Source organism: Triturus cristatus, chromosome 9 (genome assembly GCF_964204655.1).
Source record: "Triturus cristatus chromosome 9, aTriCri1.1, whole genome shotgun sequence".
Taxonomy (NCBI): domain Eukaryota; kingdom Metazoa; phylum Chordata; class Amphibia; order Caudata; family Salamandridae; genus Triturus; species Triturus cristatus.
This window is the reverse complement of record NC_140592.1, coordinates 1,086,596,131-1,086,668,219: the sequence shown is the minus strand read 5'-3', so window position 1 is coordinate 1,086,668,219 and position 72,089 is coordinate 1,086,596,131.

Below are 72,089 nucleotides of genomic sequence, written 5' to 3'. Positions count from 1 at the left end.
AGTGACGGAATCTAGGAGAGGGAATTTATCCAGTGAGCTGGGGACTAAGAAGTCGGAATCTGTAGTGGTGGTGTGGTCCATGTCACCACTGCCAGTGGAAAATGAGGAGTAAATGGCCTGGATCTTCTGGGAGAAGAAAGTGGCTAAATTGTTACAACGGGTTTGCGCGCCGTCAGGTGACAGACGCTCGGGGGGAGAAATTAAAGATTTGCCTATTTTAAAGATTTCTTTAGGGGAGTTTGCAGCTAGGTTGATTTTGGCTTCATAGAAATGGGCTTGTGCAGATTTTATTTGGTTTTTATAGAGCTTTATTGCGGCTCTTTACTCAACTTGCTTTGATTGTGAGTAATCTTGTCTCCAGGCTCTCTCTAGTTTGCGACAAGATTGCTTCATAGTCCTGAGAGCCGGGGAGTACCAGGGGGCAACTTTGGCTCTGTTTATTAAGTGCAAAGATTCCTCTGGTAGGACTAGGTCAAGGGAACTGGAGATCCAGTTATCAAAATTGACAGTGGCTGTATTGGGATTGATCACATTTGGGGGTAGATGTTCTATAAGAGCCAGTTTCCACTTAGAAAGTGGGAGGGAGGCCCATTTTCTTCCCCGATGCTTATTGTGATTTTGTGAAATGGGGGGGGGAACATGTGGACCATGTAAAGGGTACTAAAAAGTGGTCGGTCCAGGGTAGTGGTACTGGAGCCTCGACGGTTAAGCTATCTAGATTGCTATAGATGTGATCTAGGAGATGTCCCTTGACATGCGTTGATTGAAAGCCTTTCTGGAACAGGTCAATGGACTGAAGGTTGGTTCGAAAACTGTTGGCTATTGAATCAAGCGGATCGTCTAGGTGTAAATTAAGATCGCCCAGCAAGGTGAAATTCGCCGAGGTGAGCACTAGGTTGGCAGCTAAATCCGTCATGTTAGTGATAAAGTTGTTGAGGGTGCCAGGTGGTCGATAGACTAGAATACCAGAGAAAGTGGTGGATGGGGAGAACTCAAGAGTGAAATGTAGGTTCTCACAGGCTGGCATGGAGGAGGGAGTGAGGCGGTATCTAAAGTTGTCCCTATAGATCATAGCCAACCCTCCGCCTCTGCCAGTCTTACGATCCAAATGTTTAAGAGTATAGCCTTGGGGGGTGGCCCATGCTATTGCAGGATCGGTTTCTAGCTGAAGCCATGTCTCTGTTAGAAAGAGGGCGTCCGGATTGAGCTCCTCTATCAGCATGGCCAGTTCAGTGTAGTGTTTAGGCAGGGAGCGGCAGTTAAGAAGGAACATCCTCCATTTCTGCTTGGAGGAGTTTTTCACAGCATTTGGAATAGTTATGCCCCAATCACATGTTTTGCAGTGGGCCTTCGAGTGTAAGGGAAGGACTGAATGCAAACATGGTGGGTTGACAGTAGGACGCAATGCATGTAGTGAGGAAGTGCTATATGTGAGGAGATTTCCTACCATGATGACAGCTAGGTGCGGAAACTGGAAGCGTCTGGACGCGGACTGGCGCAGACTGGCTTCTCTTTGGCGCCTCTTCGGCGCGTCTAAGGCGCTACCGCTGCGCGTGCCGCTGCGCGGGGCAAAGGAAGTTAATATAGATTGGGCTCAGGGAACACTGGAGCATCAACCCACTAAAATGGCCGCCAAGAAATGGCACTACCAGGAAGTAGGAGCGCTCTGTTTTCCCTCCACAACAATCAGCCCGAGTAGCTGCGGTGGACCGGGGAGTCAGTGCACAATTCGAATCACATTAGCAACAGCAGTTTGCATGTAAAAACGATTTTCTCTTTTTAAAATAACACATTCAACAGAACACAATGGTGCTATCACCTAGAGCGCTAGCGCAGGAGTGATCAATTCAGGATTTACTCGAGCGTGTCAGCGCTGGGAGCCTAAATAGTCAGGGCTCAGGGAACACTGGAGCGTCAACCCACTAAAATGGCCGCCAAGAAATGGCACTACCAGGAAGTAGGAGCGCTCTGTTCTCCCTCCACAACAATCAGCCCGAGTAGCTGTGGTGGACCGGGGAGTCAGTGCACAATTCGAATCACATTAGCAACAGCAGTTTGCATGTAAAAACAATTTTCTCTTTTTAAAATAACACATTCAACAGAACACAATGGTGCTATCACCTAGAGCGCTAGCGCAGGAGTGATCAATTCAGGATTGAATTTGGCCATATTTTTTTACTTTGACCCGGTCTTGCATGACTAGATATCCGTAGTCGGTGCTTTGATCTTTTAGCACTAGTTTTTAGAAAAAATGTTAATAATCATAACTCCAGTTCTACTGATTGGATCTTTGTTGTTTGGTGTCAAATAATTTATTAAAATGTACTAGATTTTTCTAAATTGGTGTGCCGTTTTTCTTGTGTTGTGTGTTCACTTTATTACTGTTTTTGTGCTGCATAAATACTTTACATATAGCCTCTAAGTTAAGTCTGACTGCTTTTTGTGCCAAGCTAACCAGGGCTAGGCACAGTTTAATGTTGTGACTTTTTGTGATTCACCCTGCAAGGGACTGTGGCTGTTACTTGACCAGAGCTCATGCACAAGTCAACCAACAACCTCATTTCTCACAATATGCAAAGTTGAGGAGGCATACATTTTGTAAAGACCTTTATGCCTTTCTTAGTAGATAGGATTCTGCGTCCAAAAGCATAGGTGGGTGCATGGTAATGATAACCATGGTATGCTCACTTGCTGCAAACTAGTGCAAAGTAATAGTACTACTTTGTGTTAGTTGAGGGCTGCTTTCCAGCAAAAGTACCTGTTAAGTTTACTCTTTGTGCAAGTTAGCGTTGCATTTTTGAAAAAGTTCTATCACATAGTTTTAGTAAATTGGGGCCTTCATTCAGAGATAGACCTGTACTCCCAAGTTATGAAAGTTTCTTTTACATGGGTGTAAATTAAAGAAAAATAGGGAGAAGATGTAGGTGAAAGTATTCTTCATGGAATTACTAAGTAGTAGCATTTAATAGCATCATACACACAGTGTGATTGCATAGTCAAGTGATCCAAAACTGATGCAAAAACATAATTTGTAGAATCTGTCACATAGTCTAATCTAGATTGTGAGAAAACCTTCCTGGATGAGGCCTCAAGAAACTGATGAGGGAGTTCAACTGTGACAATGAACGTGTTTCCAACTTGGTGGAAAACAATTATAGTTTAATTTGAACTAATTTATCAAAGGCCCCAGACACACAGTCAGACATACCTTGGAACAAGGTTTACACAAAGGCATGTACATTTATGAATTGTTCAGCCCTAGAAAGTATCCACGAGTAGTTATGGACCCCTTGCGAATTGCATGTTAAATATTGCATAGCAATTTACACGTACTTAAGTGTAGTAAATGTCCATTTACATATAATGTGCCAGCTAAATTAATTCTACTTTAATGTTTTATCCACAAGAGTGAAGGTTTTTCCTTAAGAGAAATCTGCTCTTATGCACCCAAAGCAGTTTGGGGTATAGGGGGCCACCCCCTTTGCTCCAATAATGTCTGAATTTGCCTTAAAATATATATTTTGTTAAGTGTTTTGGCATCTCTACAGCAAACACATTAACCTATCGAGCTGCCTTACAGGCTACATTATGGGTAATGATGGGATGCCTATTTTCTTGCAATGTAAATAAATGCTAGCTGTGCCTGTATTTTGAGCAACCAGCCATCGTTGTCTTTTGTTCCTGGGCAATATGGCATCCTCCATGCAGAAAGTCTATATGATGTTGCTGATCCTGCATCTGAATCTGTGATTGACAAAGCAAGCAACGTTCACAATATCACAATTTAAATTGGCATCAAGTAAAACACATTATGAAGATAGCCCCTATTTTTTAAAAAAAAAAAAAATTATACAAGAGAAATGCAGAAACTATTGTAAAAAGTGGGACATGGTTTTCTTTCATGGTTTCTCCTTCTCAATTTTTTCGGAAACTGTGAACTATTTATTACCCGTTGTATGGGAGCTATATAACAGTTACATTATATCATGTTCAAAGATGGATTCTTTAGTCTTTTGAAACTTTTCACATTCTGATGTGTTATGAGATCCTATTATCAGCAGCCTTCAGCGGACTTATAGTACTAGGCTGCCGAGATTGAAAGACAGGCGGGCGGATGGATGGTACTTTCCAGATATGTGTCTTTGATCCAGAAGTGTATGATGAAATATGAGCAAATGGCAAACATTACCTCATATGAATAGGCGAGGAGCATTCACCGACAAGGATGACTTTAAGGAAGTTGTGTGCACTAATGGCTCAACAAAGCCATATCACAGCCACAGCAGAGTCACATTATTATCTCCTTGTGGCTTAATGCTATTCACATCAGCTCTATTTCCTGTGTGGCAAATGACTTTGTTTCTGTGACAGCATTTAATAAAGTAAAAATGAGTTTTGTGACTTCTCTGCTCCAATGGTATGATTTAATATGCAGATTCCACTATTTAGGCATATAACTCATGTGAAAAACAGAGAGCAAATGATAAATGAATCATTTAATTACTGAGATAGTTGAAAGCACATGCCTTGGGCAAAGCATCTGACGCATCTTTTTTATGCGTGGCTTTAAAGGCAGAAATTAATCTCAGTAAAAATTACATTTCGGCTGTTGTAATGTCTTGAGACTGCACATGATTAATAGTTTTCTCAGAAATCGTGTATGCAATGGGTCGAAAGCAGAAATAAAAATATTCTGCTTTATCATATAGAATGGTTGTTCGACATCCCAGGAATAATTTTTATCAGGTGTTAACAGTAATGATCTCAGTTCACGAACCAAACAGGCGTGATTAATGCCTTCACACTACATCACATGCTTTTATTAACTTTACGGCTGAGCTTATGTACTATTTGTCTCATACTTAGTCATTAGTGAGAAGTGGGTACCATAACGTTGTCAATATGTATTCATGATTACTGTGATGTACTGTTATTACGACCTAATACAGCAGGAATCTAATGATATGCATAACCTATAGTAGGCGCTTGCTGTTGGTAACTCCAAATGACAATATGCCATCTATGCTCCCAATTCAAATCCTACAGAGTCTTCTTCTCTCCCCCCCCCCTGTATCCCTACTCCAAGAGCGTTGCTGCGCTCTATCTGTATATTTATGTATTTTACCACTGTACTTATATGCATATGTACTGTTTATCCTATGCTTCAGAAAATTCAATAAAAAGATTTGAATATAAGTGAGAAGTAAGGATGTGTTCCTACTAAACAATGCTATACATCTGCATAGCTGATGGGGATGCTTTGCACCACATAAAGCAGTCCTCGGTTGTCAGAATGTCTAGTCTGTGGCAGCGGAAACTATCTGTCTGCACTGAATCAAGATTAGTTGGTACAGTCCTAGAGCATCCTTACTACTCTCTGTTGCATTAGAGTCGATTGTATAGCACACATTCCATAAACGTTTTGACCTCGTAGCACTCAGCTCTGTGCCTTGCAGGGTTTCTCAAGCGTTTGTGATCTTCAGTTTGTCAACGATGAAAAGCATAACACGTATCCCATTATGGACCGGGAAAATATTAACCTTCTAATGGTGGCTGTTGTGGGAAGCCGCAAAAGGAGCATCCACCTCAGCTCCTTCCAGGAAAGTTTCCGTGTAATTCGTCAAGCGGGGGCTGAGAAAAAAAAAGGGGCAGGGCAAAACACGTTTTCCACTCGCAATTTCCCGTAGGAATTTTTGACATAGAGAAAGTGTGCTTTTTGTGATTTTGTGATTTTGTGCAAATCCAATCAACATTTTTTTGAGAAATGAAAGTTAAAAAAATATAGATATACATACTCCAGAGGGACTCCTGTGGAATCTAATTTGCTGGCTGTAACACAAACAGAGATATTGCGTTCAGCATTACAGGACTTGGGGACTTTGTCAGGTTTAAGGCTTCATGTACTCCAATCCCCTGGCGCTTTTAGGGAGGTCCAAAAGGGACTGCTCACAGACAAATAAAAACAAAGTGCCGAGTGGGTTCTATGGTATTCCTCCAGTTCAAAAGATTTTTATTGGATAAGTAAAGGTGTCAATGCACAAGAAAAAATACAAACATATCTTCAATATAAGAGAAAAGTAAAACATGGTGATGAAAATATACAATTAATCATAGGATAACAAAGATTTGAGGCTAAATAACAAAAGACAGTGCTGATAATAATGAGCAATATAGTAGCTTATATAAAAAGAGTAATGCAAATGAAAAGCCATGTCAATCAAGGAGGTTTGGAGACCTCTTGCTGAATAGGTGACACATGAGAGGAGCGTTTAGCACAGGTATCTAGGTACAAGGTTACAGGAAGCCATAAATCATGCCGTTTAGCAGCTAAGCTAAGGGGGTATACGAAGACAGTATCTAGCCTGTGATTATGACAAACATTGTACCACCATGCTTTGAAAGAAATATTCGCAAAGTTTTTCCAATTGACGGTGATTTGCTGGAATGCAACAGCTAACAACAAATCAACAATCTGCGTATTGAGATCAGTGTCATCCCAGCAAGGAGAGAGGCTCCCTAAAAAAATATTGACATAAGAGAAGGGGGATGTAGTGCGGAATATGGCATTGATTTGGGCCCAAACTAGTGTCCAAAAGTTATGCGTAAGAGTGCAAGAAAAAAGCATGTGAAAAAGAGTGGCCTTAGGAGTCGAACAGGACCAACAAAGATCCGGGGTAGAAGAAAACCTCTTATTCAACACCTGGGGAGAAAAGAGAAGCCTGTTGTAAATAAAGAAAAGGGTTTGTGTGAGAGAGGCAGCTCTAGATGTCTTGCGAAGTTTGGTCCATAATTTGTCCCAAAGAGAGGTGGGCCAAGAGATGACAAGATCAGATTCCCACTGTTCCTCAACCTTGGATTTTGGTCTAGGTGTGAGGATCGTATGAAATGAATGGTATAATGAGGAGGCTGTAGGGTGGGTACGCAGGAAGGAATGAAGCTGTGAGGTAGGATTGGGAGGGTGAGGATGCATGAGGGGGTTAGAGAGAAGAGCATAAGTGGACATAACTGCATTTTTAAGCATAAGATATTTGCAAGCAAAAGAACGAGGGAGATGGAAGTTTGGGCTAAGAACAGAGAAGGATAAGAAATCAGAATTAGAAAAGAGTTGAGATACCCAGATCAAACCCCTCTGTCTCCAAGTCTTCCAATAAAAGGGCTTACGATTGATGGATATACTGTTATTGTGCCAAATAGTGGAATTGAGAAACTCTGCCACAGAGGAGGGGGGACCTGGAGAGGTGGAAAGAAGCAATTTGGCTGTAAACTTGTGAATGGGAATGGAGGAGAAGTGGGGCTTACGAGAAAATGAAAGGTATTCAGCAAAAGTAAAAGGGGATAAAGAAAGGCGTTCAATGACAACCCATAAGGGGGACGGCTTATCAGGGTCTAGCAACCAATGGGAAGCTTGCCGCAAAAGGAATGCCTTGTGGTAAGCGGGAAAATTCGGAAAGTTAACTCCACCCTCAGACTTGGGGAGTTGCAGTCTGAGCAAGGACATACGTGCTTTTTTGCCGGACCAAAGAAAGGAAGAGAGAATAGTGTTGATTTTCTTAAAAAACTTAGCAGGGATAGGAATTGGAATGTTGGAAATGGTGTAAAGGACTAATGGGGAGAGCATCATTTTAATCGTGTCAAGACGGCCCCACCAGGAAAGGTACAGTGGGTGCCATCTGGAAGTGAGGTCGGATAATTTCTGGATGCACTTATTAAGGCATAACGAAACAGTGTCTGAAAGGGAGGAAGTAATGTGCAAACCAAGGTATTTGATGTGTGAGGGGCTCCAAGTAAATTTGGACGCCATAAAATCCGGTTTAAAAGTGAACTTAGTAAGGGGTAAAATCTCACACTTGTCATTATTTAGCTTATAGCCTGAGATCTGAGAGTAACCGTGAACTTCAGCTAGGAATGCGGGGATAGAAGTGGCGGGATTAGACATGAATAATAGAATATCGTCTGCGTAGGCAGCAAGTTTAATATTAGTTTGGGAAATTTGGAAACCATGTAAGTTAGGGTTTTGACGAAGTTTTGAAAGAAAGGGTTCCAAGGCCAGATTGAAAAGAAAGGGGGAGAGAGGGCAACCCTGACGAACACCTCTGCCTAGATTGAAAAAAGAGGAAACTAGACCATTGGCGCAAACCGCCGCTCTAGGGCTGGAATAAAGGAAGGAGATAAAAGAAATGAAATGCGGACCGAACCCATACCATTTAAGGGCGGAGAAAAGGAAAGTCCACTCCACCCTATCAAACGCTTTTTCCGCGTCTAGGGCAATGGCTGCTAGTGAGTCTTGGAACTGTGGAGATTTGGAAAGGACATTAAACAAAAGTCTGGTGTTATCTGTGATGAAGCGACCCTTAACGAAACCAGATTGTTCAGGGCCTAGCAGTTCGGGAAGAAAAGGGTCTAGTCTTATGGCGAGAGATTTGGCATATAATTTATAATCAATGTTAACCAAAGAAATTGGTCTGTAATTCTTACAATGCTGGGTATCTTTTCCTTCTTTGGGTATAACACAAATGTGAGCGTCTGAGAATGTACCTGAAGAAGAGCCACTTAATATGAAGGAGTCAATAAGGGAATGTAGCCTGGGCAATAACAGTTTAGAAAAATGCAAATAAAATTCAACTGTGAATCCATCTGGGCCAGGGGCCTTGTCTTTCTTGAGTGACTGAAGTGCGGTAAGTAATTCATCGCTAGAGATTGGTGATTCAAGGGCAGATAAATCAACAGGGAAATTGGAAGGTGGTTGAATGCTGGCAAAAAAAGTAGCAAGAGAGTAAACAGTGGGGTGGGTTTCAGAAGAGTAGAGTTTGGAATAAAACTGGGTGAATTGCTCTAAAATATCAACATCTGTATGCTTTAAAACAGAATTAACATCGTAGACAGATTCAATATTCAGTTTGTTTTGCTTGACTTTTAGATAGTTGGCTAAAACCTTCCCCGCTTTATTTTTACCCCCATAGAATTTTGAACTGGATTTCAACAAATACAATGAAGCATCCTCAGTGGATTGTTTGTTAAATTGCAACTTGGCATCAATGAGAGCAGTCAAACTTTCTTGCGAATGGGAAGTATAGAAAGAATGCTCTAATTTTTTAATCGTAAAAAGGAGGTCACTAGTGCGTTTACGAGCATTCTTACGTTTATTAGCCACAAAGCTGATAATAAAGCCCCTGGCTGCTGCTTTATAGGCATCCCAGATAACATGGTTGGGCATGGTGGGTGTGTCATTAATGTTGAAAAATTCTGTAGTGAAATCAACAAAGGAGGCGGAGAATTTGGGATCGAGGAGTAAGGCATTGTTAAAGCGCCATCTCTTTGGTCCAGTGGACTTGGGTAAAATGTCAATGTTAATCAAAACGGGGGCATGATCAGAAAATAAGATGGGACCGATGTCAGCATGGGAAAGGGATTGGGACATGTGATGGGAAAGAAAAATATAGTCAATACGCGATTGCGAATGATGGGTCGGGGAGTAGAAGGTGAATTCTTTAGAAGTAGGGTTACAAAGACGCCAAGCATCAATGAGTTTGTGTTGGGATATCGCTTGAGCAAAGAGCTTGTGGGACTTATTAGGGACAAAAGATGCCTTGGAGTTTCTGTCTAAAAAAGGATCAAAGGGTAAGTTACAATCACCTGCTAAGATAAAATTATCATCAATATATTCAGTGATGCGGGAGGCCATTGCGCGCCAAAAGACAGGATCACCACCGGTGGGGGCATAAACATTAAGTAGGGAAAGAGGGACACCCTTCGAGGAAAGTTTGACATACAACCATCTACCTTCGGGATCTGACTCAGAAACCAAGAGCAAATGAGCAAGGGATTTGCGAACTAGTACAACCACACAGTTCCTCTTACCATCACCCGGAGATGAAAATACAGCACCCACCCATCCTCTTTTAAGTTTAGCAGCTTCAGCATCAGACAAATGGGTTTCTTGTAAAAAGGCAATGTCTACATTTAATTTGGCTAAATGAGAGAGAATTTTTTGTCTCTTGATAGGAGAATGCAGACCTTTAACATTCCAGGAAACAATTCGAACTGACATTAAGGGTTAATCGAAGAATGGACCAAATGGAGAATAGGACAGCGAGGAAAAGCCTCGGACCGAGAAAGGGCACAAGAAAAAGAGAGGATGAGGTGAAAACAAACATGATGAAACATGAGCAAAAGAAAAAATGAGATAGGGACCAGAGAAGCCATGTAAATAGGAAAAAGCCAAGAAAATAATAAGAATGATAAGAAGATACAGCAATTCTCAGAGATAATGGTAAGTGAGGGCCAAGGGAGAGAAAGATAAGTAAAGAGAGATAAACACAAGCAAGAGATCCAATATACAATGGGGAGAAGATAGAGTGAAGAAAGAGAAGAGGAGGAGAACCATGGAAAAGGTAATGACGCCAATAAACCTGAGAGCATCGAGGGAAAGGGTAAGATAAGAAAATATAGAACAAAGAGAAACATGATAAATAAGGAATGAAGAGTACTTACGGGGGGTAGCATGGGAAAAATACAATCAGGAACTGGGAACAAGCGAAGACATACGTAGAGACGAGGGGAGGGAGGTAGGGCCAACTGGGAGAAGCAAGGCATTCGGGGTGAAGGAGACGTCCAACCAGAGAAAACAAAACGGAACGCAAAACAATGATCTGTGAAGGGAGAAAAAGAACAAAGTTAGGCAATCAAATACAACGAAGATAAAAAACAAACATATGACCAGCTGAGGAACCAGAACAACAATATCGGAAGCTAAAATAAAAGATATAATCTTAACGAGAGAACATACAATCTGAAGAACCTGTAAAAATGAAAGCATTAAAGCATAGTAAATTGGGGAATCAAACTGCAACTACAGAAAAAAGTCATGGTGGGTGAGAAGAGGGACCAGACAGCTCCATATCAGCTTGACCGCAGGAATTCAGGAAGCTTCGAAGTCGCGCAGGATCCTCATATGTTGTAGTCTTATTAATATGAGTGACCTTAAATAGACAAGGATGAAAGAGCCCATATCTGGCACCAATGGAGCGAAGGTCAGGTCTCATGTCTAGGAAGGCCTTGCGACGATTTGCAGTGGTCCTGGCATAATCCTGTGCAAAGAACAGAGTGGAACCTGACCATGTGAGACGAGGAGAGGCTCTGGCGGCTGAAAGGACCTTCAACAAGTCTGTGTACTCTAGAAAGTACATTATTACACCTCTAGGCTTCGTTGACGCGGAAAGAGAGGAGGATGCTCGACCAAGCCTATGAGCACGTTGGATATTCAGTGAGGTGTCATCAGGCAGGTGCAGAAGCTTAGGAAGAAAGGACTTGAAGAAATTGATGGGATCATTCCCCTCACAGCCTCCACCAGGCCGTAAAGACGAAGATTATTGCGTCTGTTGCGATTTTCAAGGTCCTCCACCTGCTTCTGGAGAGAGGAAATCTGCGCATGCATGTGAGAGACCTTGGTCGCAGAGTCCTGAAGAGAGGAGACGTCACGCTCCACCGACGACACTCTTTCATCCATCGAAGCCCAATTGTCAGTGAGAATCTGCAACTTAGCATTAGTCTCTTCCATGTAAGGGCGCAAGGCCCGTATCTCATCGAGGAGTAACTCCATAGAGATGGGCGAAGAGGACTTAGGAGGCGAAGGCGGGTCTTTTTTTAACCTCTTAGAGTTCACTTTTGCCGAGGATTGTGAGGAGGTGTCCGCAGTCGACGTCATCTCAGTTGAAGCTTCCAAATGGGCCAGTGCCGTGAATAACTTAGAATTTTTAATGAAATTACGCTTTTGAACTTTACTGGAGCAATCCGCCATCAGCACGCCTATAGAGCGTGAGGTCTAAAAATATCCTATTGCCCGACTAAAAGAGGACCAGAAAGCAAATTAATAAAGAAATATGCCAGGCCAAAAAATTGGAGTCATAAGTGTTGGAGACTAGAGTCATAAAAATGGCCGCCGTATATGAGGAGAATTGAAAATTCCAGTCAAATCATGAAGAAAAAAAAAGAAAGAGAAGCGACAAAAATAATCATAGTTAAAGAAAAAAAAAGTCACCTTAGAGTGCTGGTCAGCCACAACTGTGCTTCAGGAAGTGCTGGGGTCAAAATTGCAAATATGAGGCATCCAGGGGATCCATGCGTGATGAGACGCGCTGCTGAGGCGTTCTCGGGCGAAAATAAACAAAATGGCGGCCGCGGCCGATGACGAGCCGCGACCGGAGATAAAATGGGCTGTAAGACCCAAAATAGCTGTGCCTCAGCGCCGGAAAAGGATTGAAAATACTCCTGGCATGCTCCGACAAGGAAGACTGCCCTCCGTTGGTGAAGACTGATGCGCGAACCGCCGGTAGACTCCGGCGTGAGCGGAGCTCCTAGCCGAACGCCGCCATCTCCTACGGGCGCCTAGCCACGCCCCCGTTCTATGGTATTCCTGCGGGACCCAGCGAGGGCCCCTTGAGGTACCGCAAGACTCTTGTGGAACCCATGTGGTCCTGCACCAGATCGATGATATAGCAAAGGAAAAAATATATATATAATTGACGGGTAAGCGTCCGTAGGTGTTATGAAACTGAGGGGAGTCGGCCAGCAATGGGGTACTGACCCACCATAAGGGTTTTAGCATCTGTGAGGGGCTGGAAACAGGGCCAGGTCACAGACCAGGCCCTCTGTCCTGCCTCCTGCCACATATGGCCAAAGGTCTTGAACGGTGGGGGTCAGTTGTCTGCCTACAAAGGGTTGGGTGCTGGACCTTGCAACAGGCTGTGTTGGACCGGGGTATTGGTGCCCGCGTGCAGCTGGGCAAAGGCCCTACATCCAACCTTCTACTGTGCATGGTCAAACGGTTTATTCAGTGAGGGAGCTGGTTGAATATGATCAAAAACATGTAGAGATGTACTGAAAACGAAGGTTAAAGTAATGTTATAGTTAGGTATGGTATAAAATCTTACTTTAAGTTAGCAACTTAGTTAGGCATGGTAATAATAAGTATCTTTACATTAAAAAAAATAAGATTAACTTTATAGTTAGGTCTGTTAATAATAAAAAACCTATTGTTTTTAAACAAAAAACACTGAAAATTACCTGTAATGGTTTATTGAGCTAACTATCACTTGCGCTCCTCCTAGCAGTGCTTATGACTGCACATACTTCATCTCTCATGACATGTTAAATCAAATTAAATCATTGCTGACTTCATTAATAACATCGCAAATGAAATCGTTGATCACAATGACGATGACAGTATACAATCGCTGTGACACAATCCAATAGGATTTTCACCTTCAACTACTTCTACACCTTACAGGTGTGGACAATTTTCTTTTCACCTTAATAGGATTACCCACTTAAATTCTTCACATGATTCACAAAGTTAAGAGAAGAAGTTGACAATTAAACGTGATCTGCTTTGGCTTCCGCTGGTATCCTATCTCTCCTCCTTTGCCCCAACACACGCCTCTCCAGGCCTGGACACAGTTGAGGTGCGTAAGCCACCATGATTGTCTTGTTTCTTTAATGCCTCTTTGCCATGATATTGCGTTCTACTATATTATATGGTATTCTCATTTATATAGTTGGTTCTGTTTATGTAATCCGCATGCTTATTATTTTTGTTTTTAATGAGAGTTTCTATTGAATTGTTTATTCTTTGTATATGCTTTTCATGATGATTATACCCTGTTCCCCTCCCCCTTTCCTTCCCTTCTTATTTCTTCAATAAACTCAAACTTAAAAAAAAAAAGAGAAGAAGTTGACAATTATGCATTTGTCACTGTAAAGACACTTTTTTCAGGCCCTATAGACTATATTATGCAGTTTGGTAAGGTACACTACATACATTCTTGAGATGGGCACAGTGGCACACAACCTTACAGCCATGGTTAAAACACCAGAGAGAGATAAATCACTTCGAAAGGTGGCATTAATCAACATTCTCCAATGCTTCAAAGTCTTCAGTTAAGTTCCGGCAATAAAACTCCAAGCTCCATAAATATGTTTGCTACTTAGAATTTTCCTATAGCAATGCATTACAACTATTTAACAGCCATAAACTTTCAAACTGCACAACCATTCTTGTGTTCTGGGTTATTTTATGCTATGGATACACATATATACCTGGGATTCTGAGAGCTGGTTTGAGGCCCACCCCTTTCTTCACCACTCTGCAAATGCGACTACTACTTAAAAATCATTCGAAATTCACAGAAAAAAACAAAGTTTACAAGGCATTTATAATTAGAAATTAGCATTTATTAACCCTTAGAAATTCACTGAAAAAACCAAAGGTCACAGGGATGTTATAGTCAGTAAATGAAATACAAAATCCTTGGAAATTCACAGAAAAAAACAAAGTTTACAGGAAAGTTATAGTTAGGCTCAGGTTTCACTCGTACAAAACCAGTGAACGTCAGCCGTTATAGTTAGTGAGCTAACTATAACTCGCTTATGACCTCACATATTACATCACTCATGACATGATCAGTGATATCACTGAAGACATCTCAAATGACATCATGGGCACCCACAGAAGACATTTAAACAGCAACAAGCATGTGGCATTTTGCACATTAACTAACCATCTAATTCAAACCTTTGCAGGCATCTGGTATTGTAAGCAGCTGATGATCGTTGTCCCCAGGGTGCTGTAGAGGTGGACTGTCCTGCTGCACCTGGTATCTCCCACATAATTTGGTTGTAGACTGCTTCATGAATTGTTTTTAAATGCTTCCAAATGGAACTTGTCCCGTGCTTTTAGGCAGTGCCCCTAGGCAACTGTTTGCCGCAAATATTACACTGCACATATTTAGCTCTAATCATCTTTTCTCCTGAAGGTATTGTAAAATGCTTCCAGAAATCACTTTGTTTTGTGTTTGCTGGTCTAAAGGTTTACTTGCATATATCTGAAGTAGTTGTGCACAAAAGTGTATTTGTAAATTATTAAATAAGTTGTGTTATGTTTATTTTTTATTGTTTAATTGAAATTGTATTGTAATGTGCTAAATACATTTATTTGTACAGGTATAAAAATGTATATTACTAAACTAACTCATGGGTCACAAACACACCTATACAGGGACTAAAACACAAAGTCACACACCTATACAGTCGTTAACACAGGTAGACACACACCCACGCATACACTCATACAACCACTCAAAATCCTATAGTCAGTCACACACCCATTTACACATGCAAACACCTACTTACATAGACTCATACACCCATACAGTCATTCTTACACCCATTCATACACTCAAGCACCAAGCCAATCAATCAATCAGAATTTGTAGAGCACAGCACTGTCACCCCATGGGGTATCTGGGGGCTGTGGTGCAAGGTTCTCATGCAAAAAGCCAGATCTTAAGGAAATGGCGGGAAGAGGGAAGAAACAAGCAGAAAAAGACAAATCAAAGGGTAGAAAAATGAGTGAGATGAAAAGGCAAAATCGGAGGCAGAAAAACCAGCAGAAAAGGCAAAACAGAGCAGAAGAGGGCAAAACCAGGGGCAGAAAAACAAGCACAAAAGGCAAAACAGCGGGCAGAAAAACAAGCACAAAAGGCACAACAGCGGGCAGAAAAACAAGCAGAAAGCCAAAACAAAGCAGAAGCAGGTAAAACAGAGGGCAGATTAACGAGCAGGAAAGGCAAAACAGAGCAAGAAACGTGCAGAGGAGGTGCAAACAGACAGCAGCAGAGACACGGGCAGCAGAGGGTAGCAGACTGTAGGCAAGCTGGACAGGAAATCTGTTGCAGGGTGAGCTTGTACAGGGACCTTCTCAGTACATCCATGCACAAAACAGACTCACTTTCACACTGAAGCACTCACCAATATATCCACTGACAGAACCAGGCTCACACTAATACAACCACTGACACCCAGGGACACCATTCATAGACTGTCACATCTTCTCACACACACATATATATATATATTCACTGAAAAAACCATAGGTTTCACACATGTTATAGTTAGCTGGAAATTTTACTGATAAAAAACCTATGAAATTCCCCCGTTATAGTTAGTGCAGGCAACTATAACTCACGCGACCGCAATCCTCTGCTGATGACATATGTGTCTTTATGAAAAAAAAATTATTGTAATATATGTATAGCTAAAATTTAATGGAAGAAGACATGGGCAAATAAGTGTCTAAATACAGTATTAGCATCAGCAGAGGATTGCGGTCGCGTGAGTTATAGTTGCCTGCACTAACTATAACGGGGGAATTTCATAGGTTTTTTATCAGTAAAATTTCCAGCTAACTATAACATGTGTGAAACCTATGGTTTTTTCAGTGAATTTGCAAGGTTTTTTAAATGCTAATTCCTAACTATAACGTGTGTGAAACCTATGGTTTTTTCAGTGAATTTGTACGGTTTTTTAAATGCTAAGTTACTTTACGCCATTTGTGGCGTGCGCGCCCAGTTAACGCAGTTCGTTCCGTGCTTCGCGCACCGCGCGCCCACTTTACGCAGTTAGTGCCGTGCACGCACGGTGGTCACTTTACGCGGGATGGGCCATGTACGCACGATGCGCTTCGCCCACCGTGCGCACATGGAGGACATATTAGGCGCTTCGTTGTGAAATGTAATCTTTTATATTTTCATTTAACTGATATATACCATGCTCAAATGGTGCCCTTCGGGCACCTTTTGCACACGGGGAGGGGATAGTGTGGATAGTTTTTTTTTTTTTATTAATTTTTACCGTACGCGTACGGTAAGCGTAATCGGCGATTTTTCGAAATAAAATAAAATTGAATTTTTGGCCTTGGGGGTTCTTTGGGGACACCATCATCAATGCTAGGTGGTTAGGAACTGAATACATTGCCCCTTTAGATGTTTTTTGCCTTTGTTTTTGCTGCCTCACTTAGAGTGCGAGAGAGAAACTGGCGGCCGCCGCTTCCTGGTTTCGACTGATTCGAATGTTTACTTGGATCTAACAGCCAATCAGAATCGCGCTCGCGCACGTCACCGTACGCGTACGGTAAGCTTACCGTAAGCGCTCGGTAAGCGCACCGTAAGCTGCCACAGATATATATATTGATTTAAATGCTATTTTCTCAGGATCTACTGAACAGATTTACACCAAACCTACAAAAGGCACTTCCTTGACCTGAGGACTACCTCTCTGCCAAATTTCAAGTAACTCTGTTCAGCCGTTCGGGCTGTAGCTGTGTCTAAATGTCCTATGGAAAAATGCATGGGAAAAACGCATTTTGGGACCCCCCTTTTTTCTCAGCCCCCGCTTGACGAATCATCCCGAGACTTTCAGGGTAGGAGCGGAGCGTAGCGCCCCACCTATTTTGAAAATTTCGCGAGGATATATATATATACAGACACGTTCACAAACATTCACATACCTATAGAGATACTTTCACACCCTCTAACATATTTATACATACACCCTTGTACACATTCACATACCTATACTGTGACACTGTTTCAGATACTCATACAGAGCTATTTTATTCTCATTCACATACTTATACAGACCGTGACACCTATTCACATATTCATAACAGGTACTGTAATACCTATTTTGAATTCTGATACAGTGACTTAGACATCCTCTCACATACCCATAGAGAGACTCTTATATCCTATCACACACTCATGTAGACAGCCTTATAACCATTGATATATGCATACAGAGATTTACACACCCTGCTACATACTCTCATGTACTGATGTACAGGCTCTTATATCCATTTTCATATGTATACACAGGATCTCACACCTTCTCAGATATCCATTCATATACTGTCAGACCTTGTCACCTATCTATACAGACATTGCCAAAACTATTCACATACCTATAGAGGAACTCTCACACCCTCTCATATATTCATACATAAAGCCTTATACACATTCATATACCTATACTCAGACTCTGACATCCTTTTACATACTCATATAGACCTCCTTTATTCTGATTCATATACTTCTACTGAGTGTAACAACTATTGACATACTGAGAGAGAAACTCTTACACCCTCTGAGTTACCCATACAGATACTGTAATACCTATTCACATACTGACACAGTGACTCTGACATCCTCTCACATATCTAGAGAATCCCACACTTAGTCACATACTCATACCTAGACTGTCACAGCCTTTCAAATACACACACAGTGTCATAACCTTTCACACATCCATAAATAACCTGTCATAAACTGTCACATACCAATCAGATAGTCATAATCATCCTTCTATCTATACCCATACACAGACTGTCACACCCTCTCACATACTTAATACTTACACTATGAGACCCTGTTACATACCCATCAAGGTACCCTTATAACCAGTGACATACCTATAGGGATTCTCTCGCAACCTCTCACATATCCATATAGACACCCCTATACCCATTCACAGAGCTATTCATAGACTCTGACACCCTTTCACATACTCAGTCAGATCTCCATTATTACTATTCACATACTTAATCGGACAATGTGACACACATTCACATAGACATACAGAGACTGTCACACCCTCTGCCATACATGTACAGAGTCTCTCACACCCTTACACATACCAATTGAGAATTCTTTTATTTCCATTCACATAGTTATATAGACAGTACAACATCTATTCCCATACTCAAACAAATGCTCTTATACCCCACATATGTCCATTCAGACACTTTATAGCCATCCACACACTGACACTCAGGCTATGACATCCTCTCACATACCCATAGAGAGATTGTCACACCCTGATATGTATTCATATATAGACTGTAATAGCTTGTCACATATGCATTGAGACATACTTTTTTCCTATCCACATATGCATACAGACAGTCTCACTCCTATTCACATTCCCTTTCAGAGACTTTCACACCCTTTCACATACCTATATGGAGACTATTACACCCTCTCACATACTCATACTCATGTAGACATCTTTATACCTATTGAGATATCCATACAGAAATTTACATACCCTGCTACACACGATTTTCCACCCATATAGAGACTCTTATATAATATACATAACTATTCACAGGCTCTCACACCCTCTCACATATCCATTCATTGTCATACCCTCTCAGTTATTTATACGGACACTGTTGCAACTATTCACATACCTTTAGAGATACTCTGACACCCTCTCATGCATTCATACATGCACCCTTATACACATTTATATACCTACTCTCAGAGTTTGACACTCTTTCACATACTCATACAGACCTCTTTTATTTTAATTCATATATTTATACAGACTGTGACACCCATTCACAAACAGATAGAGATACTCTTACACCCGCTAACCTACCCATGCAAATACTCTATAGCATTCATACTAATTTAGTGATTTAGACATCCTGTCACATACCCATACACAGACTGTCACACCCTTTTACATACCCACACAAATAGTGGTATACCATTTCACACACATATATAAACTGTCACAGCCTGTCACATACCCACACAGTGTCATAATCATCCTCATACCCATATATAGACAGTCACACCTTCTCTCATACTCATACATATACTGTCAGAGCCTGTTACATAACCATACAGGCACCCTTATACCCATTCACATACCCATAGAGTCTCTCACGAATTTAGGCATACCCATTAATAATTATTTTATTCCCATTCCATACTTATACAGAAACGTTCTCACACACACATAGAGAGACTCTAACACTCTGTCACATAATGATACATAGACTGTTATACCTGTTCATAGACCTATACAGATAGTATGATAACCTTTCATACACCCATACAGGGACTCTCACACACTCTTCTCTACTGATGTAGACGCCATTATATCCATTTAGTTACCCATACACTGGATCTCATTCTGTTTCACATATATATTCATAGACTGTCAGAACCTTTCACATACATATACAGACACTGTTACGACCATTTAAATACCTCTAGAGATATTCTCTCATGTCTCACATATCTATGCAGCTACTCTTATACCCATTTACATACCTATACAGAGACTATCACACTGTCTGTTAACATGTTCTATTGTATCGTAAATAAACTAGTTACTTCGTGAATTAATAATTACATGGTTTAATCTTGAGTTTTCTGTATTATTTATTACTTTTCCAGATATACAGTTTTGAAAAAGAAGATCTACAATCTTTGAAAAAATGCAAAAAAGAAAGAGACAAAAGAAATCGTATTATCAACTTCAAAGTGAAACTGTCCAACAAAATAAGGTGGAGAATATGGAGAGGATGGAAATGGGAAACTGGTAAGAGTACTAAGCAGTTTCTCAGAAATATATGTTGCAAAATGCAGAATGAGTGTCCAGTCTTATCTAAAAATGGAATTTGCACATCAATAGGAAAAAAAGCAAGGAGTGTCTGTTTCACAAAGTAGGAAATGTTCTGAGAAATCAGTGAGTTTGTCAGGGAGATAGAAACAGCTTAAGGAGTTAAGAGCTAAACTGTTTCGTACAAGTGCAGTACAAATGTATGGAAGCATACGTCTAGTAAAGAGCCTTATAACAATGAGGAAAGCTATTTCTAAGAAAATACACTGGTGCTGTTATTTAAGTGGTCATTGTTATGAAGTTTATGATGGTATTCCAATTGCAAAAGAGGAGAGGGTTCTTAGGAATGTAGAAGAAGTGATAGCTGAAGAGGTGCAACAAAGGCATAGACAGGCTCCAGTAAACAAATGGTACTGCAGTGTTATTCGCAGTGTTGGTCTGGAATCAATTAATTTCTTACAAAATTCCGAACGTGACCTTCCATGCAGAAGTTTGAAAAGGAAAATTCCAATTTTGCAAGGATTAGATCCATGTAAACTTTGGTCAGGAGAATTTACTATGTAAAACTCTTGTTTATGTTTAGGAGAGGTGAATAGATGTTTAATGTATGGGACATTAAAAGAGGTGGAGAAAGTTTGTGAAGTTTTTCAGTTTTGGTTGTTTGGTCCAGAACAAGAAATTATGAAAAATGAAGAGTTTGTAGCTAGAGGTGTAGAGGAACAAGATACGGAAATTACAACTGAAATCTTCACTCAAGACATATAAAGTTTAAAACAGTTTCCTCAGAAAGACCAAACAGTGTTTGCATTTGTTATTGATGCACTCACTATGAAATCCAAACTCGGAATGTAGTTGTGTATTCTAAATTTGAAAAAGAGAAGAATAATAAGCAGCAAGAATTTGGAGCATATTTATTTCTTGAGAGAAGATATGATTTGTCTACAGCGCAGGTTACCTGTAAGTACGGTTATGATAAATTAGAGAATAATGAAAGGCAGCTAGAGGTACATATTACATGTTAGAATTGGTATCCATTCAACACAAACTTAAAGCATTGAATGTTTATGATTCAATTTTTGTACAACACATATATCCTTTTTGGCATACAGAGTACCAAGCAAGAGCTGCTTTTCATATTCACAAGCTGTTATGGATAAAATATGCTGTAAAATATGGAAAAGAGTGTGATGAGTGTGCGCTCTCTTTCATAGAACAGTATGTGATGTGCACCATTCAGAAACACAACAGTGACACAAGCCTGAGGCAACAAGTTCTGCAGCTTCAAACACTTAGATGTGGGTAATACTGCCATAGAAGACACATATCTAAAGGAACATTTTATACAAGATGTTGTTTTGGATTCCCACTGCCTGTTATTTCACAAGGAAAAGTAAGCAGCTTTTTGTCTGCGGTGGGACATACAGTAACATGAAAGTCACCACAAAACACATACAATCTGGGAAGAACAGAGGCATCCAAATGCATTAACGATTACAACGCAGTAAATCTGAAAATGTGGAATGCAAAAATGGACATACAATTTGTTGCAGACAGCTCTATTGCTGTTGCACGTTATGTCACTTTATACATTACAAGATTAGAAGAGACCGAGTTGAAAGAATGTAAAAAAAGATTAGTGCAGAAAGTCAATCTAACAAAAAAAGTTGTACAGCTTCAGTTTAACAATGTTGATGCAGATTGGTTATTATGAATGCTCAGATAGGTTGTGCTCAGCAAGTTTGTACTTAAGTTTAGACCTTGCAAGTACACAAAATAGAGTGTTAAAGTCTTTTCCGGAAAGTCCGTATTAGCAGAGTTTGACCCAGAAAGTTCAGACATAGTAAAAACAAACATGTTGGATCCAGACTACCCAAGAAGAAGTGTACACTTGGAAAACATGTGCCTATAGAAAATTCTTCAGTACTACTGATACAGAAGCAATGTAAAAGAAAACAGAGAAGAAGGCAAATTTGCTGCTCTCAAATATGATGGTTGTTTAGTGAAACATGCAAAAGGAAATCTGATAAACCACAGGAAACTTAATTGCCAAACACAAGAGAAAAGAGAGCTTTTCTATTTGACACTTCTTCAAATTTTCAAACCCTGGAGTGCAGAATCAGAATCATTCGAAGGCTATGCTTGCTATAAAGAATAATTTAATGCTGTCAAAAACAGTATTCAGTGTTCCAAAATTATATGCAAATGTTAAGTGATGAACCATTTGCTGCAGAGTTAGCTAGGGAAAGTTCTCCAAGCAGTCAGTTCTGCACCACTTAATCAAGATCCTTTTGGAGCACCTTTTATTGAAAATGAAGCTGCAATAGCAATGAATGCGGTGGACACTGCAATGGATCAAGCTAGACAGGAAAATGAACATCTGGAACATTTAGTTGCACAACTCAACAACAAACAGAAAGACATTTATATATAAGTAAATGAGAAAGTAGAACATGGATTTCTCCTTAACAAGAAAGAATGCAGTTTCTCTTCATTTAAAATAATTCTGTTGTACATTAGTGGTCAAGCTGGTACTGGGAAAAGCTTTTAATTAAAGTGCTAACTGGTTACCTGCAGAGGACAACAGAATGAAATGTATTATGTGTAGTGACAGCACCAACAGGATTAGCGGCACACAATATTAAAGGAATTACTCTACAGTGACAACTAATGCTACTTGTAGAACATGACAATGACATGGAATGCCAGAAGTTAAACGGGTGAAGCATATCATTACCACTAATGCTACTTGTAGAACATAACAATGAACTGGAATACCAGAAGTTAATCGGGTGAAGCATATCATAAGCTGGCAGGAATTTTGAAGAAAATGAAACTTTTGATCATTAATGAGGTAAACATGGTCTCTAACTTAATGCTTGCTATTATTCACCTACAAATACAACAAATTTTAAGAACAGAATACGATGTTCTCTTCAGCGGAAAGCTTTCAAGTGTGTTTGGTGACCTCCTGCAGCTAACCCCTGTAAAAGGAGAACCTGTTTTCAAGACCCTTGTCCATGAACAAACACGTAGTTCACTAGGAAGTATTGGAAATTTCAATATATTACTGAATTTCCAAAACAAGGAACTGTTGATAAATATGCATCAAGCGTCTGATGACGTATATGGAAATATTCTAAAGGACATTAGGGTTGAAATTCTTACAAAAACGCTCCTGTAAAAACACACCAGCACAGCTCATGTTCAATTCCATTGAAGACAGAAAACCAATACTGTGTTTGATGCCTACACTTCAAGAGTGCAGTAATTTCAATGAAGAATTACTGAAACTGCAAAAAAGGACATTTTTGAACTAACAGCTATTCCCAAAATGGAGCACCATGGAGTAACAATACTGCGGACTGAAAAACTGCAGGCAACATAATGGGCCATATGCATACTGCATTTTGCTTCTCGCCGACAGGCCAATTCACAGAATCGGCCGATTTGCGATCACAAAAAATGCATTTCTGATGCAGCAAACCCAATTGTACGATTCGGTAACCTGTTACCGAATCGCAAAATGGGTTCGCAATTCGCAATTTGGAAGGACCATCCCTTCTAAATAGTGAATCCTAATGGTATGCATTAATGTTTTGTGACCGTGAATGCTGTCACAAAACATTTGCATATTACCACCTACTTGAAGTAGGTGGTAACCCATGTTAGAAAATTGTCCGATTTGTTTTTACTTGATTTTGATTAAAACAAAGTTAGTACTGACACTGGTTGTGTCAGAGAGTATAATTGGTTAAGAAGAGTATATGCTCCTCACATAGGACAGTATCCCATTTATGAGAAACAGACAATCTGTCCTAAATGGAAACCTACTAAGCTATACATGAGTTTTCTGCACAGGAAGCAAAAGAAAGATAAAGAGGATAAGAAGAAGAAAATACAGCAAAGGGAAGGAAAAATCGTTGGCTTTCCGTTGGAAAATATAAATGGTATCAACTGCTATGCTAATGTAATTCTGAATGTAGCCTTTCTTTTGCCACATCTAGGAAATGCAATTAAGCATTTAAGGAGACAGCAGGTTCTGCTCAGAACTGTATCGTTTACTGCAACCTTTACATTGTGGTAGGACTGTACTACATTCTGCTTCAGGAAAACGACATACAGTGGACACAATCACTGGATCTGTACAATTTTAGCTGGATACATTTCAATTTCTGGAAGATCGAATACAATAGTAGCTATAATTTATAAATAAATGACTAAATATAACTTCAGGACTCTACACTGTGTACTTAAAAATGCTAAGTGGATGGACATAATGTAATGACAGCAACTTGACATTTAAACATAAACTAGCTTTCAAATTTTCCAAATTCATAACTTTTGTCTTTGCAACCAAAGTTCTAAAAAGGATTTCTCTTTAAACCGTGGGTTACTTTATTTGAACCGTATGGATTGTAAGTTTGTACAACATCATTCAGCCTAGTGAGGGTAATGTCTTGAAAATGGGCTTTTCCACATGGTTATATATTACATCCATGTTCATAAATGGTCTATTTCAATGTGATAGTGTGTTGTTCTTTTGGCTAAGATTATTTATAGCAGTTTAGTAGGTAGAAGCGGAAATACGTTTTTAATGGTTTGTAGTGATGCATGCATAGTTTGATATATTTACAGTGTTATACTGTGCAAGTCTGTTTTTTTCTACAATATATGTGATTGTTTTTTCCCACTGTTCAATGATGAAACTTCATACAGTACATTGTTTAGAATGTACCAGTATGAAATCTGAGAACAGCAAAAAAAATGAAATGAAATGTTTGAGATACATATTTAATTGCTTTAGAGATTTTCAGCTCTCTAATGTTTCTTTATCAACACAGCTATTTATATTGCTATTTATATTGCAGAAAGTTAAAGTTTAATATGTAAATCTATACAGTGTAACATTAACTTTTCTCTCCTATATCGAAGATCCAAGAAATCATGTATTGAATAAATGTATTTACCTAAGTATATGTTTACGTTTATAGCAAGAAAGAAGGAGAACAGATAATATTTTAATATTCCCAAATGACATCTTGGGACCAGCATTATTTAGACTTCAAATCTGGTTGATGACATTTCAATTTTCTGAAATTGTTGGCTGAAGGTACATCTTCCTGCTTTACTGTCACTTGATACAAATCCAGTGTCTTTAACAACTATAACATTAACACATATGTTTGTGCTTTTACAGCGAAACAAAAGAAACAAAACGGAATTAAGAAGTGCCCCTTCATGTTCACTAAAATGGGGATAAGGTCATAATTTTCTTTTTAAACAGGTTGTTAGCATTTAGAACAGTAAACAACCATTTCTTCAAACTCTGTGCAAGTTGCCGTAAGGGTGGTATTTGCAGAAGGTTGGTTGGGCATAGTTGACAATCCTCATGTCAGTAGAAGATGTCACATTCTGCTTTAGGATTCTTAAATATTCATGTTCTTGGTTGCTGTTGATGTGCTACCACACTGAAAATACCTCTGGAAAGCTGTTTACTACAGAGGTTACAGTCAATATATCTGGCAGTGTTTTTTTGGCTCCTGAAGGTACAACAAAAGAGTTACACAGAATGAAAGTGTCTTTTTTGGATGTGATTAAAGAGGAAGGAGTGAAGTGAGCATTTTAGTTTTATTATTGCATAACATTAAAAATGTTTTCAATATGTTATAATAGTTGTACTATACACGTATATATAGTTAAATAGAGTTTTAACTGTTTGGCTGAAATATATTTAGAATTTTTGCTTATATTTTGATGTGATTGTTACCTTTTTGTCATCTATTTTTCAATAATTTCTACTAGATTGTTTCATAACTTTGCCATAATTGTTTCACATTTGATGTTATTGTTTTTGTAGGCACTTACTGACATCTTCACAGAGACACACAGTCAAACACTGATGCACAAAGTACTCTTTGAAGCATCCATTAACACACTCAGGCACACACTGATGTACTCACTCACATATTCCGCCACTCACTCATACACAGATTGAAACATTCTGGGACTCACTCATTTGTTTAGTAATACATTTGCATAGTAACTCAGTAATATCTCGAATTAGGCACCCCAGGACACAGTAATAGATAAAGTAAGACTTCCCTCCCCTTTCTTCCCTTGCTGAAAAAACCTTCACTTAATCCCACAATCCTGGCTAGCTACCGTCCTATCTCACTTCGTTCGGCTGTGGCAAAGGTATGTGAGAAAGCTGCCCATAAACAGCTCTCTGAGTTTGTTGAGACCTTGGGCGCGCTCCACCCTGTCCAGTCGGGCTTCAGGGCATCCCACAGCACTGAGACGGCCTTGGTTGAGATGGCAGAGGCTATTAGAGAGTGTCTTGTCCGTAGGTGTTATGAAACTGAGGGGAGTCGGCCAGCAATGGGGTACTGACCCACCATAAGGGTTTTAGCATCTGTGAGGGGCTGGAAACAGGGCCAGGTCACAGACCAGGCCCTCTGTCCTGCCTCCTGCCACATATGGCCAAAGGTCTTGAACGGTGGGGGTCAGTTGTCTGCCTACAAAGGGTTGGGTGCTGGACCTTGCAACAGGCTGTGTTGGACCGGGGTATTGGTGCCCGCGTGCAGCTGGGCAAAGGCCCTACATCCAACCTTCTACTGTGCATGGTCAAACGGTTTATTCAGTGAGGGAGCTGGTTGAATATGATCAAAAACATGTAGAGATGTACTGAAAACGAAGGTTAAAGTAATGTTATAGTTAGGTATGGTATAAAATCTTACTTTAAGTTAGCAACTTAGTTAGGCATGGTAATAATAAGTATCTTTACATTAAAAAAAATAAGATTAACTTTATAGTTAGGTCTGTTAATAATAAAAAACCTATTGTTTTTAAACAAAAAACACTGAAAATTACCTGTAATGGTTTATTGAGCTAACTATCACTTGCGCTCCTCCTAGCAGTGCTTATGACTGCACATACTTCATCTCTCATGACATGTTAAATCAAATTAAATCATTGCTGACTTCATTAATAACATCGCAAATGAAATCGTTGATCACAATGACGATGACAGTATACAATCGCTGTGACACAATCCAATAGGATTTTCACCTTCAACTACTTCTACACCTTACAGGTGTGGACAATTTTCTTTTCACCTTAATAGGATTACCCACTTAAATTCTTCACATGATTCACAAAGTTAAGAGAAGAAGTTGACAATTAAACGTGATCTGCTTTGGCTTCCGCTGGTATCCTATCTCTCCTCCTTTGCCCCAACACACGCCTCTCCAGGCCTGGACACAGTTGAGGTGCGTAAGCCACCATGATTGTCTTGTTTCTTTAATGCCTCTTTGCCATGATATTGCGTTCTACTATATTATATGGTATTCTCATTTATATAGTTGGTTCTGTTTATGTAATCCGCATGCTTATTATTTTTGTTTTTAATGAGAGTTTCTATTGAATTGTTTATTCTTTGTATATGCTTTTCATGATGATTATACCCTGTTCCCCTCCCCCTTTCCTTCCCTTCTTATTTCTTCAATAAACTCAAACTTAAAAAAAAAAAGAGAAGAAGTTGACAATTATGCATTTGTCACTGTAAAGACACTTTTTTCAGGCCCTATAGACTATATTATGCAGTTTGGTAAGGTACACTACATACATTCTTGAGATGGGCACAGTGGCACACAACCTTACAGCCATGGTTAAAACACCAGAGAGAGATAAATCACTTCGAAAGGTGGCATTAATCAACATTCTCCAATGCTTCAAAGTCTTCAGTTAAGTTCCGGCAATAAAACTCCAAGCTCCATAAATATGTTTGCTACTTAGAATTTTCCTATAGCAATGCATTACAACTATTTAACAGCCATAAACTTTCAAACTGCACAACCATTCTTGTGTTCTGGGTTATTTTATGCTATGGATACACATATATACCTGGGATTCTGAGAGCTGGTTTGAGGCCCACCTCTTTCTTCACCACTCTGCAAATGCGACTACTACTTAAAAATCATTCGAAAATCACAGAAAAAAACAAAGTTTACAAGGCATTTATAATTAGAAATTAGCATTTATTAACCCTTAGAAATTCACTGAAAAAACCAAAGGTCACAGGGATGTTATAGTCAGTAAATGAAATACAAAATCCTTGGAAATTCACTGAAAAAAACAAAGTTTACAGGAAAGTTATAGTTAGGCTCAGGTTTCACTCGTACAAAACCAGTGAACGTCAGCCGTTATAGTTAGTGAGCTAACTATAACTCGCTTATGACCTCACATATTACATCACTCATGACATGATCAGTGATATCACTGAAGACATCTCAAATGACATCATGGGCACCCACAGAAGACATTTAAACAGCAACAAGCATGTGGCATTTTGCACATTAACTAACCATCTAATTCAAACCTTTGCAGGCATCTGGTATTGTAAGCAGCTGATGATCGTTGTCCCCAGGGTGCTGTAGAGGTGGACTGTCCTGCTGCACCTGGTTTCTCCCACATAATTTGGTTGTAGACTGCTTCATGAATTGTTTTTAAATGCTTCCAAATGGAACTTGTCCCGTGCTTTTAGGCAGTGCCCCTAGGCAACTGTTTGCCGCAAATATTACACTGCACATATTTAGCTCTAATCATCTTTTCTCCTGAAGGTATTGTAAAATGCTTCCAGAAATCACTTTGTTTTGTGTTTGCTGGTCTAAAGGTTTACTTGCATATATCTGAAGTAGTTGTGCACAAAAGTGTATTTGTAAATTATTAAATAAGTTGTGTTATGTTTATTTTTTATTGTTTAATTGAAATTGTATTGTAATGTGCTAAATACATTTATTTGTACAGGTATAAAAATGTATATTACTAAACTAACTCATGGGTCACAAACACACCTATACAGGGACTAAAACACAAAGTCACACACCTATACAGTCGTTAACACAGGTAGACACACACCCACGCATACACTCATACAACCACTCAAAATCCTATAGTCAGTCACACACCCATTTACACATGCAAACACCTACTTACATAGACTCATACACCCATACAGTCATTCTTACACCCATTCATACACTCAAGCACCAAGCCAATCAATCAATCAGAATTTGTAGAGCGCAGCACTGTCACCCCATGGGGTATCTGGGGGCTGTGGTGCAAGGTTCTCATGCAAAAAGCCAGATCTTAAGGAAATGGCGGGAAGAGGGAAGAAACAAGCAGAAAAAGACAAATCAAAGGGTAGAAAAATGAGTGAGATGAAAAGGCAAAATCGGAGGCAGAAAAACCAGCAGAAAAGGCAAAACAGAGCAGAAGAGGGCAAAACCAGGGGCAGAAAAACAAGCACAAAAGGCAAAACAGCGGGCAGAAAAACAAGCACAAAAGGCACAACAGCGGGCAGAAAAACAAGCAGAAAGCCAAAACAAAGCAGAAGCAGGTAAAACAGAGGGCAGATTAACGAGCAGGAAAGGCAAAACAGAGCAAGAAACGTGCAGAGGAGGTGCAAACAGACAGCAGCAGAGACACGGGCAGCAGAGGGTAGCAGACTGTAGGCAAGCTGGACAGGAAATCTGTTGCAGGGTGAGCTTGTACAGGGACCTTCTCAGTACATCCATGCACAAAACAGACTCACTTTCACACTGAAGCACTCACCAATATATCCACTGACAGAACCAGGCTCACACTAATACAACCACTGACACCCAGGGACACCATTCATAGACTGTCACATCTTCTCACACACACATATATATATATATTCACTGAAAAAACCATAGGTTTCACACATGTTATAGTTAGCTGGAAATTTTACTGATAAAAAACCTATGAAATTCCCCCGTTATAGTTAGTGCAGGCAACTATAACTCACGCGACCGCAATCCTCTGCTGATGACATATGTGTCTTTATGAAAAAAAAATTATTGTAATATATGTATAGCTAAAATTTAATGGAAGAAGACATGGGCAAATAAGTGTCTAAATACAGTATTAGCATCAGCAGAGGATTGCGGTCGCGTGAGTTATAGTTGCCTGCACTAACTATAACGGGGGAATTTCATAGGTTTTTTATCAGTAAAATTTCCAGCTAACTATAACATGTGTGAAACCTATGGTTTTTTCAGTGAATTTGCAAGGTTTTTTAAATGCTAATTCCTAACTATAACGTGTGTGAAACCTATGGTTTTTTCAGTGAATTTGTACGGTTTTTTAAATGCTAAGTTACTTTACGCCATTTGTGGCGTGCGCGCCCAGTTAACGCAGTTCGTTCCGTGCTTCGCGCACCGCGCGCCCACTTTACGCAGTTAGTGCCGTGCACGCACGGTGGTCACTTTACGCGGGATGGGCCATGTACGCACGATGCGCTTCGCCCACCGTGCGCACATGGAGGACATATTAGGCGCTTCGTTGTGAAATGTAATCTTTTATATTTTCATTTAACTGATATATACCATGCTCAAATGGTGCCCTTCGGGCACCTTTTGCACACGGGGAGGGAATAGTGTGGATAGTTTTTTTTTTTTTATTAATTTTTACCGTACGCGTACGGTAAGCGTAATCGGCGATTTTTCGAAATAAAATAAAATTGAATTTTTGGCCTTGGGGGTTCTTTGGGGACACCATCATCAATGCTAGGTGGTTAGGAACTGAATACATTGCCCCTTTAGATGTTTTTTGCCTTTGTTTTTGCTGCCTCACTTAGAGTGCGAGAGAGAAACTGGCGGCCGCCGCTTCCTGGTTTCGACTGATTCGAATGTTTACTTGGATCTAACAGCCAATCAGAATCGCGCTCGCGCACGTCACCGTACGCGTACGGTAAGCTTACCGTAAGCGCTCGGTAAGCGCACCGTAAGCTGCCACAGATATATATATTGATTTAAATGCTATTTTCTCAGGATCTACTGAACAGATTTACACCAAACCTACAAAAGGCACTTCCTTGACCTGAGGACTACCTCTCTGCCAAATTTCAAGTAACTCTGTTCAGCCGTTCGGGCTGTAGCTGTGTCTAAATGTCCTATGGAAAAATGCATGGGAAAAACGCGTTTTGGGACCCCCCTTTTTTCTCAGCCCCCGCTTGACGAATCATCCCGAGACGTTCAGGGTAGGAGCGGAGCGTAGCGCCCCACCTATTTTGAAAATTTCGCGAGGATATATATATATACAGACACGTTCACAAACATTCACATACCTATAGAGATACTTTCACACCCTCTAACATATTTATACATACACCCTTGTACACATTCACATACCTATACTGTGACACTGTTTCAGATACTCATACAGAGCTATTTTATTCTCATTCACATACTTATACAGACCGTGACACCTATTCACATATTCATAACAGGTACTGTAATACCTATTTTGAATTCTGATACAGTGACTTAGACATCCTCTCACATACCCATAGAGAGACTCTTATATCCTATCACACACTCATGTAGACAGCCTTATAACCATTGATATATGCATACAGAGATTTACACACCCTGCTACATACTCTCATGTACTGATGTACAGGCTCTTATATCCATTTTCATATGTATACACAGGATCTCACACCTTCTCAGATATCCATTCATATACTGTCAGACCTTGTCACCTATCTATACAGACATTGCCAAAACTATTCACATACCTATAGAGGAACTCTCACACCCTCTCATATATTCATACATAAAGCCTTATACACATTCATATACCTATACTCAGACTCTGACATCCTTTTACATACTCATATAGACCTCCTTTATTCTGATTCATATACTTCTACTGAGTGTAACAACTATTGACATACTGAGAGAGAAACTCTTACACCCTCTGAGTTACCCATACAGATACTGTAATACCTATTCACATACTGACACAGTGACTCTGACATCCTCTCACATATCTAGAGAATCCCACACTTAGTCACATACTCATACCTAGACTGTCACAGCCTTTCAAATACACACACAGTGTCATAACCTTTCACACATCCATAAATAACCTGTCATAAACTGTCACATACCAATCAGATAGTCATAATCATCCTTCTATCTATACCCATACACAGACTGTCACACCCTCTCACATACTTAATACTTACACTATGAGACCCTGTTACATACCCATCAAGGTACCCTTATAACCACTGACATACCTATAGGGATTCTCTCGCAACCTCTCACATATCCATATAGACACCCCTATACCCATTCACAGAGCTATTCATAGACTCTGACACCCTTTCACATACTCAGTCAGATCTCCATTATTACTATTCACATACTTAATCGGACAATGTGACACACATTCACATAGACATACAGAGACTGTCACACCCTCTGCCATACATGTACAGAGTCTCTCACACCCTTACACATACCAATTGAGAATTCTTTTATTTCCATTCACATAGTTATATAGACAGTACAACATCTATTCCCATACTCAAACAAATGCTCTTATACCCCACATATGTCCATTCAGACACTTTATAGCCATCCACACACTGACACTCAGGCTATGACATCCTCTCACATACCCATAGAGAGATTGTCACACCCTGATATGTATTCATATATAGACTGTAATAGCTTGTCACATATGCATTGAGACATACTTTTTTCCTATCCACATATGCATACAGACAGTCTCACTCCTATTCACATTCCCTTTCAGAGACTTTCACACCCTTTCACATACCTATATGGAGACTATTACACCCTCTAACATACTCATACTCATGTAGACATCTTTATACCTATTGAGATATCCATACAGAAATTTACATACCCTGCTACACACGCTTTTCCACCCATATAGAGACTCTTATATAATATACATAACTATTCACAGGCTCTCACACCCTCTCACATATCCATTCATTGTCATACCCTCTCAGTTATTTATACGGACACTGTTGCAACTATTCACATACCTTTAGAGATACTCTGACACCCTCTCATGCATTCATACATGCACCCTTATACACATTTATATACCTACTCTCAGAGTTTGACACTCTTTCACATACTCATACAGACCTCTTTTATTTTAATTCATATATTTATACAGACTGTGACACCCATTCACAAACAGATAGAGATACTCTTACACCCGCTAACCTACCCATGCAAATACTCTATAGCATTCATACTAATTTAGTGATTTAGACATCCTGTCACATACCCATACACAGACTGTCACACCCTTTTACATACCCACACAAATAGTGGTATACCATTTCACACACATATATAAACTGTCACAGCCTGTCACATACCCACACAGTGTCATAATCATCCTCATACCCATATATAGACAGTCACACCTTCTCTCATACTCATACATATACTGTCAGAGCCTGTTACATAACCATACAGGCACCCTTATACCCATTCACATACCCATAGAGTCTCTCACGAATTTAGGCATACCCATTAATAATTATTTTATTCCCATTCCATACTTATACAGAAACGTTCTCACACACACATAGAGAGACTCTAACACTCTGTCACATAATGATACATAGACTGTTATACCTGTTCATAGACCTATACAGATAGTATGATAACCTTTCATACACCCATACAGGGACTCTCACACACTCTTCTCTACTGATGTAGACGCCATTATATCCATTTAGTTACCCATACACTGGATCTCATTCTGTTTCACATATATATTCATAGACTGTCAGAACCTTTCACATACATATACAGACACTGTTACGACCATTTAAATACCTCTAGAGATATTCTCTCATGTCTCACATATCTATGCAGCTACTCTTATACCCATTTACATACCTATACAGAGACTATCACACTGTCTGTTAACATGTTCTATTGTATCGTAAATAAACTAGTTACTTCGTGAATTAATAATTACATGGTTTAATCTTGAGTTTTCTGTATTATTTATTACTTTTCCAGATATACAGTTTTGAAAAAGAAGATCTACAATCTTTGAAAAAATTCAAAAAAGAAAGAGACAAAAGAAATCGTATTATCAACTTCAAAGTGAAACTGTCCAACAAAATAAGGTGGAGAATATGGAGAGGATGGAAATGGGAAACTGGTAAGAGTACTAAGCAGTTTCTCAGAAATATATGTTGCAAAATGCAGAATGAGTGTCCAGTCTTATCTAAAAATGGAATTTGCACATCAATAGGAAAAAAAGCAAGGAGTGTCTGTTTCACAAAGTAGGAAATGTTCTGAGAAATCAGTGAGTTTGTCAGGGAGATAGAAACAGCTTAAGGAGTTAAGAGCTAAACTGTTTCGTACAAGTGTAGTACAAATGTATGGAAGCATACGTCTAGTAAAGAGCCTTATAACAATGAGGAAAGCTATTTCTAAGAAAATACACTGGTGCTGTTATTTAAGTGGTCATTGTTATGAAGTTTATGATGGTATTCCAATTGCAAAAGAGGAGAGGGTTCTTAGGAATGTAGAAGAAGTGATAGCTGAAGAGGTGCAACAAAGGCATAGACAGGCTCCAGTAAACAAATGGTACTGCAGTGTTATTCGCAGTGTTGGTCTGGAATCAATTAATTTCTTACAAAATTCCGAACGTGACCTTCCATGCAGAAGTTTGAAAACGAAAATTCCAATTTTGCAAGGATTAGATCCATGTAAACTTTGGTCAGGAGAATTTACTATGTAAAATTCTTGTTTATGTTTAGGAGAGGTGAATAGATGTTTAATGTATGGGACATTAAAAGAGGTGGAGAAAGTTTGTGAAGTTTTTCAGTTTTGGTTGTTTGGTCCAGAACAAGAAATTATGAAAAATGAAGAGTTTGTAGCTAGAGGTGTAGAGGAACAAGATACGGAAATTACAACTGAAATCTTCACTCAAGACATATAAAGTTTAAAACAGTTTCCTCAGAAAGACCAAACAGTGTTTGCATTTGTTATTGATGCACTCACTATGAAATCCAAACTCGGAATGTAGTTGTGTATTCTAAATTTGAAAAAGAGAAGAATAATAAGCAGCAAGAATTTGGAGCATATTTATTTCTTGAGAGAAGATATGATTTGTCTACAGCGCAGGTTACCTGTAAGTACGGTTATGATAAATTAGAGGATAATGAAAGGCAGCTAGAGGTACATATTACATGTTAGAATTGGTATCCATTCAACACAAACTTAAAGCATTGAATGTTTATGATTCAATTTTTGTACAACACATATATCCTTTTTGGCATACAGAGTACCAAGCAAGAGCTGCTTTTCATATTCACAAGCTGTTATGGATAAAATATGCTGTAAAATATGGAAAAGAGTGTGATGAGTGTGCGCTCTCTTTCATAGAACAGTATGTGATGTGCACCATTCAGAAACACAACAGTGACACAAGCCTGAGGCAACAAGTTCTGCAGCTTCAAACACTTAGATGTGGGTAATACTGCCATAGAAGACACATATCTAAAGGAACATTTTATACAAGATGTTGTTTTGGATTCCCACTGCCTGTTATTTCACAAGGAAAAGTAAGCAGCTTTTTGTCTGCGGTGGGACATACAGTAACATGAAAGTCACCACAAAACACATACAATCTGGGAAGAACAGAGGCATCCAAATGCATTAACGATTACAACGCAGTAAATCTGAAAATGTGGAATGCAAAAATGGACATACAATTTGTTGCAGACAGCTCTATTGCTGTTGCACGTTCTGTCACTTTATACATTACAAGATTAGAAGAGACTGAGTTGAAAGAATGTAAAAAAAGATTAGTGCAGAAAGTCAATCTAACAAAAAAAGTTGTACAGCTTCAGTTTAACAATGTTGATGCAGATTGGTTATTATGAATGCTCAGATAGGTTGTGCTCAGCAAGTTTGTACTTAAGTTTAGACCTTGCAAGTACACAAAATAGAGTGTTAAAGTCTTTTCCGGAAAGTCCGTATTAGCAGAGTTTGACCCAGAAAGTTCAGACATAGTAAAAACAAACATGTTGGATCCATACTACCCAAGAAGAAGTGTACACTTGGAAAACATGTGCCTATAGAAAATTCTTCAGTACTACTGATACAGAAGCAATGTAAAAGAAAACAGAGAAGAAGGCAAATTTGCTGCTCTCAAATATGATGGTTGTTTAGTGAAACATGCAAAAGGAAATCTGATAAACCACAGGAAACTTAATTGCCAAACACAAGAGAAAAGAGAGCTTTTCTATTTGACACTTCTTCAAATTTTCAAACCCTGGAGTGCAGAATCAGAATCATTCGAAGGCTATGCTTGCTATAAAGAATAATTTAATGCTGTCAAAAACAGTATTCAGTGTTCCAAAATTATATGCAAATGTTAAGTGATGAACCATTTGCTGCAGAGTTAGCTAGGGAAAGTTCTCCAAGCAGTCAGTTCTGCACCACTTAATCAAGATCCTTTTGGAGCACCTTTTATTGAAAATGAAGCTGCAATAGCAATGAATGCGGTGGACACTGCAATGGATCAAGCTAGACAGGAAAATGAACATCTGGAACATTTAGTTGCACAACTCAACAACAAACAGAAAGACATTTATATATAAGTAAATGAAAAAGTAGAACATGGATTTCTCCTTAACAAGAAAGAATGCAGTTTCTCTTCATTTAAAATAATTCTGTTGTACATTAGTGGTCAAGCTGGTACTGGGAAAAGCTTTTAATTAAAGTGCTAACTGGTTACCTGCAGAGGACAACAGAATGAAATGTATTATGTGTAGTGACAGCACCAACAGGATTAGCGGCACACAATATTAAAGGAATTACTCTACAGTGACAACTAATGCTACTTGTAGAACATGACAATGACATGGAATGCCAGAAGTTAAACGGGTGAAGCATATCATTACCACTAATGCTACTTGTAGAACATAACAATGAACTGGAATACCAGAAGTTAATCGGGTGAAGCATATCATAAGCTGGCAGGAATTTTGAAGAAAATGAAACTTTTGATCATTAATGAGGTAAACATGGTCTCTAACTTAATGCTTGCTATTATTCACCTACAAATACAACAAATTTTAAGAACAGAATACGATGTTCTCTTCAGCGGAAAGCTTTCAAGTGTGTTTGGTGACCTCCTGCAGCTAACCCCTGTAAAAGGAGAACCTGTTTTCAAGACCCTTGTCCATGAACAAACACGTAGTTCACTAGGAAGTATTGGAAATTTCAATATATTACTGAATTTCCAAAACAAGGAACTGTTGATAAATATGCATCAAGCGTCTGATGACGTATATGGAAATATTCTAAAGGACATTAGGGTTGAAATTCTTACAAAAACGCTCCTGTAAAAACACACCAGCACAGCTCATGTTCAATTCCATTGAAGACAGAAAACCAATACTGTGTTTGATGCCTACACTTCAAGAGTGCAGTAATTTCAATGAAGAATTACTGAAACTGCAAAAAAGGACATTTTTGAACTAACAGCTATTCCCAAAATGGAGCACCATGGAGTAACAATACTGCGGACTGAAAAACTGCAAGCAACATAATGGGCCATATGCATACTGCATTTTGCTTCTCGCCGACAGGCCAATTCACAGAATCGGCCGATTTGCGATCACAAAAAATGCATTTCTGATGCAGCAAACCCAATTGTACGATTCGGTAACCTGTTACCGAATCGCAAAATGGGTTCGCAATTCGCAATTTGGAAGGACCATCCCTTCTAAATAGTGAATCCTAATGGTATGCATTAATGTTTTGTGACCGTGAATGCTGTCACAAAACATTTGCATATTACCACCTACTTGAAGTAGGTGGTAACCCATGTTAGAAAATTGTCCGATTTGTTTTTACTTGATTTTGATTAAAACAAAGTTAGTACTGACATTGGTTGTGTCAGAGAGTATAATTGGTTAAGAAGAGTATATGCTCCTCACATAGGACAGTATCCCATTTATGAGAAACAGACAATCTGTCCTAAATGGAAACCTACTAAGCTATACATGAGTTTTCTGCACAGGAAGCAAAAGAAAGATAAAGAGGATAAGAAGAAGAAAATACAGCAAAGGGAAGGAAAAATCGTTGGCTTTCCGTTGGAAAATATAAATGGTATCAACTGCTATGCTAATGTAATTCTGAATGTAGCCTTTCTTTTGCCACATCTAGGAAATGCAATTAAGCATTTAAGGAGACAGCAGGTTCTGCTCAGAACTGTATCGTTTACTGCAACCTTTACATTGTGGTAGGACTGTACTACATTCTGCTTCAGGAAAACGACATACAGTGGACACAATCACTGGATCTGTACAATTTTAGCTGGATACATTTCAATTTCTGGAAGATCGAATACAATAGTAGCTATAATTTATAAATAAATGACTAAATATAACTTCAGGACTCTACACTGTGTACTTAAAAATGCTAAGTGGATGGACATAATGTAATGACAGCAACTTGACATTTAAACATAAACTAGCTTTCAAATTTTCCAAATTCATAACTTTTGTCTTTGCAACCAAAGTTCTAAAAAGGATTTCTCTTTAAACCGTGGGTTACTTTATTTGAACCGTATGGATTGTAAGTTTGTACAACATCATTCAGCCTAGTGAGGGTAATGTCTTGAAAATGGGCTTTTCCACATGGTTATATATTACATCCATGTTCATAAATGGTCTATTTCAATGTGATAGTGTGTTGTTCTTTTGGCTAAGATTATTTATAGCAGTTTAGTAGGTAGAAGCGGAAATACGTTTTTAATGGTTTGTAGTGATGCATGCATAGTTTGATATATTTACAGTGTTATACTGTGCAAGTCTGTTTTTTTCTACAATATATGTGATTGTTTTTTCCCACTGTTCAATGATGAAACTTCATACAGTACATTGTTTAGAATGTACCAGTATGAAATCTGAGAACAGCAAAAAAAATGAAATGAAATGTTTGAGATACATATTTAATTGCTTTAGAGATTTTCAGCTCTCTAATGTTTCTTTATCAACACAGCTATTTATATTGCTATTTATATTGCAGAAAGTTAAAGTTTAATATGTAAATCTATACAGTGTAACATTAACTTTTCTCTCCTATATCGAAGATCCAAGAAATCATGTATTGAATAAATGTATTTACCTAAGTATATGTTTACGTTTATAGCAAGAAAGAAGGAGAACAGATAATATTTTAATATTCCCAAATGACATCTTGGGACCAGCATTATTTAGACTTCAAATCTGGTTGATGACATTTCAATTTTCTGAAATTGTTGGCTGAAGGTACATCTTCCTGCTTTACTGTCACTTGATACAAATCCAGTGTCTTTAACAACTATAACATTAACACATATGTTTGTGCTTTTACAGCGAAACAAAAGAAACAAAACGGAATTAAGAAGTGCCCCTTCATGTTCACTAAAATGGGGATAAGGTCATAATTTTCTTTTTAAACAGGTTGTTAGCATTTAGAACAGTAAACAACCATTTCTTCAAACTCTGTGCAAGTTGCCGTAAGGGTGGTATTTGCAGAAGGTTGGTTGGGCATAGTTGACAATCCTCATGTCAGTAGAAGATGTCACATTCTGCTTTAGGATTCTTAAATATTCATGTTCTTGGTTGCTGTTGATGTGCTACCACACTGAAAATACCTCTGGAAAGCTGTTTACTACAGAGGTTACAGTCAATATATCTGGCAGTGTTTTTTTTGGCTCCTGAAGGTACAACAAAAGAGTTACACAGAATGAAAGTGTCTTTTTTGGATGTGATTAAAGAGGAAGGAGTGAAGTGAGCATTTTAGTTTTATTATTACATAACATTAAAAATGTTTTCAATATGTTATAATAGTTGTACTATACACGTATATATAGTTAAATAGAGTTTTAACTGTTTGGCTGAAATATATTTAGAATTTTTGCTTATATTTTGATGTGATTGTTACCTTTTTGTCATCTATTTTTCAATAATTTCTACTAGATTGTTTCATAACTTTGCCATAATTGTTTCACATTTGATGTTATTGTTTTTGTAGGCACTTACTGACATCTTCACAGAGACACACAGTCAAACACTGATGCACAAAGTACTCTTTGAAGCATCCATTAACACACTCAGGCACACACTGATGTACTCACTCACATATTCCGCCACTCACTCATACACAGATTGAAACATTCTGGGACTCACTCATTTGTTTAGTAATACATTTGCATAGTAACTCAGTAATATCTCGAATTAGGCACCCCAGGACACAGTAATAGATAAAGTAAGACTTCCCTCCCCTTTCTTCCCTTGCTGAAAAAACCTTCACTTAATCCCACAATCCTGGCTAGCTACCGTCCTATCTCACTTCGTTCGGCTGTGGCAAAGGTATGTGAGAAAGCTGCCCATAAACAGCTCTCTGAGTTTGTTGAGACCTTGGGCGCGCTCCACCCTGTCCAGTCGGGCTTCAGGGCATCCCACAGCACTGAGACGGCCTTGGTTGAGATGGCAGAGGCTATTAGAGAGTGTCTTGATGCTGGCGGCAGAGCAGCATTAGTGCTTTTAGATCCCTCTGCCGCTTTCGACACCGTGCCTCACCAACAACTTCTGGCACGGTTGTCCCACATCGGCATCTCTGGGCATGTATGGAAGTGGATTGAATCCTTCCTTACCAATAGATCTCAGCAAGTATGGTTGCCTCCCTTTTTTTCTACCCCTAGAAGTCTGAATACGGGCGTCCCTCAGGGCTCTACATTGAGCCCTCTTTTGTTCAATGTTTATATGATGCCCCTGGTCTACTTGGCAGAGGAGCTGGGTGCTAAGATCATAGCTTATGCTGATGATACCCAGCTCCTCTTCACGTGGAATAAAGCAGACTCCTCTCCGACCATTGCTAAGAATTGTCTCACTGAGGTCTTTAAGTGGCTAGTAAAGTCCCAATTGAAGTGCAATGAGGAGAAATCGGAAGTGCTCCTCTATGGTTCCTTCACCCCAGATTTTAGAGAAGATATTTGGCCTGTGGGTTATCCTATGCCTAGTTCCTCCGGATGTTCAGCAAAAAATCTGGGGGTCTGGTTTGGTGAGGATTTGAGATTTCTGTCTCAGATTAACAAATTGGCGGGTGTGTGCTTCGGCACACTGAAACGCCTAAAGACGTTTTTGCCTCTTTTACCGAAAAGGGCTAGGGAAATGGTGACCCGCGCTCTCATTCTGTATAGGTTAGATTATGCCAACGCCCTGTACATTGGTCTCCCGGCATATCAGCTAAAAAAGCTACAGATTGTCCAGAACATGACCGCTAGAATCTTATTGGGAATGCCAGGTAGATCCAGCCCCAGTCAGAACCTTTGAGATCTACATTGGCTCCCGGTTGAGCTGCAAGTACGGTTCAAGGCCCTGACATTAGTCCATGGTGCCCTTAACAAGGGGGGGCCTCAATACCTTAGGAGACGGTTTTCGTTCTATGAGCCGTCCCAACATCTTCGTTCTACAGGCCAATGCCTTGCTGTGGTGCCTAGGTTCCGCCAGACTAGGTTATGCGGTAGCTCTTTTTCCGTGAAAGCGGCCAGGGCTTGGAATGCCCTGCCCTTTGAATTACGTATTACTGAGAGCCTCAGGGTGTTTAAAAAACTGTTAAAAACCCTGCTATTTAAGTAATCTTTTGCTAGGCCCTTTCTTTTTCCCTTCTCTTCCATTTGGTTTTCGCGCCAGGACACTTTTCGAGTATCCGTGCGCGCTATAAATGGAGGCTAACATAACATAACATAACTGCACACACTTATGGGTGCACAGAGTCATTCAGTCATGCATAAATTGAACCATCCTGTGAGACATTGATACATACACTAACACAGCCATTGACACACTGATACCTACACTGTCACAGTCATATGCACACTAATGCATGTACTAACTGACACAGGCATACACTAACACATACACTGACACCCACAGACACACTAAGACATACATTGACACATACAGGCATACAATCATTGTTGTAGTCCCGTACACAAATATATACATACACTGAAAAAAGCAGGTACACACCTACACATATACTAACACAGCTAGGGACACAGTCAAACATAGACTGACATATTTATGAACACACTCAGTCATAGACCGATACAGCCAGGCACAGACAACTATACATACACTGATACACCCAAAGAGACACTAACACATAAACTAACACACCCATACACACACATTCTTTCATAGAGAGACCCAAACAAACACTGATGCATACACTGCCACAATGATATATATATACTGACAGATAGACAGACACACCCATATGCACACATTTTCTGCAGTGTCACATGGATTCACACAGTGAGACATACATTGACATATCTACACACACTTACTTAAACAATGACCTAGCCAGTCAAAGACACAGAGATAGACTGACACACCAGGGTACTCACTTATTGAGACAGTGACATAACGAAGAACACAGTGACCAATATTCTGACACACCCATGCATACATGTATTCATACACTAACACATCCAAACAGAGTAACACATACATTAACACCCTCACAGACACTTATTCAAACACTGATACAGCCATACAATAATGAGAACTTTGACACAACTCTTCATGGAAAATGTGGTGTTTTTTGTTGAAAACTAATACACTATTTATTATAGTAAACATTCAAAAACGGAAATCATATGCAAACATATTGCATATTAATAAAACTACTGTTTCAAAATCTCAGTGGGCATGTCTTGCTGTTTGCTTCCAGGCTGAGTCTGCTGAGGAGTTCCCTGTGCCGGCTGCTGGATTTCCTGCAGGGCAGGAATTTTGCCCAAGCATTTCAATGCTGGCCGCTCACTCCCCGATGCTGGCATCAGGTCTCCCTGTCGGAGTAATTTCATGGACGCTGTGCTGACCATGGCCTCTTGCTGTCATACCACCACTCTTTGTAAGAGCACAGTGTTTTCCTTTCTGGCCAGCCTTGGGGATTGGTGTTGAGGCTCCATCTCAGACTGGAGAAGCTGTGTGGGGCTGGGTGGCTGCATTGCTAGAGACATCACAACAGAAGCTTTCACAGGCAGCTGTTGCTGGTTTACATCCTGAGCCTGTAGTGACAGATTCACATTTGGACCAGGGCTGAGAGGAAGAGGAGGATCCCTTGAGCAGCTCGAGGATCCCGGACACTACAGAGAACAAGGAGGTTGTGTATGAGGATCCGGAGGATTTCAGAGGTAACTATCCAGGTGAGCCCAGAACCGAAGACGCGGGACCCGGGACCAAGGAGGTACCCAATGAATGGAATGAGGAGCGGTGAACACCAACAGAGGATGCTCTGAAGCCACTGCAACTCAAGAGAGTTGCGCCAGATGCGGTACATGGGACAGGGAGATAGGGGGAAACCTGAGAAGGGGAGGGTCAGGTTGATTTTGAGAAAAGGGATGGGAATTTTCTCTGAGGTTTCTATCTATATAAAACAGCAACAATAAGTTGAAAGGGTTACAAAATGGCCAAAAGTTGCTCTAAGGAATATAAAGCCACAAAGAGAAGCAGGTTACCATTATAGGAATAATTTCCGAAGGTTCTTCTTTCCCATCAAGCTTATTAAAACCTCATATCACAACAAAGCTGAGCGTGCACGATTTCACTTGTGTGGTGAAGGTAACTATCCTAACCAGTTCGGACAGAAGAATGTGTACTTCCCATGCTCTTCTTCCTTTTGCTTCAAGCCTCCCGGTGACACCCTTCTGGGCGAAGTAGATTACCTTAATGGAGAAAGAAGAAAGGCAAAAATTGAGACAAGAATATTTCTTTGGCAATTAACCATCCAAACACCAACTTGGATCTGTTATCAAATATTCGATCTGAGCACTAAAGAGCACCCCACAGTCCCTCAGAGCAATTGAGCCCACTTCAGCCTCCCATAATACACCATGGTTTAAAAAGAGAAATATGGACTGAAAAGACCAGACTAACCCTCCAGTCGACACTCCCACTTCACACAAGACACTGTTCAGCGGTTTCTCAGTGCTGTGACTGATATGAGCCATGTGCCTGACATTGGGGATCAAGGGATTCTTACATGCAAGTGGTTAGAGCCTATTGGGCCCTGGAAACACCAATTAAGTGTGACCCCAGGAAACACCAGGGGGCCAACACTCCCTTGTAAATATCCTGAGACAAAAACACTTACCTCTCCACCTGTGACCGGATTCAACAATACTTTCTAAATATTCCATAAACCCCTCTCCCCTTCTCTCAGATGCCTAAATAGCTCTAATAAATAAAACAGGTGGTCCTTGCCCTTACACAGGGCAGACTCAGAGTACGCAAGAACAATGGGGAAAAACTCAGCAAATCAAATTCCCACCCTGCAATACGCCAAGATTTTGAGTCCAAGGATGGGCGTCCCCCCTTAAACGAACACTTGATAACCACTCAAATTCATGTGAATTCCAGTTCACACTCTCATTTGCCATCAACTAGCTACCCAACCATGGACATGGAGGCACAAACTGTGACACAAACTAGTGCTGAGTCATCTACCTTACACTTGTCACCCAAGAAATCCAGGAGCTACATCACGAATACGAGCATGGTACTTTGTCAGACCAGTTTCAAGCCACACTAAAAACACAAATAGAGGCAAAAATGGAAGCATCACTGGCACAAACAACAGTACTCAGGATGGTGTACAGTCCCAACTCTCCACACCAATCCCACAGATGCGACCACGAGTCAGCCAGCCCCACAAGCCCAGTAACAGCAACCTTGGCTTCCCTCACTTTTAAACACGACACAATAGCCAAAGCCATCCTCTAGCAATTGCAAAAAATAGAGCTACAAATAGATCTAATTCAGTCTATAGTCTCAAGCTTAACAGACCTAGGGTTGAGGATAAGAACTTTAGGACATAAACTTGGCCAGATAGAAGTCGGCCAATTCTGCTCCTTTACCCAACTAATTGCTAATCTAAGCACATTGCCGGAAATTCTCTGGGCGCTCCTAGATAGCACCAAAAAACTCAACACAAACACCTGGAAAACCCTCCTGGGAACCAATATCAGGGGACAAACCGCTAGCCCAACAAGCAACCACAAACCTTAAATCTTCCTTGACAGTGGAGTTAGCAACACTCCCAGTAATCGATCCAAGAGCCTACCTCAGAACAATCATGGAAACAGGGGCCTCCACTAGACATCAGAAGCCAACTATTCATCCTCTGATGGCCAAAAGTGCAACTCTACAAGGTCCTGAACTTTTGCTCTCAAATGGACCTATGACTGTGCCCACTCTTTTGCGAAGAGCAAGAAAGAACCAAAAACAACTCTCCAAAGAACAGTGCTCGATAAAAAGGAAACTGCTGGCCACACACCACAGAAAACACACTCTAAAAAGGCAAAGCCAGTAAGCTCTTTCCTATTTTCAACCAAACCAAGCACTGGGTTCACAAAAAATGCAACTGTACAACGCAGTATGGAGGAACCACCCCGGAAAACCACACAACAGGTCCCTGAGACAGGTAACCCAAAATAAACAAAATCAACCTTGTTAGTTGCCAAAGGCCAAGGCACCCTAAAATCATCTTCTGAGCTAGCTAACACTTTGTATGCAACAGCTCCATCCCAGACTGTTCCAGAGGATGAAACAAGACCCATAATCAGCCCGGAGTCTGCCAAAAGTAACAATGCTCACCAGGAAAGCGTCATATTGGACCGGAGAGTACCATCTACCCCAGAATTTATTCCTCCTTCCAATACAGAATGGATGGTCCACCAAACTTATATGCTCGCCAGATCTGGGTCAAGGACTCACAAGCAAGTAGGCCCTCACCTGCCAGGAATCCAGTGGAGTTCTCAGAAATTTTAGCACTCAGGCCCAAAGTAAATTGGGTCATGCCCCCTTTAAAGGGGACACCAGTGACTCCACAAGTAACAATCTAACTGGTTCTACCCTAGAGTGTGGGACAACAAGGAACAAACCATTTCAAACTTACATCCTGATCGGGAGCAATGAAATCAAAGGGAATCTTCGAAGATCTTACCAACATGATCCCCATAATGACAGCTCAAGTCAATTCCATACGATCAGCTCTCTCAAAAACATCTAGCCAATTGAATCTTTAAGGGGGACCAACTACCCATTTACCACAGCGCAATGATAGGAGTTAGCCGAAATTACCACCACAGGAGGTATACCCACAGTAGACCGCAATGATGACTAGGGCCTAGTGTTTATCCCACATTTCATCATTAATGATACACTGGACACACTAAACAGAGGTCATCTGCTGCGACTATTACAACACATCCCACTACTGAAAAACATAACATCGGCTGAGCTCATTTCTGTAAGAGTCACCCAAACCCCTGGAAAAGGGACATCAGAGACCACAATTACCAAATGGGGATCTACTGCCATTAGAGATGCCTTTTTGAGAGAAGCTCATACCTTTGAGGGTTGGGGAAATTTAGCTTCAAAAGATACATCCGCCAAAGTATCCGCATGTATTACTTCTGGAGGACCCGACCGCTCATCGTAGAAGTGTACTTAAGGGTGCATGGGACGCAACTCCTGAATGGCTACCAAGTACTTCAAAGAATCTAACTCCTTGATAGTATCGTATGCCAATAACCAAAGAAATGCTAGATACAAGTTAAGGCCAAGAATCCAGATGGTTGGAACAGCTGTCCAGCTTTCAGGGTGGGATGCAACAATCCTTTTCCTAGCGTCATGCAAGATTTACCCCTCCGATCACTTACCTCCAGGGTCAAAAACACCCAAAGAAGAATGAGCTCCTAATCACCTCATGGAACGTGGCAGGCCTTAAATCTACCCTGACATCAAAATCTGTCCAGGAATACCTTCAAAAGAGTGACATTGTATGTCTGCAGGAAACCTAGTATTAAACCTGCAGTATGATATGGTTTCTATGAGTTCTTTAAGCCCGCCATACATACACGCCTATTCAGCAGGCCATCAGGTTGCCTTTGAATCTTCATAAAGCAATGAGCTAAAATTGAAGTAACTCCACTGATCCAAAACCACCTGGAGCTGCAAGTAGTATCAATAAAAGGGCTTAGGCTCAGTCAGAAGGCCTAAATGTTCCTAATCAACTACTATTTCAACCTTAAAAAATCCCGAAAGGACACACAATTGTTTCTCTTTGCACAAGCTTAGAAGAAATTCTTGTGGCCCATCCCATGAAGCAGTAATTGAGGGGGACTTCAGCACCAAGTCCCTGAGCAAAGACCCAAGAAGGTACAAATGAACAAGGAACAGGAACAAGTTAATGATCTACTTGACTAATTTAACTTAAAGTCGGCGGACCAAGTTATGACACGCCCTGTGATGATCTCTTTTCCCACATTCAAAGGTATATCAACAATTGACCATATATTCATGTCCCTTCCCCTGGCAGACCACCTTCTCAACTTCGAAATAATAAACCGAGAAGCAAGTGATCATCGTCCCCTAGCCTTAACGTTCGACCCTGGGCATCTGACAGTAGACAAATATTACGGGGCAGGTACTTCAACTGGAGCAGAAACAAGGACCTTAGTCGGGAGACCAAATGAAGACCCTTTCACTCTGCACAGATGGACAAATGGCACAACAGCAGAACCAACTGCTACAACAACTTAACTGAGGGGGACAATTTTAATTCAATGTGACACAATGATTAAAGAACTACTCGATACCATCTTGGGGACCTGGTGCCGTCTGCACTCCTTAAATACACCACAACTCACCCCCTACAAAGAGCCACACAATCAGGGCACCAATTCTTCATGGATGAACCTAAGGAGAAGTATCTGCCTATAAGAGACCAACCCCATGAGTAAAACTTAGAGGCAGTCAAAGGCTCACAGAAATCATACAAAATAATTGCATGGGAAACTACGACAGCTTTACAAGGAAAGGAATGGCTAAAGATATACACAATGCTCAAGGATTGATCCCTTGCCCGCCTCTGGAATTACGTGAATAAACTAAAAACACCTTACTCAACAAAGGAAAACACATTTTCTGAAACAGGATGGGAGAGGCATGTAACCGGCCTTTTTTCTGCTCACCACAAAATTGACAAAGAAGAGACCACCCAGCAGCAACTAGGAGGGCAACAGGAATTGACCTCACCATCTCAAATCGTGAACCTTATTAAGGATATGGAAGGTACCAGAGCTCCAGGCCCCAATGGTCTCCCATACGGTATCCTCAAATGTGCACCAGAGGATTGGGCATCTCTTCTGACCCGGCTTTTCAACTCAGCCTATAGCTTGGGTCAAATTCCAGAAACTTGGAGAGGCTCCACCATATGATCAATATTCCAAAAATGGATCCAGCTAAGCCATGTAATTGTCGCCTAATAGCTTTGCTAGACTTAGAGGCAAAAGCATATGCCCGAATCTTATAAAAAAATCTGGAAACCTAGGCAACAGAAAAAGAGCTGCTTCCTTTCTTCCACACAGGTTTTTGCAGAGCAGCAGCCACCACTGACAATATTATCGCACTAGCTGCCCTCAATCAGCAAGCCGAGCAACACAGTCAACTTCCACACTTCTGTTGTTATATTGACTTTACTGCAGCATTCAATAAAGTTGACAGACCAAATTTGTGGGAGGAAGCTAGCACAATGGGGTATTCCACCGACCCTCTTAAGGGCTATAATCTCTTTGTAGTCTGCAACGTGGGGTCATGTGAGAATTGGCCCAACTACACTCAGTCCCAAAATTCCCACTTTTGGGGGCCTGAAACAAGGCTGTGTGCTAGCACCCTTGCTTTTCAATTTATATACAGCAGATCTGGGGAAGGCTTTAGCAAACAATAGCCTTGCTTTCCCTCGTTTAGGCCACAGATTACTTCACATCCTCCAATACACAGACAACATTGTTATCATGGACCACACAAAAGTGGGGCTCCAGCGAGCACTTACCAGCCTCCACTTACCAGCCTCCACACATAAAAGGTGAAAAAATGTCTTACCATCAATCCAGATAAGACTAAAATAGTAGTTTTTAGCCGCTATACGAACAAAAACAGGCTTTCATGTACCATGGGACCAAAGACCATCACTTCGGCTTTCAAATACAACTATCTGGGGGTGTGGTTTACCAAATCCGCCCAACCATCTGCACATATAAACACATTAAAAAAGAAATCAACAGCAATCATTTATGGCCTAGCCAGGCTTAACAACAAGCTAAACAGCCCATCTGCTGGAAGAGTAATCAAAGTCATTCAAGCCTCCCACATTCAAGCATTACTATACAGCCATCAAGCCTTCCCTGGAGCATGCCGCGAATGCCTGGAACATGCTTAGTGCATTTGATACTAGAACATTTTCCAACTGCCAAAATACCTGTGCAGATCAAAACTCAGACTGGAACTCTGGCTGGTGAATAATCCTTAAGCACTGAGGCAGACTTCTTGAAATTTACATTCGCACATTAAAAGCACCAGAGAACTCTCTTAAGGCCTTTCTCGGAGTCATTTTTGAAAAATCAGGATCATGTGGAATAAACAACTACAGAGAGCGATAGCAACCTCTACAATAAACTATGCACTCTATCTCCTATACACTATGGAAAAAGAAAATTAATGAACAAGTACAACAGGCCTCATTTTAGCAAGACCAAGCCTCTTTCAAATATACGGAGACCTTGCGCCTTTTAAACTCTTCTTGCTAAAGCCCAGCCTTACCTATCAGTTGCCATCAATTGCAGAACACTGAGAGAGATCATTTACATGTATTTGCTTGGCCTACCAATACTAGACTTCGATCCGGCATGGGCCAACAAGGACAATGGAGCTGCCTGTAGATTATGCAACTATAAATATGAATCATGGCTGCACCACTGTGTTGCTGCCCTGCCATGATCAAAGAAAGGAGAGTTCTACTGAGGCATATATTTCTGAGACAGGGGGTCCGTACCTGCACAGAGGCATTGGCAGTATGTTTCTCACAATCCGATTTTCCCCCCTCGCTTGTTGAAGGAGATTTGTAAAAAGGCTTAGTGATGTCACAAACTCTTGTCCTGTATCCCCGCTGCACCGGCACAATGTCCAGAAACTTATAACAGACTACTATACAAAGAAAAGAGGAGTTAAATAACCCCGCTTATTGTGCCAGATACTTTAGGAAAAGACTCAAGAGCTTGAGAAATGCCCATGTGTATATTTGCTGTCTATACCCTCTGTTAACCCAATGGCATGTCCTCCCTGGGCAACCAAAGCCACTTTTTAAGGACTGTAATTAATATCAATCAATCAATCCAAAATCTTTATTTGGATACAAATATATCCATAAAAACACAAGTCAAATAGCAGCATGATGGTACACAAGTCAATAGGAAAAATAAAATTGATTAAAATAGAACATCATAAGAAAACAATTTCCAATTAGAGCCTTTCAGTTTATACATGATCTATGTCATAAAAATTGACAGAAAATTAGTTAATATCAATTTTAAGAACTCATAAATTTAGTAAGCCCTAATGCCCTTTAAGCTTTCTCCTGAAATTAGCAAATATAGCATGCAATAGTACTTTATATTGCTAGCCTAAAATTATTATTGTGTTCTAAGAGGTACTCACAATAAGATAATCCATTAACCCCCAAATAAAATAAGGAACATATTTGTTAAAGTGGTTGACGCAGTAATCACCTGTCGAGATAAATTGTACTCATCGACCTGTATGAATGAATTTGTTGCTTTTAAAGTTGTTATCTCTTTGTAATGGTTTTAATTAACTGATACAAATAAAGATTCCGTATACTGTTTTAAAACAGTAAAAAAAGGAGAAAAATTTACAAAGATGAGTCTCTTGTTTCTGTAACAGTGCAGGTTTTGCGGATTGCCGAATCGAGTCGGAGCGAGTTGAGCGAGTTGAGCGTTGGAACGTTGAGTGAAAGCACTTGGAGGACGCCGCTCCCGCTTTCCCCAGAAAAGCGCTGCCGAACCCCGTTTTGAGACCCTTGAAGCTCTCCCCTGGTATCCAAGATCCTGTATTGGCGGCGGAGAGTGCGAGGGAGGCGGGTGAAGCGAAGCTTCGTGTGAGCTGGGGAGCAGACATGGATGAGCAGGTTGTGTAGCTGCAGGAGCGAGAGGTCGAGAGGGCGTCAGGACTAGCGGGACCAACGGACCAACGGAGACCGGCGGCAGTCATCGGGGGCTGGAGGTACAGGGGTTGGTACAGCACAGCACCAGTGGCTCCAGTGGGTTGAGTTGGGCGGAGTAGGCTGGACTGGCAGCCGCTCCAGCTCTCTGCTCCCTGCTCCCTGCTTCCTGCTCCTTCCCCCCGGCCATCACCGCTTTGCGGCTCAGCAGCTCTTTTTTCCACCCCCTTCTGCTCTTGAGCACCCGCTTTTCCGTGGTCTGAGGGGGGTTTCAAGTGCACCCCCGAAGTGCACCCCCGAACATCAGATCGTTGCAGATCACGGGTAGCGGAGTGCAGAGCGGGTAGTGGCGGGCCAGGTGGAGCCAGTCATCAGTCCCTGGGGCTTGGGGTTCCCACAGCATTTTTGGTGCGAAACTGTGCCAGCCAGTAGCAAGCAGAAATCCGAGAGAGAGCATCTGAGGAGCCGCGAGGTGCCGAGTGTGCCACGTGTGAAGTGCTGGCTACTCTTAAATACAACGGAACTGGAGCATTGCGTTGCAGTGCGGTAGATGCGAATAAGCTCGTGACTGTGGAAGTTAAATGAAGCCGTAAAAGCAGGCCGAAGGGCACCCCATTATTGAGTGCTGCCGGGAGTTACAGCAGTTACAGCACCAGTAACGGGCAGCAGTAACGGGCGGTAGAGAGCGTGCCAGGAGGACCTAGGGGTGGCATAGTGGCATTGTTGATCTAGGTGCAGTTGTGTTCTACCTGAGGTCCTGCTTGCATCTGGTTTATTGAAGCACAAGAAAGACATTTGTAAAAAGTACGGTGGGAGCGGTTCCATTATGCGCTCGGGCAGAGAAAGAGCCTCTGCAACTGGCACAAGAAGAACAAGAAAAGCTCAAGTATTAAAAGTACCCAAAATAAAAACAAATACAGTAGGAAGGAATCAATCTTTAATCTCTCCTATTGCACGAATGTTCAAAAAATCTTCAAAAATTCCATATAAATTCGACTTTATGAAGGATCCATTGGAGGCTATGATGTCGATGCAAACAGCAGTAGAAGCAAGTAATCTTCAAACACCGATTAAGCCGGATAATAATGTACAACGTCTCGGTCAAGTCTCAGATGTGCAAACATTGAGTAAGTCTATGTCTCCTTTACAAAGAGAAAAAATTGTAAAATTAAATACAACAAAGGGTCATGTTACGGATCTTGAAATGCTAAGTGTAGTCCAAGCAATCCAAGATTACTGGATATATCGACTGTCAGTAAACAGCCACCTTTGGAGGTAAATGTAATAATTGAGAAAATCAAATGGGAACCTGGTACAGAGACCAATACAATATTACCAATAGTAAATCAAGATCCTCAAGAATTAAATAGAGATGGAACTTCACCATGCATAGTTAGTAGTGATGTCTGTGTAAACATTGAGGGTGATATCGTTTCTATTAAAGAATCAGACAAGGATAATAGTTTAATGTACTACCTCAACATGGATGACCAGGATGGATATAAGGTAAACAATGGAATATATGGAAAAAGTAAAGAGGACATACAGTTATGCAGCACACCGAGTAATAGATGTTCTTTTAATAACTCAGCATCCCATTGTAATGCAAAAAAAAATCCAGGGAAAGCAATTACATAATGAAGGGGTGACCGAGAATGACACTTATTTGAACTGCAATGTTAAAAACTAAAATTTGAGTAGCGAACAACACCATCATTCCACAACTACAACTAATCAGGAATTAGGGCCATTTTGGGATATTTTTTATCGTACATCTACGATGACACTAGAAGCTTTGACATTCCAATCAAACAAAATGGAGATTCAAGTGGACCTACTTAATGTGATGGCAAGCTCGGTGGTGGGCATTGATCAGAAACTAGCGGAGTTAAATAGCCTAATCAAAAGAGCACAAACGCAGGCCTATACTACAATCATTGATTGCAAATGTGCCCCAATAATAAGTAAATTAATAACATTACCTCAGGCAATGACTACAATTCTTGAAGATGTAACAATAAGTCTGCAAAATGTGAAACATAAGGAAGAAGGAGAGAATTGTAAAATCAATGATATCAATTTAAAATATGAGGCAACCAACACTATGAGTTTGATCAGTGTATCCCTCTTAGGGAAGCGCCCTATAAAGGTAGTTCAACCACGTTAACAGAAAATGATCTGCAACAAGAAAGTAAGATCTCTAATGAGTCAAAGAAACTGGTCAATGCATGTAAGGGAGAAATTATGAAGGAACCAGTTATAAATGAATCTGAACCACGACCCCCTAGTGAGATGAAATCATCCAGGAAAAAATCGGGCACAATAATAAATAAGATCAATTGTCACCCAATAATGGCAATTACGGATAACAGAAGAAAGGAAGTAGATCAGAGTCTACTACATGATACTAAAAAATCAGTACATTTAAATGATGAAGAAACCCCTAGTAAGGGGGGGGGGGGGGCATGGTAGATAAATTGCCAAAGTATTACTTAGCGAAAAAGCATAAGAAAAAACTTCGTAAAGCAAGGAATAAAGCCAAATCTAGTTTGGTAATAACACCAAAAGATTCAGAGAGTAAGTCTAATGCCTTGAAAGATAAAGATCTTAATCAAATTGAAGGCTTTAAGGGAAAACAAGCTAAAGAATCTCACATGGATAGGAGCTCTATAACCAATGGAAGTAGCAAGAAGTACTTTGCCCTATTTAACAAAGGCACGAGGGAAAATTATCCTAAAGAAGACACAAATGATACCCAAAATATAAAAGGCAGAGAAAGTTCATTATCAGCCAATGAAATAAACTCTTATGAACCAGAAAGATATGGGAAAGAGAGTGGATTGTTAGGATCTTATGGTGTAGTTGAAATGATTCCAATGGATCAAAATGGAAAGGAAAAAATAACAAAACCAATGATCACCGCTAGCAATGCAAAATTGAAGGTGGAGCAGAGTGAGAAAGTAGAAAGACAACATTTACAAACAATTCAAAGAACAATACAGGCACAGATGGAAAAGATGGATAATATAAAAATTTCAACTATAAACAAGAGGATTAAGAAGGGAAGAGAGGATCAGAGTGAAAATCAAATACAACCAATATTTCAAAGATCAATTCATTCTCAATATAACTTACAATACAGTACTTGTGACAAGAAGGAAATTCCTAAGAAGTTAGTTGCAACGGAAAACACCAATGTTATGAGGAAAGAGGACATGGACGGTCAACAAATAAACAAAATCCTAGGTCCAACTCAGGGCATAAATTACAATAGTTCCCAGGTTATCCAGAGGCAAAAAATCTCGAGCTATGATGGTATAAGGGATCATGACAAAGAGCCTTGGCAGATTTCAAATGATGCCCTTCTTCCCACTATAGATCTTGGAAGACCAAAGATATCAGTACACGATAAACCACAATTGATTTTTGTCCCTGAATATTGTTCAAAAGGTAGCCATGATATCTTAAATAGAGGATATATTCTTCACCTCTTCAAATCTATTCCTTCACTAGAAAAATCACAAGTGAAAACATTGAATCCATTGAATTTCTTACAAATCCTGATAGTAGCAATGAAATGACATTGATAACATTGGACACTATTCTTGTACTTGAATTAATTATAAATGTAAAGGAAGTTTTAATCAGCTGGGGAATAAAAATTATTAGGCCAAAGCCTACAATGTATCCGAAACCTTTTGCTATTCCTTTATCTCTGAATCTTCCTCAACAAAATAAAATAAGCTTACAGGTACACTCTGTGTTAAAAAATGCAATTGGAAATACAGAATCATTGTTTAATCAACCGTTGGATATAGTTGAAATGGAAAAACCAATTGGAGTCAATGAAAAGTGGATAGGTATGGCGCTCCACGGCCGTAAAATACAATGACAGAATAAAAAACTAATAAAGTCAAGAGTTAAAATAAATGAAGAAAACAAATTTCTTAAATTATTCTCATGGAATATTAATGGCCTAAGAAGAAAAATTAGCAATGCGCATTTATCAACAATGTCTAGTTATTATCATGTTATACTACTACAAGAAACCAGGTCTACTAACCCTGTAATGTTCGAGGGTTATAAAGGATATTTTAAGCCTGCAATTAAACAAAGTAAAAGGGGGCACCCCAGTGGGGGTCTAGCTACATTTGTTGCTCTAGAATTAAAAATGGAACACGAGCAGATTGACACAAACAACCCAAATTTATTAATAGTAAAGTTGACTTAGAAGCGCAGGGCTTAAGAATCCTAAACGGGAGGTTACCCCAAGACTCCCCACCGGCTTGGACATTTTATTCACAGGACCATAAATCAAGAATTGATTACACTATGGTATCTTTGAATATTTTTATTAATGTGATCTCTTTTTCAATTGTAAAAGCATCTGAGAGTGACCACAGCCAACAAATACTTATTACTAATTTGTCTGTTAATAAACATTCTGAATATAGAACATTGCCAGGCCAGATAGGTTCAGTAAACTATAAGAAATTAATATGGAAGGAGCATAGTAAAGAAGATACTAACAAGACGGCCCTTAAATTTGTAGAAACATGTTTTGAAGATAACACCTTAACTTCAATTGAACAATGGGTTAATTTTATACAAAAACTTGTTAATACCTTTAAGCAAAAAATCTTTAAAAAAGAAAATGTGCAAACAGAAAGAGAGAACAAAATTACTCTAACTGTAACAACTAGGATTTTGAAAAGATCTTGTAATCAACTGAGGAGACAGAAAAAGATGAATCCTAATGATATGGATTTGGGTATAAAATTAAAAAGGGTAAATCGTAACCTACAGAAGTTATTGTGGGATGAAAAGAATCAAAAGAAACATGATTTTTGGGGCAAAGTATTCTTCTGTAGCAAACAATCAAACTCCAGAAAATTCTGGATGTTGATAAATGGCTTAGCAAGATCAAATAGAACAGTTGTAACATCATCCTTAACTGAGAATGAGTGGATCAGGTTTCTGTCTATACATTTAAATCCTGCCGGGGACACAATACAATTGAAACCTAGGGTTAATATGTATGAGCCAATGAGAAAGGACAAAATACAAGACATTTATATAACAGAAAATCTAATTTGTAAATTAATCCAGAAACAAAAAAATGGTGCCCCTGGCCCAAATGGTATACCGTTTGCACTTTATAAGAATGACCCCAGACTATGGTCAGGATACCTGTCAAAGGATTTCAATGAAATTGTTCGGTCATCATTGATACCTGAAACTTGGAAGGGATCACTGATAGCTCCAATTCATAAAAAAGGAGATTGGTCTTTGCCGGAAAATTACCGACTTATTACACTCCAGGATACGGATGCCAAATTATTTGCTGGTGTACTGCTATCTAATCTAACTGATTGGGTAAGAGAAAATCAGATAATCCCTCCTAATCAAATTGGATTTACACAAGGCTTAGGTACTACAACAAATATCCTTGTGTTATCGATTCTAATGGATAAATATATTACTAAGAAACAATCATTATACTTGTGTTTTGTAGATTTTAAGGCAGCTTTTGACTGTGTGCAGAGAGACCTTTTGTGGCAGAAGTTAATAGATCTAGGTACACCTCTCTCCCTTTTAAAATTAATTCAACTTCTTTACTCTGACACATGGGTTAGTGTTCAGATGGGAGCTGGCCTAACAGTAACAGAAAAAATTCCAACAGCATCAGGTTTTAAACAAGGATGTGTCCTGGCCCCGTTGCTTTTTAATTTATTTTTAGCGGACCTAACGCAAGCCTTGGATGCGGTGAATGCTTGTCCACCCAAACTTGCCAACACCAGGATATCAAACCTGCTATATGCAGATGATGTTATTCTACTTAGCCAAACGAAGGTTGGATTACAACGCCTGCTAAATAGGATATCTACCTACTCCAAAGAAAATCGAATGGTGATAAACAAATCAAAGACAAAAATCATGGAAATTAATAAATATTCAAGGTCAAAACATAAGTATAAATGGTTTCTTGATAACTCACAATTAGAGCAAGTAAATACATATAGGTATTTAGGAGTATTATTTGATGAACGAGGATCATATCAACCACACAAGATGGATATTCAACGGAAAGCAAAAATATTGTTAGTGGCATTTAGAATTATACAGAAATCCATAGGAGTGCAGAGTTATGGTCCTTTGCTGAAAGTATTATCAGCAAAACTTTTACCAACTTTGACATATGGTAGCGAAGCATTGTGTGGAAAAGACTCGGTCAAAGTCAAAGTCAAAGTCAAAGTTTTATTGTATAATTTGTTAAAATTATCACAAAACCCACATATATGAATAAAAAGGTATATAAAAGTAAACATTTTTTGGACAAAACTTAATAGGAAACAATTCAACACAGGTAGTGCACAAAAAATCAAAACATTTCAATTATGGTTTTCTATTGGTTAAATATGACAACTGCTGCACATATTAGTTCATTAATTCATTTTATTTCTTACTTTTTCGTTCCTATTTTTATATATATATACATGTGCAAAACTTTTCTTTGTATATGTTTTATATCAAAGTCATCATGTCATAACACATCCATGTAAACATTTGTAATTACATTATGCAATAGGTCACCAATAGGAGACAAGAATTGATGAAAAAACAAAAAGACAAAAGAAACAGAAGATAATAATAAGTTATGGCTAATATTTGATTCTACGCGCGTTTCGGCGATCAGCCTTCTTCAGGCAGCCATAATCCTGATACCTCCTTATTGTGTGCCGTCACTCATATTACTCTATTGGGGGCAGGTCTGTTGACTTAGTATCAGGATACTTTTTCGCCGCTAATGGGTTATGCTCAAAGCTTTTTGGAGTTAAGTTCTTATGATGGGCGGGAAAGAGTAGCAGGGACGTGCATCAAAGGAGGCTTGCTGCTGGATTAATATTGCTTTACAGTTTAAGCACAGTACCAACGTGTAGTGTCCAGATTATCCCATCCAAACTATGGCGTGTCTATCAGTTGGTAAATATATTAAAGGTGAGGAGGAGTACAATGACGTCGTCGGAACAACAACGCTACTTGCTCTTGCGAGTCACGGCGTGTGCGTATATCGATCGTTGTTTTCCCTTTTCGGAGGGCGTGCGGTAACGTCATCAAATGTTCGCCGTTCTCTGCTCATTCAATCTCAAGCGGTCGCGCCAGCGTGCAAAAACGGATGCGGTGAATGCTTGTCCACCCAAACTTGCCAACACCAGGATATCAAACCTGCTATATGCAGATGATGTTATTCTACTTAGCCAAACGAAGGTTGGATTACAACGCCTGGTAAATAGGATATCTACCTACTCCAAAGAAAATCGAATGGTGATAAACAAATCAAAGACAAAAATCATGGAAATTAATAAATATTCAAGGTCAAAACATAAGTATAAATGGTTTCTTGATAACTCACAATTAGAGCAAGTAAATACATATAGGTATTTAGGAGTATTATTTGATGAACGAGGATCATATCAACCACACAAGATGGATATTCAACGGAAAGCAAAAATATTGTTAGTGGCATTTAGAATTATACAGAAATCCATAGGAGTGCAGAGTTATGGTCCTTTGCTGAAAGTATTATCAGCAAAACTTTTACCAACTTTGACATATGGTAGCGAAGCATTGTGTGGAAAAGACTCGGTCAAAGTCAAAGTCAAAGTCAAAGTTTTATTGTATAATTTGTTAAAATTATCACAAAACCCACATATATGAATAAAAAGGTATATAAAAGTAAACAACCATAAAACATCTGCTCATTGTCACCAATGACCCATAAAATTTGTTAGATACAGTTATAAAAAATGTAATTCGAGCACGGGACAATCTATCTCTGTGAGATCTAAATTATCTATTTACACAGTTTATTTTTGTTTTGTCTTTTTTCTTAAGGGTTCAGATTTTACAATCATCCTGCTCTAGTTGCTTCAGGCGGATCCTTACCGCCCCCAGAAATTTGATTCCCCTGCAAGCCAGGATTATGGAGGATCCTCCCAGCCAACTTGTTACTGCTTGTCTACAGGTTCGAATTTTTAGGACATTAAAAATTTGCTTTAAATACCAACGTCTCTGAGCCATTACTGCTGGACATACACAAAAAATGTGGGCTAGAGATTCAATTTTGTATCCGCATAGACGGCATTTTTCTGATTGGAAGCTCTGTTTCCAAGAGGGGAGTAGATCTTTTGACATGTGATGGCCCATCCGATAATCCATATAGGATTTCTTTAGGAACTCGCTGAAATGAGAGGCTAGGTATGCTTGTGGTTTTAATGATTTATAGGACGCTATAACTGTCCACGCATGCCGGCGTTTGGCCAATGAATTTTTATCTTCCAAAATGGATTTCATTTTGGCTGCCTTATTAATTAAGCTACTTAACCAGCTTTATCCATCCTAGTTTCCCATGATGATTCTAGATCAAGTTCTATCAGGCAGGTTTTCAGATGATTTCCCCAGGCGCTCATGATTTTATTGTCCACCTGATACATGATTTCTTCCCAGCATAGATGGTCCAACAACTCCTGATTTGCAGAACAAAATTTATTACAAAGCTTCAAAAAGCCGCTCATGCTCCGGAAGCTTTGATTTTGCAGGCCAAATTCTAGCCGTATCTGCGAAGGAGAAGCAGATTTTGGCAGATTAAAAACGGCTTTATAGATCTTTGTCTGCATTGCGTTTAGCAAGTCAGCCTCCTTGCCATGCCAAGTAACCAACCCATAAGACAAAATGGGCAAAATTTGCGCAGCCATGACCTTCAATAGATGACTGTAATTGGGGCAGTCCAGTTTAGATTTCAGTAGCCGGTATGCAAAGATTAATGACTGGGCTTTTGCTTTTATTACTACTTTTTGCTCTTTGTGTTTCAGACCTTGCTCTATTAAAATACCCAGATATTTATATGATGGTTGTTCTTCTACCGTTTCTCCATTTGCCGTCCATTTATAGTTGAGTTTGCTTGATTCCACTAATCGGACATACTTTGTTTTAACTTTGTTTAATTCCAGCTTTTCCTGTTTTAAATATTCCGCTAATTTATTGATTGCTCTCTGTAGACCGATTGGTGATTTGCTCAATACTACTATGTCATCCGCGTATTGTAGAAAATTAATTGGATTGTTGGCCAGTCTCGGCGGATGACATTCTGCTGCAACCGAAACTTTACTGATGTCCGAGAGGTAAAGGTTAAAGATGCTTGGGGCCAACACACAGCCTTGCTTTAAACCTTGGTGCGTCCAAATCCTCGAGGTTATACTGCCGCCATTGCCTAACTTGACTCTTACCCATGTGTTATTATAAAGGGTGGCTATGGCGTTTAACATGGGTTTCGGAAATCCCCAGGAGATCAGCTTTGCCCATAGGCGCTCTCTGCATACACGGTCGAATGCTGACCTTATATCAATAAAGCAAGCGTATAGTCTGGAGCCCTCAGTTAATGCTTTTTCCATTAAGAGCGACAGACTGGCCAAGTTTGTAATGGTACCCATTCCTTGCCTAAACCTTGTTTGGAACTTCGGGATAATATTTGTCTCTTCAATCCAGTCTCATAGCTGTGTTAGGATGCAGGAGGCGTAGAGCTTAGCTTCAACGTCTATTAGGGATATCAGCCTGTAATTTGCGGGGTTGCGACGGTCCCCCTGTTTGAAAATGGGGTGGATGATATTCCCTTGCCAGGATGCTGGAACTTCATTTTGTGAATATATATGGTTGAATAGGGGAGTTAAGGAATCTGACCAGAAATCCGGATCAGTTTTAAAGAGCATATTTGGCAGCCCATTCGGACCTGCAGCTCCTTCTGTCTTCAATCTTGTTATTATACTCCTCAGTTGTTTTTTAGAGGTTAGAGGAGTTTCCATGATCCCATTTACTTCTTTCTGGTCCTCTTTTTCAATAGTCGCCGGACTCTCATTTTTTGTGTTTTTCCCATTGTCCAACTCTCTACCCCACTGACTGTTGGTACTGCTTGAAACTGTGTTTCCATACAGTGATTGCACATGGTAGGACCAGGATTCCTCTCCTACCCCTGCTTCTTGCTGAAGGCTTGCTCCTTTGTTTAAGTCATTAATGATTCCCCAAAAATCCCTGGTATTCGGCCATTTTCCTGCACTCAGTAGCTTATTCCAAATGGATTCCTTATACGTTCTCTTTGCAACCCTTGGAGACTTCCTTTACATGCTCCTTGCTTCTTTTAGTTTGCGGTCATTTATGCCAGTTCCCATTTTTTTTCCATGTGCCACTGCCCTGACCTCACGTGCAAGGCTTCTCATTTTTTCTCTTAGGTCCAAATTGAACCATGGCTCTTTCCTTACCTTAATACATCCCGAATTCCCTGATGTTGCTGGGAATTTATGCAGGAGGGCCAGAATCAGTTGCTCCCAGCTCTTTATACAATCTTCCTCGGGCTGGGGGCCTGACATGGACATGTGTTGTTTTACTGTGGCCAATATACTTTCCATGCCTCCCCCACGCCATTTTAACTTCTTTAGATTGAACTTCTCGGCATGTTGTAGTAAGGACGGCAGATTTTGCAGTGCAGTGAGTGCAATATTAATTCTAGTTATTTGAGGGAAATGGTCACTTTCTAAACGCTTGAATATTTGAAATGATTCTATGCTGGAAGATAGGACCTTACTTGTTATTGTAAAATCTATTGTTGAGTGGACCTTACCACTCAAGTAGGTAATACCTGCCGGAATATCACCCCTAGTTTTTCAATTCAGTATTAACAAACCTAAGTCTCCCAGGTCACGTACTACTTTTTTGGTCTTTACTACCTGTTTTTTCCCGATGAGATTGCTGTTAAAATCTCCTGAAATAAACATCGGGCATTGCGTGTACGATCTCTGTAATACTTTTATCAAGGATGATAAGTTTGCATATTTCTCCTTCTGGGTTTTCCTCTCCGGGTTAATATAGATGTTAATCACCAATAGTTGCCTATTCTTGTTTCCTTTTGGTGAACGGTCGGTGATTTTAATCACTTGAACCCAAGAGAGACCCACGTCCAGCTCTTCTGTTACCCAGTTGTATTTTTGGGTTACATTGGTTGACAGTCCGCCGCGTGGATGCCCGAAGGGCGATAATCTTTCTGCTAATTTATGGTGTTCTTGGAACCCTGCTATTGGCGAGGGGGAGAGTTTCCATGATTCCTGAATCAGGATTACATCTTGATGCTGAAAAAAGGTAAGTGTGTCATTCTCAAGGGCCATTTCATGAAACCCATGGACATTCCAGGAACAGAATGAAATACTTTGTGGCATTATTTTCTTTAAATTTTGTTTCCGCCTTTGCACATGGTTAGAGTTGTTAAGCTCACAGTTAGGAAATTTGATTATTCAGGATCCTGGGCAACCAAGACCAGTCCGGCTGGACTGCTGATTGCTGACAGATACTTTGTTTGCCTTCTGGTGATGTAACACTGTGTCCTGTTATCATAATTGTCGGCGTTTGACCTCTAGCTCCTCGTAAGCAAGTAGTTTGTCTTTCCTTCTCACCTATTCCTTTTTTTGAGTTGTGAGATTTTTCTAATAGGGGATAGGGATATCTTGGACGCTTGTGCTGCAGCAAGATAATACCCCATACACTAAACTGAGTTCTTGCGGAAAAAATCTTGTCGGCCAGGTCCTTTGAGACCCAAGTTGTTACAGATTCTTCAATGTCCGTATTGTGGACACTCGGTTGGAATTCCACAGATACTAGATCTTGGGAAGTAATCTCTTTGAGTTCTGCTATTTCCTTAAACAGTTTTAGCAGGTTGCCTCGATTTAGGATATCTTGCTGCCCCTTTGTTGGATAATCAGGCAGAAATGACAACTTGGATTCAAAAGCCTCTATATAGACTGGAAGATCTCTAGGATGTTTTGAAGAAGTTGGTCTTTGAGGAAGAGGGTCATAAGTGGTGGGTTTATTACCCCTCCTAAAGGATGATTGTTGCTCTTGTTCATCCTTCCTCTCCTCTGATTTACCATTAATTGTTTGCGTTGTTGCTGTCTTTGTTAACCTTTTTGGAACAGGCGGGGAGACCCCAAGGGGAAGCGTACATTTTCGTTTGTTTCCCGTAATAGTGACGCTCTAGGGGTTTGGCCCTATATTGCTTTCTGAGTTTATTTTCTCCTCATGTATTTCAGTTGTTCTGTTCTCCGTTTTTTTTGGCGTTTGCTGTACGTTACTGGCTTCCCCTCCCTGTCGGGACTTCTCGCCAATTACGCTGTTTTTTCTCGTATTGCCTACCAAATTCGGTGAAAATGTTGTTTGGGATGGACCTGCATGTCCTGGCTCCATTATAAGCTCATTTTTGACTTGTTGTTTTCCATGACAGTTTTCCTTGGGAGCCGAGGTTGTTAGACTCTGTTGGTTTCCGTCTGAAGGGAAAGACTTAGTTATTATACGCTCTTGTGAGGGCGGACAAGCAATTTCTCTAGAGCCCTGCCGGCCTTCCCTTAATAAGATTTCAGCAACTCCCTTGTTTGATGATGCCTGGACTCCCTTTGTTTCGTCCGGTAATGGTCGACTTTTTTCCTCTTTTGGAGTAACAGATTTAAATATGGCAAAGAAGTTTTCGTCATCTGTTTGTTGCTGCTTTTTGTTCTTTGGTCTGGCCTTCCTTGCCTTTTTTCTTTCCCTCTTGGTTGGTTTTCCCACAATAAGGAATTTATTTGTGAGCTGAGTTATATCCATTTCCTTTTCTTCGATTCCTGGAATTGTTCCTGTTTTCACTTGCCCTGGGTCCTCTGATAGATTGCTTTTAGAGTCTCCTAACGTGACGTTGATATTTGTAGTTGATGTTGCGACTTGCTTGGTGTGTTTTTCTTTGCCAAGTTTGCTTTTTTGGGTTAGTTTAACCTCCTCTAAGATGTCTTTTAGTGTGTCCGGGAGACTGGCTAGTTTTTCGATAATGCTCCCGCATCCACAATTAGGTTGATGGTTCTCATTCACAACACGGGATTCCAATTTCTCTCTATTAATCAGATGGGATGACAGTATATCCAGTTTCGTATTTATTCCAGAAATGTGGTCTGCGATTAGGTTAATGAGGTCAATCTGAACCTCCAATTTGTCTGATTGATAATTCAGCACCTTTATTTCTTGATCAAGGGTGCCTAGGAGGGATTGGGCCCATAAATTCGAAGGATTCGATGGCTGATCTTTATACCAATTTTGCGTCTCGTCTGGCTCTCGGACTGGGTCCAACGTGCACACTGACGAGATTGTAATTGGCGCTGTTTGACAGAGGTGGTTTTGGTGATTTTGGATTCTTGGCATGATACCGCTGTCATCCAGGGTTAGCCTTTTTTGCTCTTTGTTGCAGGGGGTCGAGACCACTATGCCTGGGCTTATCTGATTGTCATTATTGCCCAGCTCTGAATTAGAAGCTAACTCTTGGCTGTCATTATTTTTTGATAATATTTCCACCAGTTCCTCAAGTTGACAGTCGAAAGTTATAACGAAAGAATTATGCCAAGGGTCGGGAACTTGGGTGGACAATGTTTGTAATAAGCTAGGATTTGGACTATCCTCCTTGAAGATTCTGGATTCCCTTACAGAAGTCATTTCATTGCTTTTCACTGACAGTGAAGCTAATCTGCTCCGATTTACTCGTTTAGAATTTGACGACGGGTCTTCTGAGCTTTCCTTTTTTCCTGTGCTCCTTATTAATTCCATCGCCTTTGTGGGAGTTTTGGAATGATGCACTTGAACTGACGCTAAGGCCTGATTTAGATGGTTTGTAAGAATTAGCTGAGGCTGCAAGGGTTGGGACCCCGTTGCATCGCTTTTAATGTTTGTCCCGCTCTTGATGCTGGGGGGCGATACCTTATGTGGAACGTTGGGTTTGGTAATTTCCTAGCCTCAACTGTTGATGACAATGAGTAAATCGCCGACAACGTTTTTTTTAGATAAAAACATTTGTAAAGACCGGCCTGCCGTCTTGAGGTTGAAGTTGGTTCTGGGGTCGGTACTGAGACACGCCTCTCTCTGGGGCTCTCACTGGTGCGTGGTAATCCATTCTGTGACAGAGAGTTAACCTCCTTCGGTTCTTTTCTGGGATTTAGTTTTTTTTTTTTTTTTTTCCGTCATTTGCCGGACTTTTCCAGATCTCATTCCCGGTTAAGAAACCGGGATGGGAGGCAAGATCCCCTGCTTGCCTCTGCTGCACACCGCAGCTGGAGTGCTAAGAAACGGGCTGATAAATCAGGATGCGGATGCGGATACTACCCACGTGGCTCCTGATTTCTCCAAGTGACTCCAAATGCCTCCAAAATACCCTCAAATACCTGTGGGGACAGAACTCTGCTGCTGAACTCTGCTGCCCTTGCTGCCCTCTCTATTTGCACTCCCTCCTGTCCCCCTCCTGTCCCCCGCCAGCTCCTGCCTGTGCCGCCTGTACTACCCAAGCGTCACCGACGGCAGACTGACAGCACGAGACAAGCAGGGTGGGAGGTTCTTTAGCAGGGAGCAAGTGGAGTGTTGAGTGAGCCTTTTTTGTAGTGGGAGACTAGGAGAGTCGGACCTGGGCTCCTCAGTATTTTTTTATTTTCCGTGAGCCCTTGGTATACTCCGCGCAATGCGGAATCGACGGCCTTCAGGACCGCAGCCCACAACCACGACAACAACTGCAACCTCTGCTGGGGGTGGCGCTGTGGAAAATCCGGTTCCCCTCCGGACCGGAGGACGGAAAGCTACGGAGGAGACCGTGCAGAAATGAGGTCGAGCCTCCGGCTCACCTCTGTTCTGTAGTTGCTGTGGTTGCACCGACCGCACTGTTCCGGGGGAGGGTCGAACACTAACCTGCCGGCCCGCTCCGTCTCCGTCTCTGCCTCTGCCTCTGCCGAGAACCGCCAAAAACTGAGCGCGTCCCAACAGTGCTCAACAGCGCCACCAAGTGTTCATCCGATTACCCTGTGTGTGAAAGTCAACGGCAACGGACATAATTAATAACGCAGTCACGAAGATCTATAAAGCTCTCTTTTTAATTCCACATAATGCATCACCTGCGCAGGTACGAATAGAATTTGGGATGACCAATCAGGTCCTTGCGCGAAAAGGTCAATTCATTAAAGTGTGAAAAAGGATAAAAACGGATACTGTTAATCAATTGTCAAAATTATTGTGGCAGGAAATAAATTTAAATCGGAAAGCTGAGGCATGGAAATACCTATTTACATCATTAGAGGAATATTTAGCAAACTCGGTCTGGGAAATGCCAATTACTTTGAACTCTTTTAAAAAAGTAATTAATAGTTCAACAAAGCATTTATCATTACTTCTGGATAAAGACACCCTCTCAAAAAGAAAACATGCGTGGCCGCTCCTGAATGGCTATACCAAGGTTAAAGTGCAACCGTACCTTGAAACTCCTTGGTCTGAGAAATTTAAACAAATTTTTATAAAAGCCCGTTTTGGAGCATTTCCAGGCACATGTCATCTAATGCCATGGTTGAGTACAATGGGTCCAACGACTTGCAGTTTATGCATATTTGGAGAAGAAAACATCATGCATCTACTTTGTGTTTGTCCAGAACTGAAAGTTGAAAGAATATCTATTCTTAAGAGACATTTTAATGTTCGTGGAATAAGGAGTTGTAGACAAGCATTAATAAGATTCCTCCATACAGATGATATGATTTTAAACTCGGACTTTGTAAAATTTTTAGTGAGATTGAGAATCAAGTTAGAATACCAAAAATTGAAAGAATGTAATGATGGAAGTACATAATATGTCAATAATGTAACAAACTTGAAGTTTAAATGTTTTTATACTTGATTTTATAATTATTTTATTGTTATGAATTTTTGCGTGTATATTGTAAGGTTTTTGTTAATCAAACAATAAACTTTAATAATAATAATAATAATAATGTAACATGAAAATAATATCCTGATAGTTTGAAAAGATGTCTTTCAACAACCACAATTTAAACTATTAGATGATTGACTGGTGGTACATCTTTCTGATTCTGCATCACTTGAGGAACTTCTAATGTCTTAAACAACTGCAACATAAACAGATGTCCTTGTGCTTTTACAACAAAAAGAGAATAAAGAAAAATACAACAATGGTGTGCCTTCATCTTTTCCAATATGGTGATAATGTCATAATTTTACTTTAGAACAAGTTCTTGACATTTAGACCTTAAATTTTGTGCAAGTCGATGGAATGCAGATATTCGCAGGAGGTTAGTTGCATGTAGCTGTTGATGGTCCTCCATCAGTAGAACTTGTTGCTTTTGTCTAAGATATGCACGTTTGTGATTACTTTTGATGTGCTTCCTCATCAATGATATGCCATAACTGTACGTTTTCATAGTACCTCTTGAAAGCTGCTTTCCACTCAACTTGCATTCCAAAACCAAGCAGTGGCCTCCTTTTCTCCAGTTGGCACAGTGAACCAGTACCAGACATCACTCTCCTTTCAGGCGGAAGTAACTTCTTCTTGTTCCATTCCTTGTTCATCCTCTTGTGCAGGTACAACAGCTGATACATTTGCCTCTTCTATAATGGAATAATCAAATAACCTTGCAGCTCTCACCAACAACAGCCAGGATCAAAGTGATTACTTTGGGTGTGGTTTTATCAAAATGTGGGTGTGGTTCAAGAGGAATCAATAGAAATTAAGCTTTGGTGTTTGTTATCGAGCGAGTCCACGGATTCCGAGAGAAATCCTTGGATTCACGTAATAATAAAACAGCTTATTAAAGTAGGAAATTGAAAAGAGACATTACAGCATGCTTAAAATATGTTCAGACTAATACTATAATGTAATTATAAAGGTTGTTTACTTCTTAAATAATTGTTTTGTATTTAACCAAATCCACTGATTGGATCCGCAAGGTCGGATGCTATCACAGGATTGGAACAAAATTCATAGAGTTGAAACCAGATAAACTGTGAGGTTAAGCAGGAAATCAAGGGGATTTGAAATATTATCATATTTTTTAAAAATATTATTATAATACATATGGAGAAAATCTTAACAGTGTTCAATAGTTTTTGGAAAAAAAATACTATTATTAATTACATTTTACTATCATTATTAATCCCCTGACACCTACTTCTGAACTTGATATACTATATTAATTCCTAACTTATTGCATAATCGCTGCTTTCATGTTACTGTTTTTGTATTATTTACAATACTTTCTCATTGTACTTTTCTATAAATGTAATACTATAACCTTTTTTTTTTTATATTTTGGGGCCTATTAGGATGGCGGTCGGAAAACTACCCCGACTGCCATGGAAGCGGAAAACAACCGCCCGCCGGCACCGTGGAAAACCAGGTGGCCAAATTAGGATTATCCGCCCAAAAACACCGACCGCGGCGGAACGGGGCGTAGAAAAACCGCCCGTAGTGGGCGGTGATTGCCAAAATCCGTTCGCCGTGGTCAGATGCGCTGCGGAAAAACACCAACCCACCGCAAGCATAGTGGAGACATCGCACGGGAAATTAGGATATCCCCGACGGTCCAGCGGTACGTTCCGCTGTTTCCGACCGCAGCGGTCGCATACTGGGATGAATGGGAGAGCCAGCGGAAGAGCTGTAGCATAGCCACAGCTGCGGACGATCTCTGAAAAATATGGCGGATGAAGCAAAAAACCCACAATAAGGCTAAAAACTCCACACAGCAAACTAGCCATGCCCACCAAAATACACAAAACACAACCCAATGGCACAACCACATGGCAAAAATAAAAACACAGTTCCCAGGACAACACACACACCACACCTGACAGCAATACCCCATTTGGACACACCCACATAGCTGAGTATAAAACCAGCCCCTTCCCTGACCACAACATCACTAGCCACACCACACACAGCACCACCACCACTTCCACACCTGCACCACTAACACCCCTGCACATCACACACCATACACATCACAACCGCACCCACCACTCACACCCCTGCACCCACAACCACTTTGCACACCACACACCATGGCAACACAGAAAATGCCCAAATTCACAGAGAGTGTGTTGACAGTCATGGTAAATGAGATAGTCAGAGGCTAACCACAACTGTTTGGTAGCCTGGTCCAACAGACACCATTAGCCACAAGGATACAAATGTGGACAAGGATAGTCCAAAGGGTCAATGCAGTAGGGACCACCTCAAGATCCAAAAAGGAGATCATGAAGCGGTGGCATGATCTGAAGAGGGATGTCAAAGAGATGAGAAGCAAGAACCATGAGCTGGCTCAGAGGACTGGTGGTCGCCCTCCCATTCCACCAAAACCATTAAAACCATGGGAGGAGAAGGTGCTTGCCATACTGCATCCAGAGAGTCTCACAGGAGTAGCCGGGGGAGTAGAGGCTGGTAAGTACAAACAAATGACTACCACCACACTGATATGTACTGTCTTGCACAACTACAAAGCTACACCATCTAGGACAAATTCCATTCATCTGCATCACACACTCACAAAAACATGTTTCACAGATCCAACATTCACTCACTCCCATCCACCCCAAACATAGCTAGCAACATTACCATGGGGGCATGTGTACAGGCAGTCAGAACTATAACTCCCACCAGGCCCCATTGTCCCACAGCATCAGCAAGATGGAGCCCTCCCCCCACCCCACCCAGAAGCATTTTGAAGCCATTGCAGTATACCAAACAAACTTACAGGTAGGTAGCCATCTTCCCTGGGTGGGTGTCTGGGGATGGGAGGCCTGCACTACTACTCCCACCATGTCCCATGTCCCACACCTGAGCAGGATGGAGCCCTCCCCACCCCACTCAGAAGCAGTTGGAAGCCATTGCAGTACACCTAACACACTTACAGGTAGGTAGCCATCTTCCCTGGGAGGGTGTTTGTGGGTGGGAGGCCTGCACTACCACTCCCACCATGCCCCCTGTCCCACACCTCAGCAGAATGGAGCACTCCCCCACCCAGAAGCAGTTGGAAGCTATTGCAGCACACCTAACAAACTTACAGGTAGGTAGCCATCTTCCCTGGGAGGGTGTTTGGGTGTGGAAGGCCTGTACCACTACTCCCACCATGCCCCCTGTCCCACACCTCAGCAGGATGGAGCCCTCCCTCCACCACACCCAGAAGCAGTTGGAAGCCATTGCAGTACACCAAACAAACTTACAGGTAGGTAGCCATCTTCCCTGGGAGGGTGTTTGTGGGTGGGAGGCCTGCACTACCATTCCCACCATGCCCCCTGTCCCACACCTCAGGAGGATAGAGCACTCCCCCACCCAGAAGCAGTTGGAAGCCATTGCAGTACACCTAACAAACTTACAGGAAGGAACCCATCTTCACAATGAGGCTGTTTGTTGGTGGGAGGCCTGTACCACTACTCCCACCATGCCCCCTGTCCCACACCTCAGCAGGATGGAGCACTTCTCCACCCAGAAGCAGTTGGAAGCCATTGCAGTACACCAAACACACTTACAGGTAGGTAGCCATCTTCCCTGGGAGGGTGTTTGTGGGTGGGAGGCCTGCACTACCACTCCCACCATGCCCCCTGTCCCACACCTCATTGATAGAGCCCTCCCCCACCCAGAAGCAGTTGGAAGCCATTGCAGTACACCTAACAAACTTACAGGTAGGTACCCATCTTCACAATGAGGGTGTTTGGGGGTGAGAGGCCTGTACCACCACTCCCACCATGCCCCCTGTCCCACACCTCAGTCAATCAATCAATCATGGAATTTATATCGCGCACTACTCACCCGGAAGGGTCTCAAGGCGCTTGGGGGAGGGGGTCTGCTACTGCTCGAACAGCCAGGTCTTGAGCTGTTTCCTGAAGGCGAGGTGGTCCTGGGTCAGCCGCAGGTGGACGGGCAGGGAGTTCCATGTCTTAGCCGCCAGGTAGGAGAAGGATCTTCCTCCGGCGGTGGCTCTCTGGATGCGAGGGACGACGGCGAGGGCGAGGTTCGCGGATCGTAGCTGTCGGGTGGGCGTGTAGAAGGTCAGGCGGTTATTGAGGTACCTTGGGCCCAGGTCGTGGAGGGATTTGTGTGCGTGGGTGAGGAGTCTGAACGTGATCCTCTTGTTGACAGGGAGCCAGTGCAGGTCTCTCAGGTGGATCGAGATGTGGCTGCGTCGGCGGGCGTCCAGGATGAGACGGGCGGAGGCGTTCTGGATACGCTGAAGTCTTTTCTGAAGCTTGGCTGTTGTACCGGCGTAGAGGGTGTTTCCGTAGTCTAGTCTGCTGGTGACGAGGGCCTGGGTGACAGTCTTCCTGGTCTCGGTCGGGATCCATCGGAAGATCTTGCGGAGTATGCGGAGGTTGTGGAAGCAAGATGAGGAGACGGCGTTGACTTGTCTGGTCATCGATAGGGAGGAGTCCAGGATGACGCCCAAGTTGCGTGCGTGGTCCGTTGGCTTGGGTGCGGTGCCCAGGGCCGGGGGCCACCAGGAGTCGTCCCATGCGGAGGGCGACGGTCCCAGGATGAGGACTTCTGTCTTGTCCGTGTTCAACTTCAGGCGGCTGATGTTCATCCATTCGGCGACATCTTTCATCCCTTCGTGTAGGTCGGCTTTGGCGGTGACGGGGTCTCTGGTGAGGGAGAGAATCAGCTGGGTGTCATCGGCGTAGGAAATGATGTTGAGGTTGTGTTGGCGTGCGATGGCAGCGAGGGGTTTCATGTAGATGTTGAAGAGAGTAGGGCTGAGCGACGATCCTTGCGGGATGCCGCAGATGACTTCGGTGGCCTCAGAGCGGTACGGAGGGAGGCGTACTCTCTGTGTTCTGCCGGAGAGGTATGAGATGATCCATTCCAGAGCATTCCCCTGGATGCCGGTGTCGTTGAGGCGTTGGACTAGGGTGCGGTGGCAGACAGTGTCAAATGCTGCAGAGAGGTCAAGGAGGATGAGTGCCGCTGTTTCACCTTTGTCGAGCAGGGCTCGG